The sequence below is a fragment of the Phyllostomus hastatus genome, unplaced genomic scaffold, assembly GCF_019186645.2.
Source record: "Phyllostomus hastatus isolate PE091 unplaced genomic scaffold, TTU_PhHast_1.1 phas_contig_312, whole genome shotgun sequence".
NCBI classification, from domain to species: domain Eukaryota; kingdom Metazoa; phylum Chordata; class Mammalia; order Chiroptera; family Phyllostomidae; genus Phyllostomus; species Phyllostomus hastatus.
Window position 1 is genome coordinate 4,338,411 of NW_025333849.1, and position 72,089 is coordinate 4,410,499.

Here is a 72,089-nt window from a genome sequence, read left to right on the forward strand (position 1 = left end):
TGGATAAAACAACTTTGGGACATTTACACAATGAAATACTATTGGACCATGAAAAAAAGAAGAAAATTTTATCCTTTGTAACAGCATGGATAGACCTGAAGGACATTAGGCTAAGTCAAGTCAGCTAGTCAGAGAAGGACAAATACCACATGATTTCACTCATATGTGGAATCTAATGAATAAACTGAACTAACAAGCAAAATTAGAGAAAGGCTTAGAGAGTAGACTGATAGCTCTGGAGGAGATGGCTATGGGGTGGAGGGATCAAGCAAAAAGGGAAAGAATGCATGGACATGGACAACAGTGTGGTGATTGTAGGGGGTGGGGAACATAAGGGGGCTAAATGGGAAGGAAAAAATACAATAAAAAAAAACAAAGAAAAAAAAAGAGGAACATTTGGGACTCCAGAAACCCTCCATCTCACTCAGCTACAATCATGGCTAGTTCTCACAGCCAGAAGTTATGGGAATTTCTTTTTTTGGCACTGGAAAATTTCCTGGGCTTGGGGGCCTAGTGTGGGGCTCGGACCCCTCATTCCTCAGCAGGGGACCTCTGCAGCTGAGATATACCTCCCAATTTTTGACTGCCACACATGGGTGTGGGACTAGCCTGTTACAAACTTCAAGCTGGAAAATTTGTTCTTACATACCCTGAACAACACTTGTAACATACTCTGAACAACACTTGTAATTCTCCAGCTTAAAAATTTTTTTTTTGCCAATTGGAGTATGTAGAGTGATATTCATTGTGCTTTAATATGCACTTCCTTGAATGATAATGATTTTAATATATTTTTACATATGATCTTTTTACTACAAAGCACCACCTATTTTCTAATCTTTGCCTGCTTTTTTCTTATTGAAGAAACTTTTGAATATATTTTTAAATTTAGAAAAATACATATATATCCTATATTTCAATTCTTTGTTTTTATATCTGTTGCAAATATTTTCTGATACTCCTTATTTTATCTTTGCAATTTTTATTTTATTTTTTTTATCCCCACCTGGGGACATTTTTTCATTGCCTCAAGAGAAAGAGGAAGGGAGAAAGAGAACACTGATGTGAGAGAGAAGCTTTGACTGGTTGCCTCCTGTACACACCTGGACTGAGTATCACACACATGCCCTGGACTGGGGATTGTACACACCCTAATGGGGAATCACACACATTCAGATTGGGGGTTAAACCTGAAACCTAGATATACGCCCTGATCAGGAATAGAACCTGCAAACTTCAGTTACCAGACAATTCTCCAGCCAACTGAGCCACACCAGCCAGGGCTATCTTCAATTTTTAAATGACACTTTTCATGTACAGAACTTTTAAATTTTAATTAAATTATAAATCTTTTCTTTAATGAGTAATTCTTCCATGACTAAAGTAAGCAATATTATTCTTTGTGTTAACTCTTATAAATGTTTTATCATTCAATTCATACGTGTCATGGAATTAATACTTGCATATACCAGTAATTTAAGGAAGGATTCCAGTTTTTCCTTGTATGGATACTCAATTATCCCAACACTATTTATTTCTAAAAATTATCCTTTCTTCTCACTGTTCTTCAGTGCCACTTCCCTGCTAAATCATGCCAATATATGATTGTTCATGGGTCTGTTTTCTGGACTTTTTTGTTCTTTTACCTGGATGTCTCTTTCTTTCTCTTTCTCATTCTACCACCAATATGGCACCATGTTAATCTTCTTTATAGTAAGTGTTGATATCATGCCTTAATTTCGTTTTTTGACTACGCCTTAGCTATTCTTAGCCCTTTACATTTCCATATAAATTTTATAATCATATTGTCAACTTCTAGAAAAAAATGTGTTGATTGTTCTGAACACACACACACACATATGTATGTATGTATCTCAGAATATTAACATATCTTCATCACTGAGTCTTCTGATCCAGGAACATAATTTTTCTTTAATTGATCTAAATAAAAATTTATAATTTTACCAGAAAAGGTTGTATACACATTTTATAACATTTATTTCTAGGTACTTGGATACTTTTATTTTATTTTATGAATTGCTGGTATGTAGAATAGAAACACAATAGATTTAAGTTCATTCATTTCTAAATATTAATTTATTAATTTATTTTTATCCTCAGTGAGGATATGTGTATTGATTTTTAGAGAGAGAGAGAGAGAGAGAGAGAGACATGGATGCAAAAGCGAAACATCAATTGGCTGTCATTTGTATGTACCCCAACCGGGGATGAAACCCTTTATGTAGGCATGTATCATGACAAGGAATCAAACTCGCAAACTTTTTGGTGTATGGGATGATGCTCCAACCAAGTGAGCCTCCTGGCTAGGGAAAATTTGTTCATTTTATATTCAGCAGAGTCATAAAATATTTTATGTTAGTAGTTTACCTGAAGATTATGTGGGATTTGCTACATACATTAACATTTTATTTCCAAAAAGGATAGGCTTATTTTGTCCTTCCCAATAACTACACAATTTATTTTATTTACCTGTTGTTCAGGCTGAGCTCTCCAATAAAAATGTTAAAACAGCATAAGTAAAGGTGGCTTGTTTTGTTCCTAATTATAAAGGGAAATATTTTGATGTTGTACAAGTAAGAATGCTTTGTGCTAGCTTTTATATACACACATGTCTCAAAATAGTAGGTCTCCTTTATTCCTTGTTTGCTAAGATTTTTTTATCAACATAAATAAATACTGAATTCTAGTAAGTCTTTTATTTTATTTTATCATGGTTCTATTACAGTTGCCCCAATTTTCTCAGGTTGCTCTCCACTGTCCCACCCACCACCTGTTCCCTCAGTCAGTCCCTACTCTGCATGTCACTTATACATGTTCTTTGACTATACCTTTCCTTGTTTATGTCCCTCCTCCCTCCTATCTGGTTACTGTCAGTCTATTCCTTGTTTCCATGCTTGTGGTTCTATTTTACTTGTTTGCTTGTTTTGTTGATTAGGTTCCTATTATAGGTGAGATCGTATGGTATTTGTCTTTTGCTGCCTGGTTTACTTCACTAAACATAATATTCTCTAGTTCCATCCATGCAGTCACAAAAGGTAGGAGTTATTTCTTTCTTTCTGCTGCAGTATGACATTTTCTCAAAAAACTAAAGATGGAACTGCCTTTTGATCCAAAGATTCCACTGCTGGAATTATACCCTAAGAATCCTGAAACATCAATTCAAAAGATCCTATGTACCCCTATGTTCACAGTAGCATTATTTACAATAGCCAAGTACTGGAAATAGCCCAAGTGCCCATCAGTAAATGAGTGGATCAAAAAACTGGTGAATTTATACAATGGAATACTACGTACCTCCTACTTGAGAGAAAGAAAGAGCTCCTACTTTTCACAATAGCATGAGAAGACCTGGAGAATATTATGCTAAGTGAAGTAAGCCAGACAGTGAAAGATAAATACCATATGATCTCACCTATAAGAGGAACCTACTGAATGAAACAAACAAAAGAGTAAAATAGAACCACAGGCATGGGAATAAGGAACAGACTGACAGTGACAAGAGGGAAGAAGGGAAGGGGATAAGGGGGGAAAGAAGGTGAAGAGACTAGTCAAAGAACATGTATGAATGACCCATAGACATGTACAACAGATTGGGGATTGACTGTAGAGGTGGGGTTGGAGGATGGAGCAGTTGAGAGCAAGGGGGAAAATGGGACAACTGTAATAGAACAATAAAATGTTCAATAAAATATATATTAAAAAATAGAAAAAAAAGGCTGAACTGAGAATTATTGAACTGGATGTCTTCCACCTCAGTGGAAAGTTAAGGTTTCACAACCAGTTCCCAGCTCTAAACTTACAGATACAGAGTACATTGATTAACAGTAAGGTCAGTTCCCTGAGAGCAGACATTTTGACGTTTTTCATCTCATGACACACATAAACTAATTCCTAAAATTCTATGGTGCACCAAAAAAATCTATTTTTTGCAGACCTGACAAAAAATAGGTATAATTTTGATTCATTCACATAATATGGCAATTGTTGTGTTGGCTGTCATATTTTTATTTGACAGTCTAAGGGAAAAGAGGTCAGTGCCCCTGACTAAATAGCCAGGTATTTCATGTTTTAAAAATTCTTGCTCTTGGCTGGTGTAGCTCAGTGGATTGAGCACGGGCTGGAAACCAAAGTGTCCCAGGTTCGATTCCCAGCCAGGGTACATGCCTGGGTTGCAGGCCATAATCTCCAGCAACCGCACATTGATGTTTCTCTCTCTCTCTCTCTATCTCCCTCCCTTCCCTCTCTAAAAATAAATAAATAGAATCTTAAAAAAAAGGTCTTATTTAAAAAAAAATTCCTGCAGCATACTGATTGAACACTGCTGACCTAGAGTAGTTCCTATAACTCCATCACAAATATATGCAGTAAATATTCCTCTAATCCTTTCTCAAAAGAACTTATGTCCATTTGCCAGGGTACTCATGCATTGGGGAAAGTTGAGGAAACGTCAGGACATTTCTTCTCAGGTGAAAGACAAAGTGTTGCTCACCACTTTAAAAAGTTTGATGAAGACTATACTTTCAGGAATCATTTCTATAGTTTGTTACTAGAGAAGTTTCTCTGAATGTGTAGAGCACCTGAAACCACACAAGGGGATGGAATGTTTTCTCCTGAGTGTGAAGTTGGCTCTTGGTGTTGCTTTGGTAACTGCTATTTGCTGTTGATAATCACTCTTCTCTCTCTTCTGAGGGAGTAAGTAGGAGCAGACACCCATCTGAGTGGTAAAAAAAAAAAGTTTTAATGGGTCTCTTTGAAATTAAAATTTGGAAGAAACAAATACCAAATTTAAAAACACTGCTCTGATTCATTTATTGGATAACTCTGGGTTCTCAGCAACTACAGGTCCTAGGTCCTGGAGACAGCAGTGGAGAAAATTCTTTCAGGAGTCAGAGCAATCTTCCTTTTAGGTGAAAGCTCTGATGACCACCTGAGTACTCTTTGTTCTTTGTAAGTGGCCCAAGAGGCAAAGAAAGGAGTGACTATCATGGTTGGGGTTATAACTGACAGTCAGAGACTAGGATTGCTTGTATGTAATGAGAGTAGGCTAGTGTCTGGAACCTAGAAGTAACTGTGGTTTCCCTAAACTGATACCCAATAGTAAATTTCAATGAGCACAGCCACCACCACCACCATCAACCTGGGGCTAAAGGTCTGGGTCATTTCACCAAGCAAACAGCCCAGACTACCTAAAGTCCTATCAGAGGGAAGGGGATCCAGCAGAGGACACTTTATCTCATTTTACTAACTCTTGCTGTAGGGTTCCAGATAAGGATTTACCACCAACTGGGACTCTTATCATACTTGTAAAGAATGAGAATGCCTTCATTCTAAATGGAGGAGACCTCATAGTGTAGTAAGGGTGTAAATAGTGGCGGGATGTGACCAGTACAAAGTATGGACTGAGTTGGGACACAAAACATGCATACCTTTTCAAATTCCCTCAACCACTTCCTTCTCTCCCCTAGTTGGCATCCCATCTGCACCAGGCTATCCCCACTTTAGGAGATGACTGAGGCATACATAGCAACTTCCTGGGTGCTAGATGATAGAAAGTGTAGATGCATAGCAGTTGATCTTGCACTGAGCTAGGACCTCAGAAATTATACTTAGAGTCAAGGTAAATAGGATGTAAACCTACACTCTCCCCTGCCAATTTCAGGGAAGGACAGAGAAGGCATCCTTGGTGTTGACCAGAACAGATGAGGCAGGTCTGGTGGGGAGCTGAGAACTGTGATCCTGATTCTGTACTAGATGGATTTGTACTATTGGAACACATACCTTGGATTGACCAAAGACCTTCAGACTGTGAATAGAGTGGGAGGCAGTTTCCATCATTAGGATCCTGTACCCCCATATGCCTGCAAACACTTGGCATCATCTAGATTTCTATATTTCCCCCCCACCTTTTTGGCCAGCCCAATAGTGTAGTGATATGTCTTTATTGTATTGTGATTACAATGATTTTGAGCATTTTATCCTATACTTTAGGGTTTGGTTTGGTTTCTTCTGTAAATTACATTTCCTGTTAGTTCTTTTGGAGCTGCTGGCAATGGCATGCCTTTTGATTTTGGTTATGGCGTCACTTGTACAAAGGATTTAAATTATGATACAGGCGAATTATTTTGTTAGGGGTCTTGTTTTGATATTACTTAACCCTGCTTTAAAAGTCTCTTTTCTAAATTTTTTTCTGTATAATTTTAAACTTATTTTTGTTTAGGTCCATTACTCATAAGAAATTTGTGTCCCTGGTATGAGGAAGGAACATGATTTTATTGCATTTGAATAGCTAGTCCTTCCAAAATCACTTACTGAAGCATTATTTTTTGATTCTGATTTGAAATGTCACCTATATTGTATACCAAATTTCCAACTAAACATGGATCTATTTCTTGATCCTCTATTCTGCTTGTCTTTTCATGCACTGATACTACTTTGTCTCAATGATTAAAGTTTAATTTTGTCTTCATAACTCACAGGGCAGGTCTATCCATCCTCTATCCTTTTGTTTCTTCAAGATTGTCATGGCTATGCTTCTACCTTTTACATATAAGATGTACATTTTATAATCACTTTTTCACATTCTATTTTAAAAACCTGTTGCAATTTTATTGGTATTGCTTTCAACTTATGGCCTCTTTAACATAGTAATTCTATGGATGAACATGGAATATCTCCTTATTTTTTAGAAAAGGTTTGTGTGTTTTCTCCATAAAATATTTTGTTAAAGGCAATCACAGGATATAGTTTCTGCTGTTATTTTGATGGGATACTTCTCCTATTACATTTCTAATTGCTGGTATACTTATTTTAATATGTAGATAACCAATTCAATCAAGAGGAATTTTGCTTACTAATTCTAATGATTTTCTCCACTTTTTAAAGATGGTACTGCTTAGAAATTATGATAAACGTACCTCTTTCTAATATTTTTAGAACTCAATTTGTTTTAAAAAAGTTTTATATTTATTAGCACCTCCAGGGTAATAATTATAATGGTGATGTCACCCTTACATTGTTACTAATGTCAGTGGAAATGTTCCTAATTATTAAGCATGTTTATTGTTTAAGATTCCCTTTATCAAGTTAAGAAAATTATCTTCTGTCTCTATTTTATTGAAATTTTGTTGTACTTAATCCACATATTTTAAATCCTGTGTGTATGTATTCAAGAGGACTCTTTATTTAATTTGAGTGACAATTTTTCTTTTTTTATTGTTGTTCAATTATAGTTGTCCCCATTTTCCCCCCATTACTTTCCCCTGCCCTACCCACGCCCTACCTCCCACGTTCAATCCTGTCCCCCACCCCATTGTCTTTGTCCATGGGTCCTTTATACATGTTCCTTGATAACCCTTCCCCTTCTTTCTCCTGTTATCCCCTTCCTCTTCCCCTATGGTTACTGTCAGTTTGTTCTTTTTTTCTTTCTCTGGTTATATTTTGCTCGCTTGTTTGTTTGTTGATTAGGTTCCACTTATAGGTGAGATCATATGGTATTTGTCTTTCACTGCCTGGCATATTTCACTTAGCATAATGTTTTCCAGATCTATCCATGCTGTAGTGAAGAGTAGGAGCTCCTTCTTTCTTTCTGCTGTACAGTATTCCATCGTGTAAATGTACCACAGTTTTTTGATCCACTCATTTACTGATGGGCACCAGGCTGTTTCCAGCACTTGGCTATTGTAAATAATGCTACTATGAACATAGGGGTGCATAGATTCTTTTAAACTGGTGTTTCAGGATTCTTAGGGTATAATCCCAGCGGTGGAATTGCCAGGTGAAAAGGCAGTTCCATTTTTAGTTTTTTGAGGAAATTCCATACTGTTTCAACAGTGGCTGCACCAGTCTGCATTCCCACCAACAGTGTACTTGGTCTCCCTTTTCTCCACAACCTCACTAGCACTTGTTTGTTGATTTGTTTATGGTGGCCATTCTGACTGGTGTGATGTGGTACATCATTGTGGTTTGAGTCTCTACTAATTCTTAACCTTAGAAGAAATTTGAGTTTATTTACTAAAAAGAACTAAGATTTTTCTGTATTAGGAATTTGCTTTAATAATTATCTTCAAACAACTACTGATTTAAAATTCAGAAAGTAGTTAATTTGTTATATAAATCTGTAATTTTTGAAATATTTCATTTGGGGCATTGTATTTCTTCATTGAAGATTGTAAGATGTTTGTCACAGAAGGTTGAAATTTATTCCAAACCTCATGACAAGTAACTGACAACTATGAGGTCAGTGATCTCACCATAAGTAAGCAAGATGGAATGTAAAATCTGTAAACCCTGTTCTCTTTGGTAGAACTTACTCTGGCAAGAAATAACACGAGCAATTCCAAAACATTAATTTTAAAACACAATGCAAAATTGCATTCTTTTGGACTTTTACAATCTTGCCTCGACTGACTCCTACTACCACCAGGGTCTGGCAAATGAATTCAGGATTGTGTGGGTGGGTTATGAATGGAGGCTGAGAACTAGGCTGCAAAGCTGTGTGTGGGCCCATCCCAGGCATCACTGGGCATCCCTGTGGGACTTTGGACAAAATATCTACATCTTTGCACCTCCATTTTATCTGGGCAATGTGGGTGATGTAAACCGTGGGTGGTAGTTTTGTACATTTAAAGGAGATCATGTAGATGATACATAGCATCTTTTTTATTTAAGAGGAAGAAACAAATTCTGACCAGTGACATTCAATGGGTCCCCCAATAATGAGGAGATAGCTGGGCTAAGATCCCAAGTCCCAGGAACATCCTTTCCAATGGTATCCCTAAAAAGGTACTGTTGGTAGGACAGAAGAGGCTGTCTTACAGGCAAAGTGAAGGAATCAGATGCAATTACTTGGCCCATCAGTGGGACACTACTCCTCTCCTATCCCGCCCTGTCAATGAACAAGTGATAACAGCTCTTGAAGGACAGGAAATTTACTGACCTTATTTCACATGTGGACTTAAAAGGATAGGTCAAAGGAAGAAGTGATGACTCAGCTCTGGTCCTTGAAATGAAAAACTATGTGAGGTAGGGATGTGGGCTCCTGAGGTGGGTACCAAACTCACCACCTGCATGGACATGATGATTATCTGGTGGTCCTGGAAGGCTGCTAGCCATAAACTGTGTATTATGAAGTACCAGCAGGATCACTTAGGAGCTGAGGCTCTTTGTGAGGTGAGGAGGGAGGCATCATGGTATCTGGTAGAACAAAATTTGTAATCTGTTGTATTCTTTGAAATAAAATACACATATTGTTATCTCCTTTTTTAAGTTTTTTAAAATTTTATTTATTTTTTTTTAGAAAGGAAAGGGAGGGAGATAGAGAGAGAGGGAGAAACATCAATGTGCGGTTGCTGGGGGTCATGGCCTGCAACCCAGGCATGTACCCTGACTGTGACACTTTGGTTCGCAGCCCGCACTCAACATATTGTTATCTCTTGATAGCAGCTACAGTATGGAGCAGACATGCCTCATCTAAGATGATGTGGTATACTGAAAAGAGCAATGGCTTCAGTTATACCAGCATTCAATCCTGACCCATGTATTTACTCCTTAAATCTGCCTTATTTACAGGGGACACTACGCATGTGGAAGTGACAGTATCTGGCAAGCAGTAATTATCTAGGGAATGAAGAGAATGAATAACCTTCCTTCTACACTTCCCTATTTATGGCAGGGTGATGTAAGAAATGACCACATGAGAACTGTGATATTTATGACATCTGGCAAAACCTATTATTGAAGATACAGTATTTTACACTGTATAGCATTCCTTGTTTTGAAAAAATCAATTTCATCACTTTCTAAGGAGTTTAGCACCAGGAAGAAAAAATTACCTCTTGAAAAATCCATGAGCTTTCTTGTATCAGACAAGGGATTATATTACACATCCTGTTTCCCCTTTTTCCTCAGCTGCCAGGAAGCTCAGAATAAAATCTATGGTCAAATGATGATAGCAGTCTGAGAGGTCGGGGGAAGAGGATAATGGTGGAAAGAAGGAGAAGGGACTAGTCAAAAAACATGTATGAATGACCCTTAGGCATGGACAACAGTGTGGGGATTGCCTGTAGGAGTGAGGGGTGGGGTGGGCAGAGTAGGGCAAAGAAGGAAAATTGGGACAACTGTAATAGAATAACAATAAAAAAAGTGAACACAATACTAAGGAAAAAATGCTAAGGACCATAGGGAATGCCTAACAAGAGTGATACGGGGTTTAAGACAGGGAAGTAATCATAGCCTAAATGCCCATCAGTAAATGAGTGGATCAAAAAACTGTGGTACATTTACACAAGGGAATACTACCCTTCTCAACACCATGGATAGAATTGGAGAGCATTATGCTAAGTGAAATATGCCAGGCAGTGAAAGACAAATACCACATAATCTCACCTATAAGTGGAACCTAAACAACAAAACAAACAATTGAGCAAAATATAACCAGAAACACGGAAATAAAGAACTGGTTACTGACAGTAACCAGAGGAGAGGAGGGAGGGGATAATGGGGCAAAGAAGGGGAAGGGTCATCAAGGAATTTGTATAAAGGACTCATGGACAAAGACAATGGGAGGGGAGGATCGAACATGGGAGGTGGAGTGTGGGTAGGGCAGGGGAGAGTAATAGGAGGAAAATGGGGACAACTGTAATTGTACAGCAATAAAAAAAAAGAAACTACCTCTGTAAAAATAAGTAAATCAATAAAAAATTTCAAAATTTAAAAAAATAATAAGAGACAGGAAAGGAGAGGGCTGTGGGTCTCATTTTCCTGCTGGACTAGAAGCTCCTTGATGAAAAGATAGTTGTGGTTTTTATTAATCTTTGTGTGCTCTGAGCACTGAGAACAGTGCCTTTGATACAGTAGTGGAAAGAGAAGTAGTAATGAATGGAAGCAGGAAGACAGGAGAGGTGAGACTGTAAGTTGACAGTAGTTAATGTCTGAATCTCAGGGCTATGCATTTGTTCAGTCACTGTATTCACTGAAGGGAAAGAAAAGGTACCACGAAGTAAACACAGGAGGAATCTGTGCTTCAGGCATCATATGCAATGGTGGTAACATGCAGACCTGCAGGTCCTGATGTGGAATCCTTACCCAGAATGTTTATTTCATCCTTGGACTTCTTAGCCCCTAGCTTGTAGATGATGACCACCAACTGCATGCCATTGTCATTTCTGTGCATCCCCACTAGTCTGGCTGCCTCATCAGAGTTCCAGCAGGCTCTGGAAGTCAACCAGATGAGAGAGAGGTAGAAACAGGAGGCTCATCTTCCAATGGGCACAGCAAAGAGTGCGTGTGGAACACCTGGTGTACACCACCACATGGTCTCATCACCGATGACAGAGGGACTCCTCCAACCCTGGAGTACTCTGAAAGCCCCTCCTGGTGGCTCTGGTAGCACTTGTAGCGGTACCCAGTCACAGAGGCTGGCCATGAGGGAGGCACACAGCCCGTGTGTTATTTCTGCTGTACCTTGTCCAAGTAACGATATTGTCTCATACTGTCAGCACCTCTTCATGCCCGACCTGGACACTCTCTCCTCAGTCTCACTGAAACTGTTGTCAAGCCAACAAATATCTGATGACACTCCACCGGGATGTTGCCCTGATAGCCAGGCAACTAACCCCTTCTGGCCTGTGGGCAACACAGCAGCCTGGAAAAAGCAGAGGCTCTGGGGAGAAGCTAACACCACCAATGCCTAGCTGGTGACCCTGAGTGGCCACAGACATGGTCCTGAATGAGAAGCCACCCTCCCAGATGCATTTGGCAAGACAAGACCCAGAACCTGTGACCTGTGCACACAAAGCCTGAACCCTGTGGCAAGGGACACAGCCAAGTACTGACCTTGGGGCCCAGGTCTGAGTTCTGGGTCAATGCAAACACCTACTGGCAGTCAGGAGAGCAGAACATACTAGCAGGTTGCTTCAGGAGCATGCTTACCCTGAACAGCAGTTGCAGCTGGGCCACCGTCAGTGTGTAGAGTGCTCCATCCACACAGGTCACCTGCAATGCAAACAGTGACCACCTGTGCCATCCTGTCCTTGCCCAAGGAGCAGGTGGCCACTGAATAACTCCTTCCTCACTGGCACAAAAATGCCACTTATTTTTAAGTCAAAAATGAATTTACTCAAACAATATGTAAATCTCTAGAGAAAATCCTCTCCTCCCTCCACACAGAAGGCAGGGGTGTGGCTGCCAGCACTCTTGCTATGCATCATTTTCAAATGCTATTTTGAAGCCTGCCTTTTCTGCTTCCAAATACTGTTTGGAAATCTTTCCACATCAGAGGACATTTTTCCATGACTTTTTACTTCTTCTCATTATGATGGAAGTTTAGGTTGTTTACAAATCTCATTACCATGGACAATCTTTGTGCAGGAAGGTCAAGGCTTCCTCCTGAGAGATCCATAGAACTGTTAGGTCAAAGGAATTATTAGGTCAAAGAATATCAGATTTATAACATCTAACAGGAAAAAAAAGCCTTTTTAAGTGGTTCCAATTGATATTCTTATTTTCCATGTATAAAAATAAAAATTTTTCATCTAACTTATAATACCAATTTTTAAAAATGTCTGCCCATCCAGTGATTGAAAAACCTCATTGTAATGTCACTTTTTTTATTACTAGCTGGGTTTCATACCTTTATATACTATTGGCTATTTGTACTTTTCTCTATGAATTGACTATTCATATCTTTACCTATGTTTCTACCACATTTCTATGCTTCAAATAATTTGATATTAATGCTTTGTTAAATAAGATACAGTGATTTCTCCTGATTTTCCATGTGTCTCAATTTTATAAAACTCTGTAGTTCACAAGTTTTTAATTTTTAGGTAAATCAAATCTGTGTATTTATTTAGTTCCAGGTTTTGCCTTGTCTACCAAGCCTGTGCACATCCCAGACTGATTTTTAAAACTACTTACATATTCCTCAGATAATTTTATTACCATCTTTTACGTTTAGTTTTTAATTATTCTAAATGTACTTCTACAACTGGAGTGAAGTGGAAGCAGCTTAGTTTCTCTCTCTGAATGGGCAAGTCCTCCATTTCTTGAATAGCTTGTCCTTTACCTAGGGTTTTAAAAGATCATTTTTCCACAGACATTTGCACATGGAACATAGCCTGGACTTTCTGTTCAACTTATATAAAAACATGTGTTCTGACTGTCCAAAAAACATAAAAATTTCAGAACACAGAGAAAATGGCAACATTTAAACAAGGCTATGAAAACAAAAAGTGAGAAACAACACATTTTAACTGGTAAAACAATCCTACCAAAGGACAGCCAGGAATTGGAGGTCTGTAGCCATTTTGACCTGAGTTAAATATCATGAAATAAGAATATAAGGGATATCCTGAGTCAGAAATTCAACACTCAGAATGGAAATGGACAAAAAAACCAAGATACGAAATAAGAATTAAATTAAATCAGGAATGATACTGATTAAAAAGTTATCTCAAAAATGAAGGTAACAATAAACCTAAGAGAGAAAATATTCTGCTGAACAAATAAGAGCACTAAAAGAGGAGAAAGAAAAAAGACAGAACAAAAGTGGAATGAAAGGCTAAAAAGAATCAAAGTATCTGAGAAGATAGGCAAAGAAGATCTAATAAACATGAATGAAGTTCCCACAGAGGAAAAATTAACAGATTAATTTTTAAAACTCATATACAGTGAACTTTCTAGAAATAAAAGAAATCTATGTAATGAATCTATGTAATGAAAGGGTTCCTGTGTTCTATGAAAAGCTGACCCAGGATAATCACTGCAGACATGTCAAAATAAAACTACTAGACTTCCAATATTTCAAAATATCTTTAAGGCCTTTGATTTAAAAATCCAAGTGTCTAACAAGGAAAGTCAGGGTACAGTAGACTTTTCAACAGAAACATAAACAGTGAAATAATGTTTTCACAAAATTCAAGGGGAGTGTGAGCAGGGATTTGGTGCCCAGCCACGACATCCTTGAGCATTAAGGCTACGGAAAAGTGGTCTAAAATGTGGTGCCTCGCCTACTCCTGGGATATCAAATAGTAGATTTTTCATAGATCCTTTATGGCCCTTCTACTCAAAGGGTGGTCTGTGGACTCTGTGGACTGGCAGCATCAATTTTCCCAAGAAGCTAGTTTAAAAGTCAGGATCTCAGGCATCCCCAGAGACCCACTGAATCAGAATCTGCCTTTACACAAGAGCCACAGATGACTGGTGTCCTATTAATGTCTCAGAAGCACTGGTCCATGTCTCTTACCATCTCTCCTGCATTTACCACTCTTAATATCCCTGTTCTGTTATAAATAATTTCTTTCATCTTTCAGTTCACTAATTCTCTTCTATATTCTAACTTTTAAAAAAATATATTTAATTGATTATGTTATTACAGTTGCCCCATTTTTCCCCCTTTATTCCCCTCTGCCCTGCACTGCCCCTCCCACCAGCATTCCCCCGCCTTAGCTCATGTCCATGGGTCATACATATAAGTTCTTTGGCTTTTCCATTTCCCATACTATTCTTAACCTCTCCATGTCTATTTTTACCTACCATTTATGCTCCTTATTCCCTGTACCTTTTCCCCCTGTCTCCCTCTCCATCTCCCCCGCTGATAACCCTCCATGCGATTTCCATTTCTGTGATTCTGTTCCTGTTCTAATTGTTTGCTTAGTTTGTTATTTTTTAGGTTCAGTTGTTGATAGTTGTGATTTTGTTGTCATTTTACTATTGATAGCGTTTATACTCTTCTTTTTCTTAGATAAGTCCCTTTAACATTTCATATAATAAGGACTTGGTGATGATGAACTCCTCTTGACCTCATCTGAAAAGCACTTTATCTGCCCTTCCATTATAAATGATAGTTTTGCTTGATAGAGTAATCTTCGAGGTAAGTCCTTGCCTTTCATGACTTGGAATACTTCTTTCCAGTCCCTCCTTGCCTGTAAGGTATCTTTTGAGAAATCAGCTGACAGTCTAATGGGAACTCCTTTATAGGTAATTGTCTCTTTTTCTCTTGCTGCTTTTAAGATTCTCTCCTATCTTTAATTTTGGCTAATGTGATTATGATGTGCCTTGGTGTGTTTCTCCTTGGGTATAACTTGTTTGGGATTCTCTGAGCTTCCTGAACTTCCTAAAAGTCTATTTCCTTTGCCAGATTGGGGACGTTCTCTTTCATTATTTTTTCAAATAAGTTTTCAATTTCTTGGTCTTCCTCTTCTTTTTCTGGCACCCCTATGATTTCAATGTTGGAATGTTTAAAGACGTCCTGTAGGTTCCTAAGCCTCTCCTCATTTTTTTTGAATCCTTATTTCTTCATTCTGTTCTGGTTGAATGTTTCTTTCTTCTTTCTGCTCCAAACTTTTGGCTTCAGTTCCAGTTTCCTTCACCTCACTGTTGATTCCCTGTAGATTTTTCTTTATTTCACATATTGCAACCTTCGTTGCTGCCTGGGTCTTTTTTATGCTGTTGAAGTACCCAGTGAGTTCCTGGAGCACCCTGATTACCAGTGTTTTGAACTGTGCATCTGATACATTGGCTATCTCTTCATTGCTTACTTGTATTTTTTCTGGAGCTTTGAACTGTTCTTTCATTTGGGCCATTTTTTTTGTGTCAGTGTGCCTGCTACGTAGTAAGGGGCAGAGCATTTGGTACTTGCCAGGGTGGGGAAACCCATGTGGCTGCGTTGTGATGCTGTATGTGGGGGAAGGGTCTGAGAGGGAACAGTGCCATTTGCTGTGCTCTCTGCAGGCTTTCAGTCACTTCCCCCCACTTCCCACAATCAAATTGGGTCCTTCTGGTGCTGACTCCCAGGTGGGTAGGTTTATGTAAGTTCTAGGACCCTGTGGGTCTCTCCAAAGAACTCCCTTGTGAGGCTGGGAGTTTCTCCTACCACCTCAACCCCCACAGGTGTTTTCAGGCAGAGGCTTTGAGGCTTTATTTCCCCTTGCTGGAACCCTGGGTTGTGTGGTCTGTCTTACTCCCCAGTTGTCCCTTCCAGTTTATCTGCACATGAATGTGGGACCACCCAGTCTGCAATCCACTGCCTCACCAGGTCTGTTGGCTGCTGCCCTGCCTGCCCCAGTCCTCCATCTACTGCTTTGCTGTGAGCCTTCTCCACCCGGCTACCTGTCTCTGCCCCTCCTACCAGTCTGGATGAATGTTTCTTCTTTAACTCCTTGGTTGTCAGACTTCCATACAGTTTGCTTTTCAGTCAGTTCTGGTTGATTTTTGTTTTTAAATTTGTTTTTGTCCTTCTTTTTGTTGTGCAAGGAGGCACAGTGTGTCTACCTATGCCTCATCTTGGCAAGAAGTCCAGTTCTAGAATTTCTACTGGGTTCATTTCTAAATCCAGTATCATTTTTTATAGCTTCTTTAAAGTGTTTATTGAATTTATTTGGGTGATATTGGTTAATAAAATTATATAAGTTTCAAGTGTACAATTATATAATACATCATCTGTATGTTTTATTGTGTATTGATAACCCAAGGTTAAGTCTCCTTCCATCCCCTTTTTACCTTCTTCTACCTCATCCTACCCCCTTTTTCCTCTTGTAGTCACCACACTGTGAGTTGTCTGTGTCTATGTCATTTTTTTGCAGCTTTAAGTTCTCTGCTGAAATTTGTCTCCCTGATCACAGCAATCATTGGTGTATTCATGTCTGTGTCTAATAACTATACTGTCTGAAGTCTCTGTGGCTCTTTTAACATCATATACTGTTTATTCTCCCAGTTCTAGCTGGTATTATTCTTATCCCTTCATGTGCCTAGTTAGCTTGAAGGGTGTGTTGAATACTGTATTTGAAAACAGAAAGTTTTTAATTCTTTTATTATTATTATTATTATTATCATTTTATTGTATTTTTCTATAAATTTTTTATCCCTCTTGCCCCCTCAATCACCACACTGTCTTCCATGTCCATAAGTCCTTCTTCCTTGATCCCTCTACCTCCTAAACTCTCCACCAAGAGCTGTAGGCCTGCTCTCTTTCTATGTGTCTGTCTCTATTTTGCTTGTTAGTTCAGTTTATTCATTAGAATGTGAGGTCTAGGGTAACATTATCCTTTTCCAGGAAGGATTTTCATTTACTCCTACCAGATGACAGGAGTGCTGAGCTGCAGCAGGTGCAAGGATGGTTTACTTTCAGCCCTGCCTTACTGTTAGGTTGCAACACTTGATAATCCACCCAATGCTCCAACCCTTCATGGCCCTGAACTCCAATTTTTTGTGCCCCTGGCTGGGAGACAGAAGTACCCACAGAAGCTCCTGTGAGCCAGGTTACTCACCAGCAGGAGGGGACCCTCTGGATGGTCACAGGCCTCTAGACGAGTGTGTAGGTAAGCAGATAAAGGCTGACTCCCACCTGTTCTGTGCTTTCCACACTTTAATTAGTCCCCACTTGTCCACAGTGACAACCAGCTGCAGCTAAGGGTAAGTCAAATTCACCAGAGCAGCAGGCTGTAGAGGGCTTGGCCAGATATCCACATCCTGTGCAACAATAAAATTAATATAAGAATTAATATAGGTCCCATTTATTTTACAAACACACATTCTTTTTATTCAGCCCTCACCCAGAACAAACTGGGGAAATGTAGGTAAAAAGGGCCCATCCCCACCCTCAGAGGACCAACAGCATGGCAGGGAATACCATAAAAGTGACATTCCACAGTAGAGATAGGGTGTCCTGGAAGAGGACAGTGGTGGCTGAGCATGGCTGGCTGGGTGGCATCACCAGAAGGACCTAGGATGGGGTTCTGCATGCATACTGGCTCAGTATCTCTGAGGCACTTCCAGTGGTGACTTACAGCTCAACAGGAAGGATGGGCATGAAGGCAGAATCCATCACTATCCATGCAGCTTGGACCCTGGGCACACATGGCTATACCCTGAGAACTTCCACATGGAGCATATTGCTCAGAGCTGGGTAGTCTATTTTCACAGAGGAGCTAGTTTGGGCTTGTGGATATGAATGGTTTATGTTGCATACCTCCACCTGCCCTGATCAGAACACTTTCTTCCCTATGATGAACCCAGAAGCACCACCACAGACGAGCCCTGGCCCAGGCTCAGGCTCATGCCCAGAGAAAAAACAATGGCCTGAGCTGACTCAGTTCTGTGGTCTCTTCCCAGGAATTTGATTACTGAATTGGAGAGGTCAAGAGCCCAGGTGCCAGAGGGCCCATAGTACATTAATACAAGGCATCTGAGAATTAATCCACTAACCATAGTTCCTAAGTCTCCCAGAGCTCACACACAAGTTTTCTTTTCAATTGGGGTTATTATGACTCTTTTTCTACGTATGTTACCTCTTTATCATGGCCTCTATCCCTTTGCTCTCACAATATCTCAATATTCCCATTAGTTTCTCTCTTCTCCCTCAGGTCAACAAATCAACAGTTGATTTCTGCTACTCAGCTAACATGCCACCACTAGTATGGAATTCAGGAATGTTGATGGACTGATGGTGAGCTACAGAGGACACAAAAGATTTACCAGTGCTTAATGTCATGAAGTAGACAGAGGAGCAGTTAAACTCCCTTTCCTATTTAAGAATAGAAAGCAGCAGCCAGCAGAATAGGGCAGAAAAATGCTGACCAGTAACAGACAGGGGCCTCAATTTCACACTGAATTTGCAAAGGACAACAGACTCAGAGTCACCTCACTGTTTCAGGCTCAGTCTACACTTATATAAAATTAGGATGATAATAATACTGAGCAGTCTGCTCAGCTGCCGTGAGCTTCAAATGAGAAGATCCAAGATGATGGAGGAGTAAGTGGAAGCTACACTAACCTCCTCCCAGGATCAATCTGGACTTAAAACTAAACTGTAGAGAAATCATCCTGAATAATCAACTGAGCTCTAGCTGGAGAGAAGCCTTATTATCAAGGACAGAGAGAAGAAACCACATCACCACTAGACTGGTAGGGAGTGCAGAGGCGACCTTAGAGGGCTGGCTGAGCTCCCATGGGAGGCAGTTGAAGTCCTGGAAGGATATGTTAGCAGCTGGGGGGTTCCCCCTGAGAAGTGTAGGGTCTAAACCGCAAGACAGGTCCCCAGACTACAGCACCAGAGCCAGAAAGACACCCAGATAACATCCAGCTGTGAAAAGCAGCAGAGTTTCTGTCTGCCAGGGAGAGATGGCCAGGGACTCAGACAGCCTCTTAAAGGGCCAATGTGCAAAATTTCATTTGTAGGCACTTACCCTGGGCTCCAGCAGAGGAAGAACAGAGTAAACTAGAGGTGCTTGGGAGAGTCTAGGGTTGGTGGCTCTGGGGAGAACTACAGGAACAGTCACCAGGATCTCTGTGTTGAGCTGTTCCCCATACTGCAGAAGTCATCATTCTCAGGCAGAGCACTCCCCACCAAGTGGCAACTGCCTGAGGGGAAGCAATAGCCCCACCTATAGGAATAACTGCCCCAACCTGTGGAGCTTAACTGTGGATTATAGCTTGAGGCTATATTACTGATTAAGTTTAACAACTAAAGCAGATCTCTGGGAGCTCTATGAGACTTCAGCAGGCCCTCTCCAGGGCCAGTGCTGATAAAAGCTGGCCTTGGTGTGCAACATGGTTCTTTCTGCACAAAAACAGGCCCTGCTGAGGGAGCTACATGCTGCAGATCACTGATAGCTGCAAACAGGTTGACCAGGGCCAGTCACAAGCAGAGTCTGAAAAAGGCCTACACCAGAGTCTTTGCAGATTTACCTAATACATAGAAACAAATACAAAGAGGCAGCCAAAATGGGAAAACAAAAAAGCAGACCCCAAATGAAAGAACAACACAATGCTCCAGGTGAACTTGATGAAATGGAGACCAGCAATTTATCTACTAGAAAATTTAGAATAATTATAAGGTTACTCAGCAGTATGAAAAAATACATAGAAACCATAAAAAAATGACCAGTCAGAAAAAAAGAATGCACTGTCTGAAAAAATAATACACTGGAAGGAATAAACAGTAGGTTGGATGAAGCAGAGGATCAAATCAGTTATTTGGAAGACAAAGTAACAAAAACAAACGAACATCCAGGCAGAGGAACAAAAAAAAAAAAAAGAATTGTTTTAAATTAGAAGAGCTTAGAAACATTTTGGATAACATGAAGCATAAGACATCCACATCATGGGAATACCAGAAGGAGAAGAGAGCAAGCAAGGGATTGAGAACCTACTTGAAGATATAATGACTGAAAAGTTTCCTAATTTGGTGAAGATGACACACAAATCCAGAGAGTTCAGTGAGTCCAAAACAAGTGGACTCAAAGAGACCTACACCAAGGCAGGATGTAATTAAAAACATGAGGATTAAAGACAAGGTGAGAATCCTAAAAGCTGCAAGGGTAGAGCAGGTAATTACCTACAATGGAGCACCAATTAGACTAGCATCTGATTACTCAACAGAAATACTTGAGCCCAGAAGGGAGTGGCATAAAACATTCAAGGTGGTTAAAAAAAAGGACCTATAGCCAAGGCTACTTTACCTGGCAAGTCTATCATTTTAAATCAAAGGAGAAATAAGGAGGTTCCAAGACAAGTAAAAGCTAAAGGAGTTTTTTAACACCAAACCAGGACTTCAGCAAATATTAAGGGGCTTGCTTTAAGAAGAAGAAGAAAAAGAAAAAAAGAAAGCACAATTTATAATAGCCAAGTGCAGGAAGCAACCTAAGTGCCCACCAGTAAATGAGTGGATAAGAAAACTATGGTACATTTACACAATGAAATACTATGCAGCAGAAAGAAAGAAGGAGCTCCTACCCTCTGCGACAGCATGGATGGAACCTGAGAGCATTATGCTGAGTGAAATAAGCCAGGCAGTGAAAGACAAATACCATATGATCTGACCTATAAGTAGAACTGAATCAACAAAACAAATAAGCAAGCAAAATATAACCAGAGACACAGAAATAAAGAACAAACTGACAGTAACCAGAGGTGTGGGGAAGAGAGATAATGGGGGAAAACAGGGGAGGGGCCATCAAGGAACATGTATAAAAGACACATGAACAAAGCCAAAGGGAATAGGTTCAAGTGTGGGAGGCAGAGATGGGTAAGACAGGGGGCATGGTGGGGTGCAAATGGAGACAACTATACTTCAACAAAATAAAAAAATTTTAAAAAAAGAAAGAAAAAATATCAAAGGAAAATATTCTAAGAATGAAATGGCACTAAATACATATCTATCAATAATCACCTTAAATACAAGTGGGTTAAATGCTCCAACCAAAAGACATAGTGTAGATGAATGGGTAAGAAAACAAGCATATATAAAATGGTTTCCTCCAAGACACCCACCTCAAATGGAAAGATATACACAGACTAAAAGTAAAGGGATGAAAAAAGATATTTCATGCAGATGGAAAGGGAAAAAAAGCAGGGATAGCAGTACTTATATCTGACAAAATAGGCTTTAAAACCAAGGCTATTGTAAGAGACAAACAAGGACACTACATAATGGTAAAGGCAACAGTCCAACAAGAGGATATAACCCTAGTAAACATATACACAACCAATATATGAACAACCCAATGTGTGAAATAAATCTTGATGGACATAAAGGGAGAGATCAATAGAAATATAGTCATAGTTAGGGATTTTCACACCCCATTGACTTCAATGTGTAGATCTTTCAGATAGAAAATCAACAAGGAGACAGCGGCCTTAAACAACACATTAGATCAAATGGATTTAATTGATATCTCAGTAACATTTCACACCAAAGTAGCAGAATATACATACTTTTCAAGTACACATGGAACATTTTCTGGGATAGGCCACATGACAAGATGACAGGGCACAAAATAAGTCTCAATAAATTTAAGAAGACTGAAATCATATCAAGCATCTTCTCTGACCAGAACGCTGTGAAACTAGAAATCAATTACAAGAACAACACTGAAAAAACACACAATGACATGGAAGCAAAATAACATGTTACTAAACAATGAATGGATCAACAATGCTATCAAAGAAGAAATCAAAAGATACCTTGAAAAAAATGAAAATTAGGACACAACATCCAAAATCTGCTTAGGAAAAGCAATCCTAAGAGGGACGTACATAGCATTAGAGGCCTATCTCAAAAAAAAACAATAAAAAGCTGAAATACACAATCTAACTTTACACTGAAAGGAACTTGGAAAAAAACAACAACAAACAAATCCCAAGTGAGTAGAAGGAAGAAAATAATAAAGATCAGAGCAGAAATAAATTAAATAGACTCTAAAAATATGATACAAAAAATGAATGAATCCAAGAGCTGGTTCTTTGAAAAGATAAATAAGATTGACAAACCTTTAACCAGACTCATCAAGAAAAAAAAAAGAGGACCCAAATAAATAAAATCAGAAATGGAAGAGAAGAAATAACTGAAACTAAGGAAATACAAAGGACTTTAAGAAAATATTATGAACAACTATATGCCAGCAAACTGGACAACGTGGATGAAATGGATAGATTTCTAGAAGTATACAATCTTCCAAAACTACATCAGAAAGAATCAGAGACTCTGAATAGACAGATTATACCTAGTGAAATTGAAGCAGTTTTTTTTTAAATTAAAAAACTTCCAACAAAGAGTCCTGGACCAGATGGCTTCACATGTCAATTTTACCAAATATTCTAAGAAGAATTAACATCTCTCATTCTCAAACTATTTTATAAAATTCAAGAGTAGGGAAGACTCCCAAACTCATTTTACCGTATAGACCAGCATCACCCTAATTCCAAAACCATGTAAAGACCCTACAAAGAAAGAAAAGTATAGGCCAATACCCTTGATGAACACAGATGCTAAAATTCTTAAAAAAGTATTAGCACGGTGGGAAGATGGCATTGTGGTAGGAGGGAGCGTATTCCCCTTCCCCTATGCACGGGAGAGAAACTGGCTGATCTGTGGAGGAACAGAGCAAGGGACTGACAATATCTCAACATTTATGAAAATAGGATATCAAAAATTATAGCAGATATTGAAAAAACAGAAGGTAAGGAGACTGCTTCAGGAAAATAAGGGCCCAGGGATCAGCACGGGGACCAGGGAGGTTGCAGCCCCCAAGCCCAGTGCTCCCAGGTCTGCCTCAGGGCACCCGGGAGAGTGGAGTCAACCGCTTCCTCCCTGGCCAAGCAAGGATTGAGCAGCACTGGGGGAGGCTTTGTTGCTTGAAGGCACAGAAAGGGGAGTGAGGACTGACAGACAATCCCACAGGGGCTTCGAGCACCCACACATAGCCCTGGGAAGAGTCAGTGCTCCAGGCTGTGTGACCAAGGGTGGCCTGGCTGTGTGCCCATGCCCCTAACCCGGTGAGAGTGAGGTTTTGTGGAAGACCCAGACCCCATAGCCCTGAACAGGGAAAGGGTACAAGTATTTGAGGGATTATGGAGCCCCTGGTGGTGAACTTGGGGAAGTGTGCGCCCCTTCAGGATTCCGGAATCTCACATGGTGAACCTGGAAAAGACGTGGGTGCTTCATGGGTTCAGGGAGCCTGTGGTGGGGAAATTGGGGGAAGTGTGTGCCCCCTCTTGATCCCTGGAGCTTACACCATGAACCTGGAAAAGACACGGGCGCTCTGCAGAATCCCAGAGCCCGGGAGAGGGCAGTGGTGAGCTCCAAAGAGCATGCTTGGGAGCACCCAGATCCATACCCAGGGCCCTGCAGAGAGGCATCAGACGGGCTCTGGAGAGAGCACGCGGCTAGCCCTGGGGACAGTATGCGAGAGATTGACTGAGTTCTGACTGGAAAGAGTGAAAAGCATTCCAATCACCCCCCAGCCTGCTGAAGCCAGCAAGATCAGAAAAACTGGTTTCGCCAGTTAGAAACCAACAAGAGGTTTTGTTTTTTTGTTGTTGTTGTTGATTCGGGTTTTGGGTTTTTTTGTTGTTGTTGTTGCTGTTTGTCTGATTTTATCTTTTTTAAAGTAACTTTAGTTTTTAATTCTTATTATTTTTATATCTCTCAATTCCTTATGTCTCTCTTCCTTTCATCCTAGTGTTATTCCTTCCATTCCAAATTTATCTCTCCTGAATTCCATCTTCTGCTTTTTTTCCTTTTTTTTGAACCTGAAACTTATTGCAAATTTGTATTATCTTTTCCCCATTATTCTTACATTCTTTATTTTAATAGTATTTTGGTATTCCTTTTCTTTCAGTATAGTCTTCCTCGCTTGGCTGGTTATACTGTACTGTTTGATAGGTTACAAATCATTCATAGTATGTTGCTAATTTACTGTTCTTCATTTGTGTTCCATTAGTACACCACTCAAGGTTCTATACTCCCTAGTCTTTTTATCTAGATATCATAGATTCTGCCATATGATTGTTGCTCTAATATTACTGTAAATAAGACCTATTTGATACAACTGTAAATGCTACACAACACCCCTCCCAGATCTCAGCCCATTTCGTGATTCCCCAAACTCTGTTATTGTAGTGGTTAACTCTATTCTCTTACACACTACTCCTATTTACTATTCTTTATTCCCACCCTACCTCAGAATCTGACCTCCCATAGCCTCACTGCTTTCTAGATCCAACTCACAATCCTTTCCTCCCCAAAAAGAGTTTTATCTTCTTTCCATCCTTTCTAAAACGTGGCTAGTGGGGTGGAAGATCATGGTTAACACTATACATAGCCAAAGGATCTCCTATCTCTTCTCTGCTGGCTGCTAGTGTAAATATCATAGAATACTCTCTTGCTGCCTTAAATCATTTTTCTTTACTTCTCCAACTGATCACAAAAAAAGAGTAGGGGGAAGCTGTGAACACCAGGATACTTGAAGGAGACTGCACCACTGAATCTCACAGGTATTCTACCACAGAAGTTCACACCATAAAACAAGGGAACCAGAACAGATCAATTTAAGAAACAGAGGCTAACAAGAAGAGTCTCGTGAACAATGAGAAGACAAAGAAACAATCCCCAAATGAAGGAAAAGAAGGAAGCCTCAGAAAGAATGGTAAATGAAACAGAGGCAACTCAACTATCAGATACTGAGTTCAAAGAAATGATTATCAGGAAGCTCAATGAGTTCACAATGAGCTACCAGAAAATACAGGGAAGCTACAACAAACTCACTGTAAACTATATCAACATGAAAAAGGAAATGGAAACTATCAACAAGGGCCAAAAAGAATTGAAGAATACAATTTCTGAACTGAAGAACACAGTAGAAGTAATGAAAAGCAGGATCGATGAAGCAGGATATCAGATCAGTGAATTGGAGGACAAAGTAGAAAAAAAAAACACCGAGAAAGAGCAAAAACAGGAAAAGAGGCTCAGAAAGAATGAAGAGGGATGAAGAGAAATGCAAGACAATATGAAACATAATGATATTCATATAATAGAGATACCGAAAGGAGAAGAAGAGCAAGATAGGTTCCCTATCAAAACCTATTTGAAAAAGTAATGATGGAAAACTTTCCTAATTTGATGAGAGAAAAAGTCACACAAATCCAGGAAACACAGAGTCCCAATCAAGAGGAACCCAAAGAGGCCTGCCTCAAGACACATCATAATTAAAATGGCAAAATATCAACACAAAGAGATAATCTTAAAGGTGGCAAGGGAAAAACAGGAAGTAACATACAAGGGAGCCCTGATAAGGCTAGAAGCTGACTTCTCAATGGAAACACTCCAAGCCATAAGAGAATGGCAAGAAATATTCCAAGTAATGAGAACCAGAGGTCTGAAACCAAGGCTGCTTTACCCAGCAAGGCTCTCAATCAAGATAGAAGACCAAATAAGAAACTTTCCAGACAAAAGAAGTCTAAAAGAATACACCTCCACCAAACCAGCTCTGCAAGAGATGCTGAAAGGGACTGCTTTAAGGAAAGGAAGGAAAAGAGAGAGAGAAAGAGGAACACAGGTACATAAATGGTAATGAATAAGTACCTATCAATAATAACCTTAAATGTAAATGGATTAAATGCTCTAATGAAAAGACATAGAATAACTGAATGGATAAGAAAACATGACCCACACATATGCTGCCTACAACAGACCCACCTCAGGATAAAAGACCTGCATAGGCTGAAAGTGAAGGGCTGGAAACAAATTTCCCAAGCAAGTGGACAGGAAAAAAAAGCTGGGGTAGCAATACTCATATCAGACAAAATAGACTTTCAAAAAAGGGCCATAAAGAGAGACCCAGAAGGTCACTTCATAATACTCAAAGGAAGAATCCACTAAGAAGACATAAATATTGTAAATATATATGCACCCAACATAGGAGCACCCAAATACATAAAGAAAATCTTAGAGGACTTCAAGAAAGATATTGACAGCAATATAATTAGAGTGGGGGATTTTAACACCCCACTGTCAAAAATGCACAGATCTTCCAAACAAAATATCAATAAAGATATTGAGGCATTAAACAATACCCTAGATGAAATGGACTTAACTGATAAATACATAGCCTTCCATCCCAAAGAAGCAAAATACACATTCTTTTCAAATGTACATGGGACATTTTCAAAGACAGACCACATGATACGACACAAAACAAGCCTCAACAATTTCAAGAAAATCAAAATCATACCAAGCATTTTCTCTAATCATAAGGCACTGAAACTAGAAACCAACCCCAAGGAAAAAAACCCCAAAACTCTCAAATCAGGGAGATTAAATATTGTGCTAGTCAACAATGAATGGGTCAAGAATGAAATTAGGGAAGAAATCAAAAGGTTTCTGGAAACAAATGAAACAAACTCACAACAACCAAAAACTTATGGGACACAGCTAAGGCAGTCTTGACAGGGAAGTTCATACCGATACAGGCGTACCTAAAAAAGATAGAAACGTTTCCATAAAAAACCTAACCCTACATCTACAAGAACTTGAAGAACAACAACAAAGACATCCCAGAGCTAGCAGAAGGAAGGAAATAACCAAGATCAGAGCAGAATTAAATGACATAGATACTAAGAGCATAATTCTAAGGATCAATGAATCCAAGACCTGGTTTTTTGAAAAGATAAACAAAATTGACAAGACTTTAAGCAGACTCATCAAGAAAAAAAGAGAGAAGACCCAAATAAACACAATCAGAAATGAAACAGGAGAGATTACAAGTGACACCACAGAAATACAAAGGATTGTGAGAAATCACTATGAAGAACTGTATGACAAGAAATTTCAAAACCTAGGTGAAATGGACAAATTTCTACAAAAATATAATCTTCCAAAACTCAATAAAAAAGAAGCAGAAAGCCTGAACAGATCAATAACAGCAAAAGAAATTGAAGCAGTACTCAAAAAATTCCCGACACACAAAAGCTCTGCACCAGATGGTTTCACAGGAGAATTCCACAAAGCATTTAAGGAAGAGGTAACCCCTATCCTTCACAGACTATTCCAAAAAATCCAAAAAGATGGAAAACTCCCAAATACTTTTTATGAGGCCAACATCATCCTAATTCCAAAACCAGATAAAGACACAACAAAGAAAGAAAACTTCAGGCCAATAAGGCTGATGAACATGGATGATAAAATCATCAACAAAATATTGGCAAACAGCATCCAACAATACATTAAAAAGATCATACACCATGACCAAGTAGGATTCATTCCAGGGATGCAAGGACGGTTCAATATTCACAAATCAGTAAATGTAATACATCACATAAACAAAAGCAAAGACAAAAACCACATGATCATATGAATTGATGCAGAAAAAGCATTTGATAAGGTACAGCACCCATTCATGATAAAAAACACTTGGCAAAGTGGGAATAGAGGGAGCATTCCTCAACATAACAAAGGCCATATATGAGAGACCTACAGCCAACATCATACTCAATGGACAAAAATTAAAATCTTTTCCACTAAGATTAGGAACAAGAGAAGGCTGTCCACTTTCACCACTTCTATTCAATACAGTACTGGAAGTTTTAGCCACAGTGATCACACAAGAAAAAGAAATAAAAGGCATCCAAATCAGAAAGGAGGAAACAAAACTGTCACTGTTTGCAGATGACATGATAGTGTACATAGAAAATCCTATAGACTCGGTGAAAAAACTGCTGAACCTAATAAATGAATTTGGCAAAACAGCAGGATACAAAGTCAATATCCAGAAATCAAAGGCATTTCTGTACACCATCAATGAAACAGCAGAAGCAGAAATCAAGAAAAAAATCCCATTTGAAATAGCAAAAGGAAAAATAAAATACCTAGGAATAAACCTAACCAAAGAGGTAAAAGACCTGTATTTAAAAAACTACATAATACTGAGGAAAGAAATCAAGGAAGACACAAACGGAAACATATACTGTGTTCATGGATTGGAAGAATTAACCTCATCAAAATGTCCATGCTACCCAAAGCAATTTACAGATTCAGTGCAATACCTATTAAAGTGCCAATGGCATATTTGAAAGACATAGAATAAACATTTCAAAAATTTATATGGAACCATAAACGACTCCAAATAGCTGCTGCAATTTTGAGAAAGAAGAGTAAAGTAGGAGGGATCACAATAGCTGATACTAAACTACATTACAGGGCCACTGTAATCAAAACAGCCTGGCACTGGCATAAAAACAGGCACATGGACCAATGGAACAGAACAGAGAGCCCAGAAATAAACCCAAGTCTCTATCATCAATTAATATTTGACAAAGGGGGAAGCAACATAAAATGGAATAAAAATAGCCTCTTCAACAAATGGTGTTGGGAGAGCTGGACAGTTACATGTAAAAAAATGAAACTCAAGAACCAACTTATACCTTACACAAAAGTAAATTCAAGGTGGATCAAAGACTTAAATATAAACCGTGACACCATTAAAATCCTAGAGGAGAACATAGGCAGGAAAATCTCAGATATTTCACACAGAAACATTTTTACTGACATGTTCCCTAGGGCAAGGAACATAGAGAATAAACAAATGGGATCTCACCAAAATAAAGAGCTTCTGCACAGCTAAAGAAATCAGTATCAAAATAAAAAGAGAACCAACTGTATGGGAAAACATATTTGCCAATGATACCTCAGACATGGTTTAAATCTCCAAAATACATAAAGAATTTACATGACTCCACTCTAAGAAGATAAGCAACCCAATTAAAAAATGGGCAAAGGACTTGAACAGACACTTCTTCAAGGAGGACATACAGAGGATCCAGAGACACATGAAAAGATCTTCAATATCACTGGCTATCAGAGAGACGCAAATTAAAACCACAATGACATACCACTTTACACCGGTCAGAATGGACGTCATAAATAAAACAACAGACAACAAGTGTTGGAGAGGTTGTGGAAGAAAGAGAACCCTAGTGTACTGCTGGTGGGACTGCAGACTGGTACAAACACTATGGAAAACAGTATGGAGCTTCCTCAGAAAACTAAAAGTGGATCTCCTTTTTGACCCAGCAATTCCACTGCTGGGACTATATCCTAAGAACCCTGAAACACCAATCCAAAAGAACCTTTGCACCCCAATGTTCATAGCAGCACAATTTACAATAACTAAGTGCTGGAAGCAACCTAGATGCCCATCAGTAAATGAATGGATCAAAAAACTATGGTACATTTACATAATGGAATTCTATGCAGCAGAAAGAAAGAAGGAGCTCCTACCATTTGCAACAGCATGGATGAAACTGGAAAGCATTATGCTAAGCGAAATAAGCCAGGCAGTGAAAGACAAATACCATATGATCTCACCTTTAACAGGAACCTAAACAACAAAACAAAGAAACAAGCAAAATACAGTCAAAGCCACCAAAATAGAGGACAGGCTGACAGTGACCAGAGGGGAGACAAGAGGGAATTTCAGAGGAAAATGAGAAGGGTTTTCAGCCAGAAATATAAAGGACATATGGACAAAAACTAGTGGGGGGTGGTAATGGGAGGGAAGAGGGGAGGGATGGGTGGGTGTGCTGGAATGGGAGTAGAAGGCAGAAAACTGTACTTGAACAATGATTAAAATGAAAACAAAGCAGAAAAAAAAGTATTAGCAAAACAAATACAGCAATACATCCAAAAGATCATACACTGTGATCAAGTGGGATTTATCTGGGGAATGCAAGGTTGGTACATTTGCAAATCATTAAGTGAGATTCACCACATAAACAAAATGAAGGATAAAAAGAACATGATTATATCAATAGAGTCAGAAAAAGCATTTGATAAAATTCAATGACCATTTATGACAAAAACTCTCAACAAAGTGGGATTAGAGGGAACATACCTGAACATAATAAAGGTCACATATAATAAATCCAATACCAGCATCATACTCAATGGGCAAAAACTACAAGTCTTCCCCTTAAGATTGGGAACAAGGCAGGGATATCTCTTTTCACCTCTCCTATTCAAAATAATACCGAAAGTCCTAGCCACAGGAATTGGACAAGAAGAAATAAAAGGCATCCACATTGGAAAGGAAGACATAAAATTGTCTTTATTTGTAGATAACATGATACTGTACATAGAGAACCCCAAAGATTCAGCCAAGAAACTACTGGAATTGATAACTGAATTCAGCAAAATAGCAGGATACAAAATTAATATCCAGAAATCAGTTGTAATTCTACATGCCAATAACAAACTAACAGAAAGAAAAATTACAAAAATAATCCCATTCATAATTAGTACAAAAGGAATAAAATACCTAGGACTAAAGCTAACCAAGGAAGTAAAAGACCTGTGCTTGGAAAATTATAAGACGCTGAAGAAAGAAATCGAAGAAGACATTAAAAAGTGGAAACACATACAATGTTCATAGGTAGGAAAAATTAACATCATTAAAATGTCCATACTACTCAAAGCAATCTATATATTCAATGCAATTACTATCAAGAAATGTATTTCCAAAGATGTATTTCATGGAACTAGAACAAATATTTCAAAATTTTATATGGAACCACAAAAGGCCCCACATAGCAACAGCGATCCTGAGAAAGAAGAACAAATTTGGAGGAATCACACTACCTAATACCAAGCTATCCTACAAGGCCATAGTAATCAAAACAGCATGGTACTGGCATAAAAATAGACACATAGACCAATAAAACAGAATAGAGTGGCCAGAAATTAATCCACTCCTTTACAGTCAGTTAATATTCAACAGAGGACATACAATGGACTAAAGATAGTTTATTCAATAATTTGTGTAGGGAATATTGGACAGACGTGCAGAAAAATGAAACTAGACCACCTTGTTACACCACACACAAGAATAAATTCAAAATGGATCAAAGACTTAAATGTTAGACCTGAAGTCATAAAAATTGTAGAAGAAAACATAGGCAGCAAAATTGTGGGCATTGATCATAGTAATATTTTATTGCATATGTCTCCCCAGGCAAGGGAAGAAAAATTAATGAAAAATAAATAAATAAATAAATAGGACTACATTAAACTAAAAAGTTTTTGCACTGCAAAGGAAATTCTCAACAAAATAAAAAGACAACCCACAGAATAGGAGAACAAATTCACCAATACATCTGATAAAGGGTTAATATCCAAAATTTATAAAGAACTTACAAAACTCAACACCAAAAAAACAAATGACACAGCTAAAAAATGGGCAAAGGACCTGAATAGATTTCTCCAAAGAGGACATACAGATGGCCAATAGACATATTAAAAGATACTCAACATCACTAATCATCAAAGAAATGCAAATTAAAGCCACAGTGAGATATCATGTCACACATCAGAATGGCTATCATCAATAAATTAACAAAGTGCTAGTGAGGATGTAGACAAAGGGGAACTGCTGGTGGGAATGCAGACTGGTACAGCCACTGTGGAAAACAGTTTGGAGATCATTCCAAAAATTAAAAATGAATCTGCCTTTTGACTCAGCTATCCCACTTCTGGGAATACATCTGAAGGAACCTAAAACAGTAATTTGGTTTTGTTTTCAGGCCAATGCTCAACCCACTGTGCCACATAAGCCAGAGCCCTAAAATAGTAATTTGAAAGAATATATGCACACCTATGTTCATTGCAGCATTATTTACAGTTACCAAGATATGGAAGCAGCCCATGTGTCCATCAGTAGATAAGTGGATTAAACAACTAGAGGACATTCACACAATGGAATTCCACTTGGCCATAAAAAAGAAAATGTTATCCTTTGCGACAGTATGGATGGACCTAGAAAACATTATACTAAGTGAAATAAGTCAGCCAGGGAAGGACAAATACCATACAATTTCAGTAATCTGTGGAATCTAATGAACAAACTGAACTAGCATGGAAAATGGGGACAGACTCATAGATGGAGAACAGGATGACAGCTCTGAGGGGGAGCTTAAGAATAAAGGAATTAAACAAAAAAGAAAAAGGACTCATGGACATAGACAATAGTGTGGTGATTATGGCAGAGGGGAGGGTGGGGTATAAGGGAACTAAATGGTAATGGAAAAATACAGTAAAGAATAAATTAAAAAAGAATCAGATGAAAAAATGGATAGGAAAGCTTTTAAACTCTGAATGCCAACATATGAAATACTAATCAAGTTATCAAGGTTTTAACACTAAGTTTGTATGTGGGGGTGACTAAAAGCTGCAATTCCCTGGGCACAACTACCCAGGCGGACCAACATCAACTCCAATGTGGAAATCACAGAACTGAGCACAGCCACTGCCCCACCCTAGCGTGTACAGCACTGTGCTGCAGGAAATCAGGAGCATGTCGTTTGTGAGTGCTCAGAGTTGGTTTCAAGCATGACCTGGTATGGTGATTGAGCCTCTGCACCTCAGATTTCTCATCTGTACAGTGGGGCTTCAGCTGCTCCTCACCTCAGAAGTTGTTTGTGATGGTTAAGTAAGACGGGGACACTCAATACTCATCCTGGCCCCCTCTCAGCTGCTCACCTCATACAGATCCCACGCATGCACTGTGCCATCTGAGGACACAGTGCATAGCACAGACTTCCCCTGCCCATTAAAGCCATACTTGCTAGTTGAGATGTAGGCCAGCTTATCTATCTCTCCTGAAAGAGAACAGACTTGTCTTGAATGGACACCCTGATACTTGGATACAGGGTGGAGAGTTCACCCTGATACGTGAACTCTCAATGTGGTGAAAGGCAGGTAAGATAATCACTCCTCTTCCTCTCTCAGTAGCACAACAAGTGTTGATTTGGGGATAGCAGTGGACAGAAAGACCTAGGGCTTTAGATGTAAAACGGGTTTCATGCTTAGGACTGCCAACAACCTACCAGCCCTATAACCATGAGATAGATGTAATGATCCTTTCCTCACAGACAGTAACAATCAAATGACTTAGCAGAGATGTAGAAGGCAGCATGGTGTGTATCTGTCAAGTGGCAATTTCCCAACTCACTGGCTGAACAAAAAATCCCATGAGACTGGACCACAGAGAATGAGTGGTGGGAAAGCACAAAGTGGCCACACTCCTCACTCCAACCTGTGTGCCCAGCAATGTTTTTACAAATAAAGTCCATTCTGGCCACCCAGATCCATTTAGAATGCCAGCTTGGATGGGCAGGGGCAGTGCTGTTTCCATGTTTGTGTGCCCAGGGTCATCTGGGAGTCTTTGTAGAAGGACCAGCATCTCAGACAAACCTGCCTGAAAAACAGACCAACAGGCAGGACATAATAGTCATTAGAAAGTATTGCAGTAGCAATAGGCCTAGCTTTCATTCCTGGCTTCAGTATCCATTACCTTGCACACTTCATCTTGACTACATATGCCTCAATTTCCTATACTGTTAAATGGGGGAAAAGATGAGATGATATAATGAGTGCTCACCACATCAGGTATGAGTGCTTTTTTATGTATTCAGTCAATCTGCATAACAACTCTGTGAAGTAGGTCCTGATCTCTATTCTACACAAGAGGACAGAGAGGCAGAGAGAGGTAAACATCTTATCCAAGGTTACGCACCCACAACTGGAATTCAAGGGTCAGAATTTTTTATTTATCCAACTCTTACTGTTGAATTATCTATTTTTCTCTTCAATTCTGTCAGCCATTCATTTATTGTGTTGCTCTGTTATTAGGTGCCTATATGTTTATAAATTTTAGATCTTAATTGATTAACCTGTTTATTACAATACACCTTTCTTTGTCTCTAAAGTGTATTTTGTCTGATATAAACTTGGCCATTCCAGCTCTCTTTTAGTTTCTGTTTGCATAGCATATATGTTTCCATTCTTTTATTTTTCTTTTTTAAAATTATGTTTTATTGATTCTACTATTAGAATTATCATAATTTTCCCCCATTACTCCTTTCCACCAAACACTCTTGTAGGCAGTCCCGAAACTGTTGTTCATGTCCATGGGTCATGAATTTAGGCTTTTTAGCTACTCCATTTCCTACACTGTACTTTCTATCCCCATGGTTATTCTATAACTCCCCATTTGTATTTATCAATCCCCTCACCTCTTTGCAAAGTCCCCACAACCCATCAGGCAAACATCAAAATGCTCTCTATATCCATGATTCTCTGTCTGTTCTTCTTGTTAGCTTAGTTTGTTTTTTAGATTCAATTGTTGAGAGTTACATATTTATTGCCATTTTATTCTTCATACTTTTGATCTTCTTTTTCTTAAGTAAGGCCCTTTAATTTCATAAAATAATGGTTTGGTGATGATGAACTACTTTAGTTTTTTCTTGGCTGGGAAGCTCTTTATTTGACCTTAGATTCTAAGTATCTTTGCTGGGAAGAGCAATGTAGGCTGTTGGTCCCTATTTTTTCATGACTTTAAATATTCCTTGCCAATCCTTTCTAGACTGCAAAGTTTCTTTTGAGAAATCAGTGGATGGTCTTATGGAATTTCCTGTAGGTTACTAATTGCTTTTCTCTTACTGCTTTTAAGCTTCTCTCTTTATCTTTAAATTTTCGAATTTTAATTATGATGTATCCTGGGGTGGGCCTCTTTGCATCCATCTTGTTTGGAAATCTCTGTGCTTCCTGGACTTGCATATCTTTTTCCTTCACCAAATTAAGGAAGTTTTCCATTTTTTTTTAAATACATTTCCAATTTCTTGCTCTTTCTCTTCTTTTGGCAACCCTATGATGTAAATGTTGGAACACTTGTAGCTGTCTCAGAGACTACTTATACTATCCTCATTTTTTTTAATACTTTTTTCTTCCTGTTGTCCTGATTTGTTGTTTTTTTTTTTTACTTCCCTGTGTTCAAAATCATTGATTTGATTCTTGGCTTCATCCACTTTACTGATGTTTCCTTGTAAACTGTTTCTTATATTAATTACTGTATCCTTCATTTATAACAGGACCATTTTTATGCTGTTGAGGTCATCCCTAGGTTCCTTGAGCATCCTTATAATCAGTATTTTGAGCTCTGCATTTGATAGATTGCTTATCTCTTCTTTGTTTAGTTCTTTTTCTGGAGTTTTGATATGTTCTTTCATTTTGGCCATGTTTATCTCCTCATTTTGGCAGCCTCCCTGTGTTTGTTTCTATGTATTAGGTAGAGCTGCTATGACCCCATGTCTTGGTTATGTGGCCTAATGTAGTAGGTGTTCTGTAGGGTCCAGTGGCACAGACCCCCCTATCACCCAAGCTGGGTACTTGAGGTACACCCTTCACGTGGGCTGAGTACATCCTTCCTCTTGTAATTGATCATTGATTGCTTTTGGCAGGTCAATGGGAGAGATTTACTAGGCCAATCAGCTATGAGGATTGGCTGTGACCACTTGCCACCAACTTCCATCCTCTGGGGAAGATCAGCTATGCAGGAGGGTAGTGGTGCTCCAACATGGTCTGTAGCTGTCCAATGGGTGCACAGGCTCAGGGATTTCCCAGGTGGTGCAGGCCAAGTTCAGCCCCCATGTATGTTCTTCCCAGGGCCATCCTGTCTGAGCTATAAAGCAATCTGAAATGGCTGCTACTTGTGTTGGGCTCACAGATTCCCGGGTGAAGCCAAGTTCTGAATTTAGGCTGGTTGCTGCTAGTGCCAGGCCTGGAGCCACTTAGCAATAGGTACAGGGGCTAAGTGCTCCCTAAGGCTGGCTGTTGCTTGTTTGAGAGGATTTGGGAAGTTGTGAACCATAAGCCAAGATCAGCCATTCATATAGAAAAGCAGTTTGGGTGGACCCATACTTTGGGTGGGATGGAGTCTCTGGGGATCTCCAGGGCAAGGCAAACAGTGTTAGCCATGTTGTGGCTCTGTGGCTCTGTGTGGGGAGGGCTCAGAAAAGTGACAATGGCCTCAGTCAGGCTTTCTATCTGGGAGAAAGCTGTCCCCCAGCTCTGGCCTTGATGCGGGACACTTCAGTTTCTCCCTGTATCCACTGGTGCTGAACCTCAGAAGGACTGAGTCTGAATCATTGGTGATGGGTTCATTAAGAGGAAATGCTTGGGACTCTAGAAATTTTTTCCACCAACTCAATTCCTGCTGGTTTCTGCAGCCAGAAGTTAAAGGGACTTATCTTCCTGGCACTGGAACTCTGGGCTATGGCACATCGTATGGGGGTGGGACTCCTCACTCCTGAGATACCCCTTCTGAATTTGTATCTACCACACATGGATGTCAGACCAGCCTGTGCATGTCTCCGCCCCTCTTACCAGTATGGATGGATGTGGTTTCTTTAATTCTGTGTTGTCAGACTTCCACTGAATTTGATTTCTGGTGGTTCTGAGTTATGGCTGTTCTATATTTTAGGTGTAATTTTGATATGGTTTTCTGAGGAAGCAAACCATGTTTTCCTATGACCTCCATTCTTCTATTTTCAACCTAAACTTCTGAATCAAAATTATGTCTATTGTAGATAGTATAAAGTTTTAATCCCTTCTGCCTATCTCTGACTTTTTATTGGAATGCCATATATATTCAATGTAACTATTTAATAAGATTGTACTTACATGCCATTTTGCTTATTTCTATCTTTCTTTTCCTCTATCACTATCTTCTTTTATATCAAATATTTTTAAGTGTCCTATATTAATTCCCCTGTCATTTCTCACACCATAGTTTTTTTGAGTTCATAATGGTTGCTTAGGGAATTATTAAAATCTTAACTTATGACAACCTAGTTTTGGTTAATATCTACCTAATTTCAATAGTATTAAAAAATGTTAATCCTATATAGCTCTATTTCCTGCCCCTCTCATTCGTACTGTTGTCAAATAAATTTTATCTTTATACATGATGTACCCAAAAGAAATGTACAGTTATTGGTTTATATACACTTTTAACTTACATAGGAAAAAACCTTACAAAAAAATACATTTAAAGACCTTCCAAGGACTCCCAGTCAAGATGGCAGCGTAGGCTGACATGGCTCACCTCTTTGCACAACCACAAAAAAATTACAACTAAAATGTAGAATGACCATCACTCAGAACTAACAGAAATTAAGTTGAATGAAAGCCTGACAATCATAGGGTTAAAGAAACCACATCCATCCAGACTGGTAGAAGGGGCACAGATGTATAATGAGCTGTTCCCACATTAATGTGTGGTGGATAAAGTTCAGGAGGGATATCTCGGAAGGGAGGGGTCCCAGCCCCACACCAGGCCCCCTGCCCCAAACCGAGAGCTCTGGTGCCAGGAAGATAAGTTCCCACAACTTCTGGCTGCAAAAACTAGAGGTGTTTGAGTCGGTGGAAGAAACTTCTGGAGTCCCGAGCAGTTCCTCTTAAGGAACCTACACACAGACTCACCTACTGAAACTCTCTCTCTCTGGGCTCCTGAGCCAGGGAGATAGATTAAGGAGCACCAATGGTGTGCATGGGGAGGCTGAGATGTCTGGCATTAATGACAGCAGGGGCCATAGTCCCTTTTCTGGGCCCTCCCCCAATAGAGCCACCAGACTGGTGCCATATCTAACATTCCATCAACCTGATTAACACTGTTTGACTCACCTTAGAGATCCCCAGAGACTTTGCCCCACCCAACTCACAGGCCCACCCAAACTGCTTTTCCATATGAATGGCTGGATTTGTCTCATGCTTCACAAAATCCTAAATCCTAATCCTAAATCCTAAATCTAAAACAAGCAGCAGCTGGTCTCAGTGTGCCCCAGGCCTGGAACTAGCAGCCTAGATTCAAAGATTGGCTTCATCTAGGAATCTTCAAGCCCAGCACAAGTAGCAGCCATCTCAGATGGCTTTATAACTCAGGCTGGGTGGCCCTGGATGAAACACAGGTGGTAGCTGATCTTGGCCTACACCAGCTGGGAAACCCCAGGACCAGTGCACACCGTGGACAGCTATAGACCAAGTCAGAGTACCACCACCCAGCCCCTGCACAGCTGATCTTCCCCAGAGGATGGAGGTTGGTGGTAAGTGGTCACAGCCAATTCTTGCAGCTGACTAGCCTGAGTAAATCACTCCCACTGATCTTCCAACAGAAAACAAGGCTCAACCACAAGAGGAGGGGTATATTCAGCCCACATGAAGGGTGCACCTAGAGTACCCAGCTTGGGTGGTAGGGGACACTATACCACTGGATCCTACAGGACACCTACTACATTAGGCCACACTCACAGACACAGAGTGAAAACAGCTCTATCTAATACATAGAAACAAACACAGGGAGGCTGCCAAAATGAGGAGACAAAGAAACATGGCCCAAAGGAAAGGACAGACCAAAACTCTAGAAAAAGAGCTGAACAAAATGGTGATAAGCAACCTATCAGAAGCAGGATTCAAAACACTGGTTATAAGGATGCTCAGGGAACTCAGTGAGGACCTTAACTGCATAAGAAAGATCCAGTCAGAAATGAAGGATACACTAATTGAAATGAAGAACAATATACAGGAAAACAACCGTAGAACAGATGAAGTCTATAATCAAATCAATGATTTCGAACATAAGGAGGCAAAAACCACCTAATCAGAATAACAAGAAGAAAAGAATATCCAAAAAACAAGGATAATGTAAGCAGACTGTGGGACAATTTTAAGCAATCCAACATTTGCTTCATAGGGGTGCTAGAATGAGAAGAGAAAGAGCAAGAAATTGGAAATGTATTTGAAAAAACAATGAAAGAAAAGTTGCCTAATTCATTGAAGAAAATATATATGCAAGTCCAGGAAGCACAGAGATTCCCAAACAAGATGGATACAAAGAGGCCCACCGCAAGACACATCATAATTAAAATGCCAAAGGTTAAAGATAAGGAGATGGAATTGGGGGTGAGGAAGAATAATTGAGAGGTGAGGGGATTACTAAGTACAAATAGGTAGTTACAGAATAGCCATGGGGATATAAAGTACATTATAGGAAAGGGAATAGCCAAAGAACATGAGCTGTGGACACATAAACCTGAGTGAGTGGCGGGTGCTGGGTAGAAGGTAGCAAATGGGGAAAAATCTGGATAAGTATAATAGCATAATAAATAAAATATAATTTTAAAAATTTGTAAAAACAAAATAAATACAGTATTGTACATATACTTTATGATTTTCTTAATATTTTATTTTCTCTAGCTTACTTGTAAAAATATAGTAATACATATAACATACAAAATATTTGTTAGTCAACTGTTTATGTTATATGTAAGGCTATCGACAACAGGCTATCAGTAGTTAATTTTTGGCAGAGTCAAGAATTATATATGGGGACTTCTGGCCAAGATGGAGGCATAGGTAAACACAATCTGCCTCCTCACAAAACCAGAAGAAGGATAACAAATTTAAAAACAAAAAACAAATAGAGCTGACAGAAAATCAAACTCTATGGAAGTCCAAACAACCAAGGAATTAAAAAGAAACACTCATTCAAACTGCTAGGAAGGGCAGAGATGAGCAACTGTGCAGAGAGGACTCATGGCAAGGCAGCAGCTGGCAGAGCAGGCGAGGCCATGGCTGGAGGAGTGGGTGGTCCCACATTTTCTTGCAAATAAACTGGGAGGAACAATGGGGGAGTTAGACAGACGGAGTGACGCAGGGCTCCAATGCAGGGAAATAAAGCCTCTGGCTGAAAAAACCTGTGAGGGTTGAGGTGGTGGGAGAAACTCCCAACCTCACAAGAAAGTTCACAGAAGAGACCCACAGGGTCCTAGAGTGTACACAAACCTACCCATCTGGCAATCAGCAGCAGAAGGGCCCAATTCGCTTGTGGGTTGTGGCGGGAGTGACTGAAAGCCCAAAGAGTGCTGAGCAAGTAGCATTGTTCCCTCTCAGACAGCTCTTCCACATACATTGCCACAACAGAGCAATGTGAATTACCCTGCCCTGGTGAATACCTAAGGCTCTGCCCCTTACTAAGTAACAGGTGCGTGGAGACAAAAAAAAAAAATGGCCCAAATGAAAGAAGAGATCAAAGCTCCAGAAAAAAATACAACTAAGCGATGAAGAGATAGCCAACGTATCAGATGCACAGTTTAAAATACTGGTAACCAGGATGCTCACAGAATTGGTTGAGTATGGTTGCAAAATAGAGGAAAAAAATTAAGGCTATGAAAAGTGAAATACAAGAAAATATACAGAGAACCAACAGCGACAGGAAGGAAACCAGGACTCACATCAATGGCTTGGACAAGAAGGAAGAAATAAACAGCCAACCAGAACAGAATGAAGAAACAAGAATTCAAAAAATATGAGGAACCTCTGGGATAAATTCAAATGTTCTAACATCTGAATCATAGGGGTGCCAGAAGGAGAAGAGGAAGACCAAGAAACTGAAAATTTACTTGAAAAAATAATGAAGAACTTCCCCAGTCTGGCAAAGGAAATAGACTTCCAGGAAGTCCAGGAAGCTCAGAGAGTTCCAAAGAAGCTGGACCCAAGGAGGAACACACCAAGGCACATCATCATTAAGTTACTCAAGATTAAAGAGAAGGAGAGAATCTTAAAAGCATCAAGAGAAAAAGAGAGAGTTACCTACAAAGGAGTTCCCATAAGACTATCAGCTGATTTCTCAAAAGTAACCTTGCAGGAAAGAAGGGGCTGGAAAGTATTCCAAGTCATGAAAGGCAAGGACCTACATCCAAGATTACTCTATCCAGCAAAGCTCTTATTTAGAATGGAAGGGCAGATAAAGTGCTTCCCACATAAGGTCAAGTTAAAGGAGTTCATCATCACCAAGTCCTTATTATATGAAATGTTAAAGGGACTTATCTAAGAAAAAGAAGAATATCAAAACTATGAATAGTAAAATGACAACAAAATCATAACTATCAACAACTGAACATAAAACAAAAACAAAAACAAACTAAGCAAACAACTACAACAGGAATAGAATCGCAGAAATGGAGATCACATGGAGGGTTATCAGTAAGGCAGGTGGAGGGGGAGAAAGGTGGAAAAGGTACAGGGAATAAGAAGCATAAATGGCAGGTTAGAAAATAGACAGGGGAAGGTTAAGAATAGTATAGGAATTGTGGAAGCCATAAAACTTAATATGTATGACCCATGGACATAAATTAAAGGCAGGGGGATATGGGTGGGAGAGGGTATACAGGGTAGAGGGGAATAAAGGGGGGAAATGGGACAACTGTAATAGCATAATCAATAAAATATATATTTTAAAAAATTACAAAATACAGATTCAAAATATATAGCCAGTCAACCACATTCATTTACTGTGTCCATAAGAATTTGTATACACCTGGAAAGCTTTTGGGCCTTGTACTGGCCCAAACACCACATAGGCACAACACCAGAAATAACACGTGAATATGACAATGCTCCTGGAATGCTGTCATCTCAGCCCCAGAAACATAAACCTAATGTTTTGCTAAGAACATAGACACCATCCCAAGGAATAACTTTATGCTAAAAAAACACAACATTATGAAATAGTAATGAATCAAAAATATGCCTGTGACTTGGCTTACAGACAGCTGAACAGTCTGCTTGAGGAACCTGGAAGCACAACATGGTAACACAGGACATAATGTGGAAGATTAAGTAATAAGCTGCTTAAGCTGCTGAAGAGGTTTTTTTTTTTTTTTGAAGTGTTAACTGAAATATACTTACTCATGTTACTGAAATGGAAATTCCTACCCCAATTTATCCACAAAGATGAGAACAAAGACTAGGGTTTAGGGCAGGCATTCTATCCACTTCAGCAGGTGAATATTGCTCTGCAAGGACTTCTACAAATAGTTATACCAATCCACATGTCAATTCATTTATTCCTAGTGACACAATGTCTTTTTTTTTAATTTAAAAAAAATTTAGAGAGAGAGAAACATTGATGAATGGTCGCCTCCCATACACACCCCAACCAAAGACTGAACCTGCAATCTAGGTATGTGACCTGATCAGGAATTGATCCCCCAACCCTTTGGTGTACGGGATGATGCTCCAACCAACTGAGGCACACCAGACAAGGCATGACACCATGTCTTTGAGAATCATATTTGGCAAGATATAATCTTGTCCAGTTACCTATATATAAATCAATTTCCAGAACTGAATGTTATATCTACAGTATATTCCCCAAATTTGTTGAGATAAAGACTGAAATCTTCATTTGCTATGCATTTCTTCCCGACTTTGGTACCCCTATCTTATATCAATCTCCCACTCAATTAATAAAATCTCTTATATTTTGTTATACTATTAAAAAAAATAGTCTTATACCCCTAATCAGGAAGCAGTTTCCTGCTGGTGGAGGCTATCCCTTCTTGTGTACTCAACAGAGCCAGAAACACAGTGAGTGCTCAAAAAACTTATCCAGTACATTCATCTCTTCTTTTCGGGACACTGTTCTGACCACACATGGCTCTTCCTTCACTCACTCACCTCCACACCTCACTCACCTTCTTTTGTCCTTGAAACCTCATTCCAGACCTAGAACAAGGTTGGGGTGCCACAGTCTGGCCGCAGCTGGGTCCAGGGGTTCCTGAAAGGTGGGTAAGGCGTCAGCAATGGGAGACAGACGACAACACGCCTCAGAGGAGAGTGATGCTCTGTTCTGTTTATTGCGAGTGCAAGCAGGTTTTTATACTTTCATTTTTAGCAGTGATTGACATTTGCAATTAGGTAAAGCAGAAAAAAAATCAATACAAAGGTAACCAGGAAAAGTACAAAAGTTTCCATAGATTCAATTATATTAAACAGAGATTGTTTTGACCAGGAGAGCCATAAATCAGACAATTAGAAATAGCTGTACATACAGAGTTTGAATGTCTTATTATTTATTAAAGTTCTCAGAATTTGTCATCTGACTCCCTGGTAACTGTTTTTACGTGCTTAGTTTGTAAGAGCTAACCAGCTTTTCTTATTTCTTTGCCTGTCTAATTCTACTTGATATATATTCCTATTCAAGGTAAAGGTGGGGCTGTTACTCCAACAACTTTTAGACATTCAGGGGTTATTTTATTAGAGGGGATTTTGTTCTCTGGTCAAGAAATTATTTTGTACAACTTCATTGAAATTATGTGAATTAATAAACCTGAAATACAATTATCTAACAATCCCACCACCTTTTAATCACCAAAACAAACATGTAAGGAGAGATAAACAGGAAATCCAGCTACAGTAAACCTTTTTTGTTCCTTAATTAATAAACACCAGGGAGTTCTGCTTTGAGCTAGCCTTTCCATGAAATTTAGACCATTATAAGGCACTTGGACTCCATCCTTATTGACCATTCTAATGCCATCCTCATTATATGCTCCTGTATAAGGCAATGGGGGATCTGGAACCCTCTGGAGACTATTAGCTCTTCTTGGGGGATACCATAATTTGCCATTAATCTAATATGATACCCAGGGGTATCCCTGGGCTGTGGGTAGGGGTCTATATAGTTTTTTCTTGTTTTCTTAAAAGACTCTTTGTATCTATGGGTAAGGAACAGGCGTGGGAAAGCCTGCCAATAATTCAACCTGTTGTAACTGATTCATGAATTCTTTTATGGGAACAATCGGGGATAATTTCTTACTCAGGTTTATAAACACCTTATTTAAAACAATTTGGGCATGATTCAATAGTCTAGGGAGAACTAGTTATCCCTTCAGAATTTCCCTCAAAGTTAATCATTGACTCACTTCGAGCCTCTTTCTCCTCATGGCCTGTTCTTATGGGAATCAGGGTACAAAGTAAACCATGATTATCAGCAAGGAAGTTATTAAGAGCAACCCCCAGGAAATTACCACCCCCCTTTGTATGCCACGTTCTCTTCCAGGAAGACGGATTCCTTGAATTCCCTCTTTCCATGTTCGGACCTTGTCAAAAAACATGGTTGGAAGAGGGCATGGCAGTGGGGGAGAAGAGAATATCTTGTCAGTCATCATGCAGTTACTACCTAGCCTGCCAGGCCCTGTGGAGGGGACAGAGAGCTAAGCTAAATTAGACCCAGTGCCTGCACTCAAGAAAACTCCCTCTGGGACATATTCAGTAAAAACTACCAACTGATGAGTGAGAAAGGAGACAATGACCAACTCAGTAGGGCCAGAGGACTCCGAAATGATTTCTGATCAATTTCTAAAGGATGGGTCATTATACTCTAAAAGAATGGCTGAAGCATTCCAGGGAGAGACAGAACCACCTGTGCAAAGATTCAGAAGAGGGTAATTTGCCTTAATTAGAACATAAAATTCTGGGAAAAGGAGTTGGAGACTAGCTTACACCAATTCCCAGAGGTCATAATGACAAAAATAGTGAGAAGCTACTGAGAACTGTGAATGGAAGAGCAGTGGGCCAAACCCTGTTTTAGGAAAATCAATCCAGCTGCTGAGAAGGAAGGATTGGAAATGAGGGCAAAACAGCAGTTACAGTAAACAGAAGGCTGCTGAGTAAATTAAGGCACTGGCCAAGGGGATATCCTAGAGATGCTAAGATAGTAGAATGCAACAGCTGCCAAGGAGAGGGCACTATGTGGGCCCTGCTTTACAAACTGCCCTCTGCAGAAGTATTTAGAAGAGGCTCAGGTGGCCCCTGGAAGGCCCACACCTAGATCCTGGAACTTCCTGGCCTCTCCACCTGGGCCACCCTGGATTCTGGTGCCTACACAGCTTCACTGGAAATCACTCTAGAGATTTCTGGATCCCAGTTCCACTGAGGGTCCTATCCCAGAAATGTGGCTTCCCAGGCCCTGGCAGACACAATGACCTCATCTGAGCCCAGACTCCTATTTCCATAGACCTCACTCACATAGATCAAAGTTTCTCAGCCCTTAAAAGTCTTTTTGGGCCCTGGCCAGGTAGGTCAGTTGGTTGGAGTGTTGTCCCAAGGTTGCAGGTTTGATCCCCAGTCAGGGCACATACAAGAATCAACCAATGGAAACATATATAAGTAGAACAACAAATCAATGTCTCTCTCTCTCTCCCCCTTCTCCCTCCTCTAAAATCAATAAACAAAATTTTTAAGTCTTTTTTGGCTGTTAGGAATGTAATATTTATATTTTGCAAAATCAAACCAGCCAAGAAAATTTATTCATTTCCCATCTCTATAGTCCCAGTTCAAAACACAACTGAGATCTTATTTCCCACATAGAATTATAATATGTAATATAACCTGCAAAATAAATCCTACCCACCTTTTAGGATCTATTAGTTCCTCACCTTTAACCATACACCCTGAGGCAGGGATTATTGAACTTATCTTACCTAAGAAGGAACCAGGACCTATGAAAAGGTATAAGGCATATCTCTTTCAAACTTTGCATCTGGGCTATCCCCCTGCCAGGGATCCAATTCCTTCCAAGTGCAGGACCACATTGGGTGACCTTGGACAATGCATTTGCTTAGATACTTTCCTTAGTGTTAAAAATAGAGATGAAAACCCAGTATTTTACTTGAGACACTTAAAATTATAATTACAGAACTCAGGTAATGATCTGTTTGTCAATCTTTTTCTTAAAAATAACATAATAACTCTGGCTGGTGTTCTCAGTGGGATGAGCACCAGCTTGTGAGCTGGGTTCAGGATTCGATTTTGGATCTCGGTGCATGCCTTGGTTGCTGACTGGTCCCGGGTTGGAGGCAGCCAATCAGTGTTTCTCTCGCGCGTGGATGTTGCCCTCCCTGTCTTCCTCCCTTCCTCTCTCTGAAAATAAATGGACAAATCTTTTAAAAAATAAATGTTAAAAAAATAATATAATAAATTATTTTAAAAGATACTCTTTTACTCAACAAATTCTGAGAATACACTATATGTCAAGCCATACCGTGGGTGCTAGTGACACACTGATATTCCTAAGGACAGGGATTTTGAAGACAAAATCCCTGTCCTTAGGAATAAGTAATGAGGAAAAGCAGCCACTAAATAAATACGCCCTACAAACAAGTTATAGTTGTGCTGAGTCCCACGAAAGAAGAGCTGAGTGCACGTGTAACAAGCCATGAAGCCCAGATGAGACTAACGCATTCAATAGGAACTAAGCATAGCCAGGATGGTGCTGCCCACTGAGAAGAAACAGGAGGTCACCACCTAAGGGAAGAGCTAGGGGCGTGGCTTTCCAGGCTGACCCCCTCCCTCCCCCCAGGTAAAAACAGAAATGGGAAAGAAAACTGATCCCTAAACTAATCTCAGAAGTGAAGGCTGATGTGTGCATATTGTTGCAAGGGACTGGCGGGCGCTCTGGACGCCAAGGGGACCGGGAATTTTCAGAGATAGCCCTCCTGAGGCCGCGGAAGTCACCACCTTGAAGGCCACAAGCGCCCTCTGCCGGTCACGGATTCAAGCCCGCCGAAAACCCCATCCCAGATAAGAGGGCAAACCTTGGGTACTCAGTGACCATGTCCCCCAGCCCTGCCTCCCCGCCGGGGCCTGCTACGGAGCAGGACGGTACAGTGCAGGTTTCGGGTTTCCAGGAAGGAAAAGATAAGCGGTCACTGATAATCCGCCGTTCCAGCTCAGCCACGCCTTTTCCGTGCTTTGCTGTGCTTTCACCCTGTTCACCCTGCTGGAAAAACCCGCCCTGTTTGCCACGCTTCCGCTTGGTTACGCCAATCCCCGCCCATTTGGCCGCTCTTCGACCCCATCCTATAACCCACTAGCTCCGCTTATCTCAGGCCTTGGATTTTCCTCTGCGCTCACCCTGGGATGTCGCCTTTGCCCTTACCCATATCCTGACACTCCCCCAGGCCTTCGCCCATTCCTTTCCACTGACGTTCGCACTCGCCCGGACTTTCGCCTTTGCACTGCCCTTCACAGTGGGCGTTACAGTGTACCTGAACCTGGGTACCCCCACAGCTCTTGCCCCAGTGCTGGCCCCGCCCCTTGGCTTCACCCTTGCCTATGTGCCCAGTCTTCCATCTTGACCTCAACCTTTCCCTTTAAACCTGGTCTTTGACTTGGATCTCTCACTGGGTTTATACATGGCCTTCCTTCATCCTTACCCTGGACCTGCCATTTGCCCTTATCCTGACCCTGACCTTCCTTAACCTTGGCCCAATCAACTTAGTCCTTGCTAGCATCTTCCACCCCTACCCTTGTTCCTACCTTCACCTAACCCCGATCCTGACATTCACCCTCACCCTGAATTTCATCCTGGCCCTGACCCTCACCTTCACAATGACCCTCAGCCTCCCTTTTACACTGGTGGCACTTGCCAGACCTTGGCCCTAACTAAACCTGGTGCCTTTCTCACCATGACCCCTAACCTGGTCCTCACCCTAACCTTGGGCCCTGAACCTGAACCTCACTCTGGACTTGGTCCTGGCCCTGGTCTATTTCAGATCGTGATCAAGTTCATGGCCAGAGAGTTATAGTCAGGATAAAAGTAAGGCCAGGGACAGAGTGATAAGGGTCAAAATCATTGTGAGGGTGGAAATTCTAGTTCAGGATAAAATCCTGTATCAGGTTAAGGGTTTGGATGAGAGGTCAGTATCATGGTGCCAGAGTTGGGTTCAAGGTAAAAATCAGTGTAAGGGAAATTGTAGAACCAGGGTTACGTTCAAGATCAAGTTCAAGATCATTGTGAGTCAATCAAGGTCAGGATCAAGGTCAGGTTAAGGATCCATTAGAGAATCAGTGAAGGGAAGAAGATGAGGGTGAGGTAAGATTGTCAGGTTGACAATGAATGTCTAATTCTGTGTAGGATTCAGGGGCAAGGTCAGGGTGTGGTTGATGTTCAGGATTAGGGTCAGTGTAATGTTCAAGTCAGTTCAGTGTGCACATGATGTTCATTCTCAAGGTCAAGTAAATCAAGGTAGGGTTCCTTTTCTATTGCTGCTGGAAATAATTAACACCTCCCACCTTGCACTAACTGGTGTAGCTCAGTTGACTGGGTGTCATCCAGCAAAGCAAAAGGTCGTCGGTTCAATTCCTGGTCAGGGAATATGTCCGGATTGTGGGTTGGGTCCCCAATTGGGGGTGTACAAGCAGCAATGGAATGTTTCTCACACTAATTTTTCTTTCTTCTTCCTTTCCCCTCTTCCTAAAAATAATCTTAAAAGAAAAACACCTCACTCCCCTCTACTTCTTTCTCTCATACATATACTCACTGGGATAATCCAGGATACTCTTTTCATCTCAAGGTCTGTACCCTTAATCACACCTACAAACTCCCTTTTTGCTATGTAAGGCAACATATTCATAGAACATGGATGTGTTTGGGGGTGGGTATAATTATATTCACCAGAGAGGGTACAGTCAAGGTCAGGTTCAAGGTCAAAGATGGGTCAAGATGTGGGCAATGAATAAGGATCAGGCTCAGAATTAGGGTCACCATAATGATGGTCAATGACAGTTTAAGCTTAACTTCAGGATCCAGGTTCAAGGTCATGATGGGATTAGGGTGAGTCAATGACAACAGCCAGTTGAGTCTAGCTAGGTTCTGCATCGTCAGTGTTAGGATGAGAATCAAGGTCAGGGTGGCCTATTTTAAGAACTGAGGTCCAGATCAAGGTCAGCATCAGGATCAGGGTGGTGGTAAGGTTAAGTGCAGAGTAATTTCAACTTGCATGTGTGGTATAGCTCAAGGTCAAGCTCTAATCCAGGGTCAGGATGGGTCTTGTTAAGGTAAGGATTTAGTCTAGAGGTAGAGTTAAGATGAGGGTCAGAATCAGAACGAGGGTGATGAAAGTCTCATTCATTATAGCATTCTGAGAATGACCAGTGTGACACATTGTCATTATCAAGGGTAAGTGATGGTCAGGGTAAGTATGATAGCCATGTTAACGGTCAGCATAAGGATCACGGTCATGATGAACATCAAAGTATGAATGTCAACTAAAGGGTCAGTGTTAAGGTGAAGGTGATGGCCAACTTCATGGATAAGGTTAAATTCTAGGTCAAGTGGGTATGAGTTTGAGGGTCAGGGTCAATGATCAAGGGTATGGGTATAAGCTCCCATTTATATGCAGAGGAGAGCTACCAGATATTGAACTTAAGAGTCCACAGATATGGCTAGAAAACAGGCAGAGTCCAAATCCCAAAAACATCTTTAAAGACCTATGAGACAGTCCTGGGTGGTGTGGCTCAGTGGATTGAGTGCTGGCCTGTGAACCAAAGGGTTATCAGTTTGATTCCCACTCAGGGCACATGCCCGAGTTGTGGGCCTGGTACCCAGTTGCGGGCTCCCAAGAGGCAACCACACATTGATGTTTCTCTCTCTCTCTGTCCCTTCCCTTCTCTATAAAAATAAATACAACCCCCCCCGCCCCCCCCCCCACACAAAACCACATATGAGACTATCAGACTTTTCCCTGAAAGGAACTGAGGTATATTTTGCTTTGTATTCCTTCTAAAAGCAATGACTATGGCAGTGTTAGCCACCTCTGTCCTCAGTGCTTACAGAAGTTTATTCACATGGAGCAAAGAATAACTATTTTAAGAATAAAAGATTACTAAGGATTCTTCTAGTGTGTCTTTATCTATCCCTGAACCAACACCACTGTCTCATTATTACAGCCCTATGACAAGTCTTAGTATCTAAAAGTTAAGTCCTTTCATCATTTTTCTTCTCTTCTGTTTCTGCCTCCTCCTCTCAACCCGTTCATTTCCATGTAGTTTACAACTGTCCTATTAAATTATAAAATAAGAAAAACAGGAGCCAGATGGAATTGTATTGGTATTTACTGAATTAACAAATGAATTTCAGGAATGTCTGTGTCTTTATTTATTTGATGTCTCTTAGTAAGAAGATGGCACATCTGGTCCTAGTTCACCTTTCTCCAAATGGCGGAGATGTTTGTAAACCAGATTAAGGTATTTGGTTCACAACCTGAGCTATCCCTGGCCTTGACTTCAACCACCTCACCTCCAAGTGGGAGCTCCGTCATAGAAGGCCCCTACAAAGCCTCTACAAGGCAATTTTCCCAGTGGCCATAGAGAAGTGAGATAATACCACCTCAGCCACTTCCCTTGAAAGGAATGGAAGAGGAGCAGAACCCAGGCAGAACTACGTGGGTTGTTTTTTTTTAATAATAAATTTGAAAACTGAACTGGTGTTTAATATCTCTAAGAACAAAAGCAAACCAAACCTCCTTTCCCACTTGGGTTTTGGAATTGAGGACATCTTACTCTGTATTCCTGCAGATGGCTCTCCTAGGACCATCCCTGATCACTAGGGCAGAACCTGGAGAAGCAGTACCATGGCGGCGTGGTAGAGGGCTCACTGTCTCTTTCTGATGGGTAAGTCAGCAGCACACGGAGGCCAAGAGCACAGCCATAGGTCTCCTTCTCTACTGGGGCTGGACATCCTCTTCACCTGGCTGGAGCAGGACCAGCTATGGAGTGAGCTCAGTGTGGTCATAGTGTGGCCATGGGAGATGGAGGCAGGTTGGAGCATGGCCCGGGAACACAGGCCAGTGGGGCCTGGCTCTGCATCTCAGCCCTCTGGGATGAAGGGCTGAATCAGCTCTGGGTTCAACAGCAACTCCTCAAGGGGGCGGTCCGTGTGGAAGTTGTGGACGTTGGGAGGCCCCAGATGGGCTTTGGGGGCCAGTCCCCCTGGGCGCTGGGGAATTGGCAGCTCCGAAGGGTGGGCAGGCAGGGGAGCTGTGAAGAAGTACTGGTGCAGGAGGGCCTGGGGGTAGTAAGCAAGGAATAGCATAAAGAAACCAATCATTTCCCCATTCCAGCCTAAGCTCACTTCTCTAGGGGGAGACCAACTGCTGCCCTGCAAAGGCCATTCCTTAATCTGCTCATCTACTCAGGAGACTTACATCTCTGAGTGCTGACTGAGCACTGCTGAAAGTCTGTGGGTGCAGCAGTGCACAGAACATTCCATGTAGTAGGGGGTGGAGGACAACAAACATGATGAAGAAGAGTCAGTGCATCTGCCGACTAGTGCTAGAAAAGCAGCAAGCAGGCCTGAAGTGGTAAAAGGAGCCCCCCTGGGAGGTGGCACTTGAGCAGAGACAAGAGAGGTAAGTGAGTGAAGCACAGGGAACAGAAGTGCATCAACCCCAGAACATAGAGGGGGGTGACTGATGGGGACAGGAACAGGCAGGGTCACAGAAGTGACAGCTCTCTGCCAGGTGGGAGGAGACACTGAGTGGGTAGGAGAAGCGGACTGGGAAGCAATGAGAGCGGGGAGGAGGTGTTGGGTTAGAGTGGGGTCAGCAGCAGGAGGCTGAGAAGTGGTAAGCTGATCTCAGTATACTTTGAGGACACTGAAGACATGGGTGCTTACCAGGTGCATTAACATATATGCTGCTAGTGCCAAGGGTAGGGGAGAGTGGTGCCCCTGACACAGACCTTGAAGCAATCGACCCATGGTCCTCTCTACTTTCCCTGCATCCTTGCCACAGGCCATCCTCCTAGGTCCTCTTCCCAGGCCTCTGTTCATCATCTCTTGGGGAAACACCTTCTGTGCCTAAACCAGTCCTCCTCCAGGAAGCTTCCCACTCCCACAGCTTGGATGTCCTGTCTCACCTCAGGGTAGAGCCCCCACAGGGACAGGGCCATGACTGCTTTTCTACTCTGGGCCAGGGCCCAGGACAGTGGCTGGCATGTGCTGATGCTGAGTAAATATTTGCTGAAGGAATGAAGAGATGAAGGAGCAAGTCACCAGTAACTGGGATGTGCACTTCTATGAGGTGGGCACGCCCTTCTAATGGACCACCCTTCCAACCCACAGCCTCTCTGGAGTCTGTTCAGGAGAAGCATAGTGGCTCAGAAACTCCCATCACATGTTCTAAGGGACCCTGACCTTCTAGGTCATGTGAGCATCAGTGAAGAGAATCAGGACAAAGGGGGTCATAGTACCTGGGAGGCTGCAATGCGCTGGTATGGAGGATAGAGAAGGAACTGCCCCAGAAGGTCCAAGGCCTGAGGAGAGGCATCTGGCAGCACCTCCCCCAAGGGCACAGGTGCCTGCTCCTTGAAGGAGATCTTGTTGTAGTCGGGCAGCTCCGTGATTTCCTGAGGAGAAAAGGGTACCTCAGGGCCAGCACTGCCGGCCAGCTCCCCATCATCAGTCCTCACTCCCTGTCACCCACCTGCTCAGGCATCCTGGCTACTGCCCCATCCATGTGCCCTGCTCTCACCCTACCACTCATGTCTTCACACACTCACTCAGTGTGAGTCCATCAGTCCTTCATGCCCCCACCCTGTTAGACACCTGCTCCACCTCCAGCTTGGTGACAACTGCAGTGTGCTAGGATCAGGCAGGAAGGGCCAGTGGACAGACCTTGCCCTCCTGCCCTCAGCACAGAAGAGAGGGAGGAGCCCCCAGGACAGTGGTCTGGGATTTCAGGGGGGCATGGGGCCACAATAAAGTACAGGAGAGGGGAGTCGCCACCTTTTGGGGAAAATGGAAGACACCTCCCTGAACCCCTCCCCACCAAGGGCCCCTGCAAACCGGCCAGACTTGGGGGCTAGGGGTGCCCAAGATGCGAAGTACACAGCATAGCTGTTCGATGTCATTCTCCCCCGGGAAAAGTGGGGACCCATTCAACAGCTCCCCCAGAATGCAGCCCACGGCCCTGCAGATAGAAAATGCAAACAGCTCACAGGCTCACCACAGAGACAGATCTCCCCACAGCAGCTCCATCATCTCAAAGGACATGGATCTCCCCACACCAATTCCATCATCTCACATCATAAATACAGGTCTACTTATAGCAGTTTCATCACTTCCCACCATGGACAGACCTCCTCACACCAGCACCAACCCCTCACATGGGGGTCAATGCACCCACAAAGTAGCCTAGCAGAGGCGTCCAACCTGAGACCCGTGGACTGCATGTGTCCTAGGATGGCTATAAATGTGGCCCAACACAAAATCATAAATTTACTTAAAACATTATGAGATTTTCTTTGTGTGATTATGTGTTACCATGTATTTAACGCATGGCCCAATACAATTCTTCTTCCAGTGTAGCCCACAGGTGCCAAAATGTTGGACACCCCTGGGCTCTAAAGGGTTCATAGCCAGAAATACAGACCCTCCCCTGCAAACAATCAAAGACTTCAAGCCTAGAACAAAGCATATCCCCCTTTCCTAGCATGTTTCAGGCCTCTGCTCTGAAACACACAACCATTCAACAGTTCTGCGACTTCTCAGAACTTCACAATCCAGTACACACAGCTACCTCCTCACATTCTCAGGCAGACCTCCAAAACAGTCCCCAAATCTCAAATTCTTAGGTATGTTCAAACCATCCTATCCCAAATAAAGGCTCAGAACGCTCATATCCAAAGACCCAGGCCTCTGGATAGCTCAGGGACGTTACATCCTGGGTTATAGTAGCTAGATGCTCCACACCTCAGATCACCTCCCCCCGCAACCCATAAGCTTCCCGCTGGGAGGACCACTCTGATCACACCCAACCCCAACCCAGTTCAAAAATGTCCTGGAGAACACTGATCCCAAACTCCTCAGAGATACCCTAACTGGGGAAGATGCCCAAGGCAACCTAGAGCTCAAGGCAGAAAAACATCCCTAAACAGCTTAGAGATCCCAATGCCCAGGAGGAAAAGGTGGCTCCATGACCCACATTCCCCCCATGCCCAGCCCACAGGAGTCTCACCACAGGTCGACCCCCTGGTCATACTGGCGCGCACCATACAGAAGCTCGGGGGCTCGATACCACCTATGAAAGGAAGGCGGGTGATCACAGCTAAGTAACCAATCTGATAGGAGGTTGCCCCAGAAGGTCACCCTGCCCCCATATCAGCCTCATGAGCAATGTCTGGAAAGGTCCAGAATTATCTTTTCCACAGCGGGAGGGTTAGGGCCTGTCTATTGCTAGGTCCTGCCTGGGAAGAGGACCTTCATACCTGGTGGCCACCTGGTGTGTGTAGAGGCGGCTGCCATCAGGGGAGAAGACCCGGGCCAAGCCAAAATCCGCTATCTTCAGCTGGCCTGAGGAGCTGATGAGCAGGTTAGCCGGTTTCAGGTCCTGAGAGCACCAAAGGAGGCGTTAGCTCTCTAGTGTTCCCAAAAGACCTTAGGGGCTCAGCCCAGACCCCCATCCCCCGCAGGACCTCACGCCCTGGCAGCTTACTTTAGGCCCCACCCTCTTCACCCCCCACCGGCCATGTCTTCTTCAAGGGCTGGCCCACTCCCAGCCCAGATGGTCCTCAGGTCCTACTCCATCCCATGCTGGGACTAACCCGATGCACAATGTTGTTGGCATGGCAGAAGGAGACACCTTTAAGCAGCATCTGCAGGTAGCTCTTGACTTGTGCCTGGGCAAGTGGCCTCTGGGTGTGGCGTACCACCTCAGCCAGATCTGACAGCATGAACTCAAAGGCCAGCACAAAGCCTGCCCCATGTGGGAATACAGCCTTCAGCTGCACCACCTGCAAGCAGGGCATCCTGTCAGCCCCCAGGCTCACATGGCCCAGACTCTCTCTGGGACCCCCATCCCTTGTCCGGGAAGAGGACAAGACGGAGGAGGTGACATGAGATCTGAGCTTGGAACCAAAGAGCAAATGATTAAACAAATCTACAGGGTATGCCCGGGTTCTAATGAGAACAGAAGAGAAAGGATGGGGTGGGAGTGGTTATGCAGGAAGCTGGAAAGGAGTTCTGGGCAGGAGGACAGCAAACACAAAACCTGGGGCAAAAACAGTAAGGAGGCTGGAGGGAGGGTCATGTGCATGTGGGGTCATTTAGAGAAAGGCTATCTGCTCTGTTCTGCACTCCCAGAGCCTAGACAGTGTTTATCACTGTCATGGGAGAGACACTTAAATTGTATTGAATGAATGAAAGAGAGGATGGAGTTGGGCATAAGCAAAAGGTGACAATGCTGTCAGTGGGAAAACAAGCCACTGGGAATGAATAACTTCATCTACATTTTTTAACTATGAGACAAGGGTAGCAATGGGGAGGGTGCTATAGTTGTTCTGGTAAAAGGGGACAATGGCGTGGACCAGGGTGAAATCTGGAATGATTTAAAGATAGAACCTCAGGCCTGCAGATTCACAGAATGCAGGACCTCGTCAGCCTCCTTATGGGCCCTCCACCTCTGCCACACACAAGCTGTCAGCAAGCCCTTTTACTTTCCTTAAAAAATGAGAATGGCCTTAATTGTTTTTCTGATTTTGAGGCTTGTACACAATTATTTTACAGATCAAAATGCACACATATATTCAGGTAATGCACAAAATTGTTTTGTAAAAACCAACAAAAGAAAAATCCTACCACCTAGACAACCTTAGAGTCTATTCCCCCAGATTTCACAACAGATATGATACAGACATGTTCACATATACATATATTTTCATACAAAACCAGGATGAAAAAACAGCTTTATAGCAGGCCCTTTTCACACAACATATCATGGATATCTCCAGAGATTGAGGAACAAAATCAGAGTATCGCCACCCAAGGTTGACCCGTCTTTGTCACTCCTCAGGAAGTTGAGCATATTTTCCACTCCTGACATGGACAAAAGACAGCCATGAATAGAGTAAGGCTGGGTTATTAGGTGTCCCCTTTTACGTGCCCACAGATCCTCCCAGTTCTGTTACAGCACAAATCATCATACCAGCTGGCTCTGTAGCTTCTGTCAAGCTCCCTTACATCACTTAAGTTCTCAAGAACTAGGTGAGGACCAGTTTTTCTCCATGCTGCCAGTGCCCAGCACAGGGTAGGGCCTAGAGGAGACCCCACAGTTAAAACGTCCAGACTCCTCAATCAGACCTGGGCCAAAGCCTCTACGGACAAGCTAAGCATCTGATGGATAGTGGCCAAGCCTTCGCCCTTGACATGAGGGAAATCCTGACACCTCCCTTGCAGAGCAGCAGAGAAAACTCAGAAGCACAATGTAGGTAAAGCAGTAACCCAACCTACAGAACATAACAGGAGCTTAAGAGGTGGCAGTTATCATTACCATTAGAAATCACTAAATGTTTTGACAAAAAGGCATGTTAGTGAATGAATGAGCACAGGAAGAAATAAGTGGGTGAACAAGAGAGTGAATGAATAAGGAATGAAATAATTGGTTGGATAAGTACACAAGAAAGGGAATAAGTGAGGGGCTGGAAAGCATATGAGCGAGCAAAGTGGGTGTGGGCACCCAGAGTGGGAGTGAGTGGAGGAGGGCAAGCCAAGGTGCCTTCTCAGAACCCCAGTCTCACTCACATACTGATTGTCCCCGATCTCCTGCAGAGCCTTGATCTCCCGCAAGGCCTGGTTAGGGATGCCGTCCTCCAGCCGCCGCAGGGCCACCTTCTTGAGGGCAACGATCTCTCCAGTCTGTACGGGACAGAATGCAGACACTGCCACCCCAATCCTCTACTGGGAAAGGTGAGCGAGGGAACCAGAAAAGTACCCTCCAGGTGCGACGCAGAGGCCTGAGGCCCTCGTGGAGATAGAAAGTGCCCCCACTGAATCCTGGAGGGAAATCATGGCCAGCCTGGGACTCAGTAGTCGCAGGACTGGGCAAACAGCTCAGAAGCATTCACTGCATGCTCCTAGTGGACACTTACAGGATGACCACTGTAGCATCACTGGCGGTGGGCAGCTGGCCACAACCTGGCCGCCCCTACCCCAACCCTTAAAGAGATTAAAGTGATGAGCACATACCAAAAAGAGGAAAATAGGCCCAGAGGCCGACACAAGGGTCCTAGCCTGGGTCAGGACACTGGGCAAAACTCACAAAAAGAAATGAATGAAACCCAAGAAGGAAGGCCCCTGCAGCCCCGCGGTCGGTGGGGCTCACCTCTACATGCTTGGCCTTAAAGACAATGCCGTGTGCGCCCTCCCCGATCCGGCCCAGGATGCAATATTGGTCCATCGCCTGCTCCGCCTCCAGTGCCCAAACACGGCTGCTTAGCGACTGGGTTGCCGGCAAGCGTGGCTGGCAAGCAAGTGCAGCTGGGGACAACGTGCAGGTCTTGTGTGTACCTTCCTCTAGGCCTGCGTCACCACGCCGCAGGGTGCTTCATTCTGCAGAAGTCAGCCATGAGCGGACTAGCCAGCCTCAGCAGCCCGGAGCAACTACAGCAACCGCCCCTTTTCCGTCCGCCCTGGCGTCACGTAAGGAGACGTGCTGGGGGAAGGCGGGGCCCACGGCTGGGAGGGTGATGACCCTGGGAGCCAATGATGATGAAGGGAGATGGCTGGGGGCGGAGCTGTGGAGGGACTGTTCTTGAGGAGCTTCCTTCTGAAAGGTTAATTGGTAACATTGAGAGATAACTTAAAAAGTGCAAACTCCGACTCAGAAAGTCCATTTCTATCTCTGGCTGGGTAGTTCAACTGGTTAGAGCATTTTCCTGATAGCTAAGATTGCAGGTTCTATCTGGTCTGGGCACTATAAGAATCAACCAATGAATGCATAAATAAGGGGAATAACAAATGATCTTGCTGTCTCTCTTCCCACTCTGTAAAAAAAAAATCTGTAAAGAAAGAAAGTCTATCTGATGGCTTCTCATGAGGAAACATTTGGAGGAATTTGTAGCTTGAATGAGTTTTTTAAATTAAATTAAAAATTTTTTTATACTCACCAGAGGACATGCTTATTGATTCAGGGGGGTGGGGGAGAGATAAAAACATTCATCTGTTGAGGGAATCTCAGTGAGACCTTTCCATTTAGGAGACGACCCTCCAACTGAGCTCACCAGCCAGGGTGCAAATTGAGTGACTTTAATAAATTCATACCATCAAAGGATATTGACAAAAAATGAAAGTAGCTATTAAAATTCTAAAAAGATTCTCAATCTCTCACACATGGTAAATGCACAATTTCTCAGCTATCAAATGGCCAAAGATTTCATAACTAATTGCCTATTGGCCAGGCTAGGGGAAAACAAGAGCTTTCATACATTGCTGGTGAGGGTGTAACCCTCTTAGCCTCAGAAGCCCACTTATAAAAATCCCCCCAATAGACATATAGCAACATGTGAAATGATGTTCAAAATTATTAAATGAAGTATTGTTTGAATAGCAAAGTATTGGAAACACCACAAACATTCATCATCAAATAAAATATTAAGCCCTGACCCATGTGGCTCAGCTGGTTAGAGCATCCTCCCATAAACAAAAAGTTTGCTGGTTAGGTTCCCATTCAAGGCACATGACTGCTTTGTGGGTTGGCTCCCCGGTCAGGGCATGTGCAAGAGGCAACCTATCAATGTTTCTCTCCCTTTCTTTTCCCCTCTTTTCCCCTCTCTTTAAAAATAAATGAATAAAATCTTTTAAAAAATGAATGAGGAAACTTTTTAAGTAAAGTAATGGAAGGAGTTTTGAACATATAACTTAATATGTTCAAAAACACATTAAGTTATAAAAGCAAGATGCAAAACAGCATACAGAGTGCCATTAGCTTTGTAAAAGAAGTGGGAAAAAGAACATAAATAAAAAGAATATAAAAATTAAATAATGTACCCTGGCTGGTGTGGCTCAGTGGATTGAGCACCAACCTGCCAACCTAAGGGTTGCAGATTCAATTCCTAGTCAGGGCACATGCCTGGGTTGCAGGCCAGGTCCCCAGTAGAGGGCACTCGAGAGGCAACCACACATTGATGTTTTTTTCCCTCTCTTTATTCTTCCCTTCCCCTCTCTGTGAAAATAAATAAATAAAATCTTATAAATCTTATAAAATCTTTAAAATAAAATAAAATAAAACTGATTGTTAATCTTTCGACTATTCAGTATTTTTTCAATACTGAAATTGAATCAGTGGCTTCTCACCACTCTTAGCATCTGTCAAGTAATACACCAATAAACTACAAGTGTTTATGATGTGCCATCCTCAGAACAGTGCCAATGACTAAGGCTCCAACCATAAAAGGCTTCAGTTGCTCTTGTTACATTCATATGTAGATGCTTAGTGTGAGGATAAAGAAAAATTATCTGTAGTGGGACTCTTAAACTGCTTATCATCAGCTGGGGGCCATGGCAATTGGTAAATATCCTCTTCAAGTGGGTATATGACTATAATGTACCTCAGAGGGCTGTTCCAATGATCATCATGCTGCTGCCTGTCCATAATAAGTTCTTAAGTCCTTGATAAACATTCATCATTTTTAAGTCATTACAAGCACAAAGAGCTTTACCAGCAGTGGTGTGAGAATTACACATGAAGATGGCTAGATTCAAAAAGTTAAATAATAACATTTTTAAGGATTCAACATGCAGCATAATAACTGCTGTAGCATGGGTTTTACTCTTAAATCTTATAAATCTTTTAATCCCAAATCTCGTTTGTAGTTCTTTGTGCCACAAAATATCTCCACCAAGTACTGTGTTTTTCCTAAAACAGCCCTAGCTCATGCCTTGTGCCATGTGGTCATTTTTAATGAGTTAAGGGAGGAAGGGATTCTCTCTCTAGTCCAGAAGTGATACGGCTAGAAGCACTGGAAAGGCCACAGGATATCATCAATAATATCTTGTTTGGTTGATTAGGTTCCACTTATAGGTGAAATCATATCGTATTGTAACAGGGTGCAGCCAAGAGGGGGGCCCCAAATAAGGATTTGGAATGGGGTCCAAAACTCAAGGTGTCCAGGAAATATTAGAATGTCCTTACCCCTTTCCCCCTTCAGGTGTGAGTTGGGGGAAGGGACAAATGGAGCAGGGCTATTGAGAACTGCTTTGCATAGCAACAGCTTTGCAGCTAACCTCTGGTATGGTCATTTACCATATCTATAACCTGTAACTGGTTTCATAGATACGATGAATAGCTGTGGCCATGCTTTGAGCCAGGGAAAAGGGAATGACTTCCACCCAACATATAACTGGGAGGCAACTCTCCCTGTTTATAGTACCTGTGTGAGAGCTTGGAGATGATTGGCTCCACGCCATGGGGCCACACCTGCCCAAACCCACTATGGCAGCCCAGTAAAGCTGGAAGGATATGAGAGTGCTGGCCAGTATAGCCAATTGTGGGAGGAGTCAGAAATGGGGCTGCAGAGGAGGATTGACACAGGGATTTAAACCCAGACGTGGCAGCCATTAAGGAGAGAACCACTTAGTCTTTAGCAGAGTGGGGACTCCTGCAACCCTGTGAGAGAGATTCACCATGTGGCTTTAGCAGAGAACCGCCACTTGGCTTTGGCAGAGTGGCAACCCCCTCCTCGCTGCCATTATGGAGGGAGAACCATGTGGCTGTGGCCATTGAGGAGGGAGAACCACGCGGCTGTGGCAGTGCAGAGAACCATGTGGCTGTGGCAATAGAAAGGAGAGCCATGCAGCTGTGGCCATGTAAGAGAGCCATGCAGCTTTGCCAGAGTGGGGACCCCCACAGCTTTAGTAGGGGGAACCACCACCCGGCTTTAGCAGAGAACTACCACTTGGTTTTAGCTGGAGATCTCAGTGACAAGCTGATGGTTCTGGGAACCGAGGGAGGCCTACCAGCCAAGCACAGATTACTGGGAAGAACTGGGGGCTGCCTGAGGCATGGACTTCTATTTCTTTTCCTGAGATATGGTACCCCAGATTGGGCAAAGGGGGGAAGGAAGGACTGTGTGTGTTTGTGGGTGTTTTAAGGGACTTTGGGATTTTGATGAAGACATAAGGTCACTACTTGAAGTCTGTATAGCATTAAATAAACATTTCCTTTTCTTTTCCCAAATCTCTGGCACTGAGAGATGTCTTTCCTATAAGGCGGTGGACATAACGAACCTGGGGAGGGGTTCCTTTCAGTAACAGTATATCAGTGTGCCCCCCCTTGGCCCTGTGTGTGGGTCTGTTCTGTAACAGTATTTCTCTTTCACTGCCTGGCTTATTTCACTTAACATAATGCTTTCCAGCTGCATCCATGCTGTCAAGAAGGGTAGGAGCTCCTTCTTTCTTTCTGCTGCATAGTGTTCCATTGTGTAAATGTATCACAGTTTTTTATCCACTCATTTCAACAAAACAAACAAGCAAGCAAAATACAACCAGAGACATTGAAATAAAGAACAAACTGACAGTAACTAGAGAGGAGCGGGGAGAGGGATAATAGGGGATAATAGGGAAGAGCATCAAGGAATGTGTATAAAGGACACATGGATGAAGTCAAAGGGGGTAGATTTGAGGGTGGAAGGCAGGAATGGCTGGGGTCAGGGTTGTGGGGTGAAAATGGAGACAAATGTACTTGAACAACAATAAAAAATATAATAAAATGACATCTTTTAAACATGTTTAAAAAATTAAAAAATAATAATCCCTTGTTTGGGCAGGCTGCTTTCTTCTCCATGGGCTCTGGATCAGGAGAAGTTTCAAGGATTAAGTGAGGGCATTAATGCATTAGTCCTTGAACCTTAAGGACTTATTTTCTAAGGAGAAAATAAGGTAGCTAATGTTCATGAGCACTTAAGATGTGCCATCACCTACGAGGAGCATGTTACATGTGAACCCAATGAAGCTGCAAAAATAATTATTATTGTTCACATAAGAATAAGAATAAGAATTAGACTTTCAGTCAAGATGGAGGTGTAGGTAGACTTACTGTGCCTCCTTGCACCACCAAATTAAGGACAACAAAAACTTAGAAACAAACAAACAAAAAAACCCAGAATTGACAGAAAATTGAACTGTATGGAAGTCTGACAACCAAGGAGTTAAAGTAGACACATTCATCCAGTTGGTAGGAGAGGGGGAGTTGGGTGGCCAGACAGAGTCGAGCACCATTCGTGCTCAGACAAACCAGGTGAAATTGGGGAGCAAGACAGACTGCACAGCCCAGGGCCCCAGCTCAGGGAAATAAAGCATCAAAATGCTGATTGAAAACACCTGTAGGGGTTCAGGCACATGGAGAGACTCCCAGCCTCTCAGGAGAGTTTGTTGGAGAGACCCACAAGGTTCTATAATGTACACAAGCCCACCCACACAGGAATTAGCACCATAAAGGCCCAGTTTGCTTGGCTGAAGTAGGGGAAGGGATTGAAATCTGACAGAAAGCAGAGCAGGTGCCATTGTTCCCTCTTGGACCCCACCCCCACATATAGCATCACAACCCAGCAACATAGGTTGCTCCACCCTGGTGAACACCTAAGGCTCCGCCCCTCATATGTAACAGGCATAACAAGACAAAAAAAAAAAAGGCCCAAATGGAAGAACAGATCAAAGCCTCACAGCAAATACTTTTAAGTAACAAAGATTTAGACAACCTATCAGATGCACAGTTCAAAGCACTGGTGATCAGGATGCTCACAGGATTGACTGAATTTGGTCACAAATTAGATGAAAAAATGAAGGCTACACTAAGTGAAATGAAGGAAAATGCACAGGAAACCAATAGTGATGGAAAGGAAACTGGGACTCAAATCAATGGAGTGGGCCAGAAAGAAGGAAGAAACATCCAAACAGAAAATAATGAAGAAATAAAAATTCAAAAAAATGAGGAGAGGCTTAGGAACCTCCAGGACATCACGAAACATTCCAACATCTGAATTGTAGGTGTACCAGAAGGAGAAGAGGAAGAGCAACAAGTGGAAAAGTTATTTGAACAAATAATAAAGGAGAACTTCCCTAATCTGGCAAAGGAAATAGACTTCCAGGAAGTCCAGGAAGCTCAGACAGTCCCCAAAAAGTTGGACCCAAGGAGGAACTCACCAAGGCACATCATAATTACATTAGCCAAGATTAAAATGAAGGAGTGAATCCTAGAAGCAGCAAGAGATAAGGGGACAGTCACCTACAAAAGAGTTCCCATCAGACTGTCAGCTGATTTCTCAAAAGAGGCCTTGCAGGCAGGAAGGGGCTGGAAAGAATTATTCCAAGTCATGAAAGGCAAGGATCTACATCCAAGATTGCTCTGCCAGCAAAGCTTTCATTTAGAATGGAAGGACAGATAAAGTGCTTCCCAGATCAGGTCAAGTTAAAGGAATTCATCATCACCAAGTCCTTATTATATGAAATGTTAAAGGGACTTATCTAATAAAAAGAAGATAAAAAGCATGTACAGTAAAATGACAGCAAACTCACAATTATTAACAACCACACCTAAAGCAAAAACAAAAACAAACTAAGCAAAGAACTAGAACAGGAAAAGAACCAAGGAAATGGAGGTCACATGGAGGGTTAGCAACAGGGGAGTGGGAGGAGGAGAGAGCAGGAAAAGGTACAGAGAATAAGAAGCATAGATGGTAGGTAGAAAATAGACAGGGGTAGGGCAAGAATAGTATGGGAAATGTAGAAGCCAAAGAACTTATGACACATGGACATGAACTAAAGGGGGGAATGTGGGTGGGAGGGGGTATGCAGGGTGGAGGGGAATGAAGGGGGGAATGGGACAACTGTAATAGCATAGTCAATAAAATTAAATTAAATAAATAAGTAAATAAATAAATAAATAAATCTGTATCCAACCCAACCAAAAAAAAAAGGGTGGGGGGGGAGATTAGAGAACTTTTCTAAATCTTCCAATTTCAGGGAGCTAAAATGGGAGGAGCTAGAATTATCACAAAATCCACTGGACCCCATTATCAAACTCCAGACCTTCAAAGGAAAGGGAGAGAAGTGGGGGGAGGGGTGAAGGAAAGGAGGAGAGGGAAAGGGATTGGGGGTGGGAAGGGGAAAGAGAAGAAAAAAGGGTGGAGCTGAATTCATTTTAGTCAATTTCATGAATTATGGCCTTGAAATTCCCACAATACACCCTTGGTAAAGATATGCTTGGAAAGAATGTTTTTGGTTATCTCTCAATCAACTTTAAATCTTAGTCTCTGTCTCTCACACAGTTTCTCTCTCTGTCTGTCTGTCTCTCTCTCTCTTTTTCTCCCTCTCTCCTATTTCCATCTATTGCTCTGTCATGATTTTGGAAAATTTGCCATGATTCTTGAAATACTGATCTCAAATAATCAACAAATATTTACTGATTCACAACTGTTATAAATTCTGTCATTTTTATGGAAAGAATTTATTAATTTATGAAATACTATTTTATTTTGTTCATATTGTTTGTAACCAGTTATTCACTTATCATTGTTTGTTTTTTCTACATGGAATGCCAATCTTCCTAATGAGATACAATATATCCTCTATCACATAGTAAGTTATGCCGATGCAAGTTTTAATTGTAATGTTATCTTTGAGTTAGTTAATTAATTGCTCTTGGTTCACATAAGAACAAAATATTAAAAATTTATACATCAAATGCTCACCCTTCTTGGAGGAAAAAAGGAAATACTTGGAAGGACTTTGTAAAACATTGCGTTTTTCCTGTGTCAGGCAGTGGATCTCTCAATATTCTGAGATTTGAGTGGAACGCTTGGTCTCCTGATGCTAATACTTTAAGTGGCATCTTAATTTTTGCTGTTCTTTGTCCCAAATTTCCTCAGCTTCATCACTAGAAGAAGGAGAGAGAACAAAAAGAAAACTTCTATCAGCTATAAAATTTATTCCCAATCAACTAGCCATTCTAAGTAATATATTGAAGAGAATCCTTACACTGATCACCCCATAAAAAAAAGAATTGGTTGATGCTCTAATAGTGATAACAGCGAAATGTATATCAGCTTCATGCTCCCTTGGAAAGGTTCCTGACATTTATAGTTGCAGTAGTCATGTGTCACTAAGCGTCCATTCAGGAGACGGAAACTATACAGTCATTTGAATAGGAAAAGTTTACTATAAAGAATTATTAACTGTAATGGGGAATAAGAGTAATCAGAGATCAGCTAGGAAGTAGAGACAACTTGAAAGAATACAAGAATAGCAGATATAAGGAATAGTCACTACCCCACGGCGGAGATGGAGTGCCCAGGTAAATCTCCCCAGGGTCCCCCCAGGCCATGGTCCACTGAATGGAAGGGAAGTCACTGGTGTGCCATGCTGGTGAAACTTGCCAGAATTCTTCCTTTTGGAGTTTGCCATATATCCTGTGTCTAGGTATTAGGAGAGGCTGTTTATGAGAAGTATTTACCAGAGGGACTTTGCTACAAAACCATTGAAGGATGATACTGGAGGAAACTGTGGGCCACATTGTGCCTCTGGGTCCAGTGCACTGTGGGAGCCAGGTGCTGGAGAAGCTACTGTGCCAAATGAGCTGGACATTGGAGAAGCTGCAGGGGTGGTGTTTGCTGGGGGAGGTAAGTGTTGAAGAGGTGTCAGCACTCCAAGGGCCTGGCAAGCAAGTGCTGGAACCTGAAAGAAAACCCCTCCTCTTTCAATGTCTCTCCAGTGCCCTCAACTGACAAATATTACTGCCATTATGCCAGCAGCCAAAGGAAAAACAAAGGACCAGGTCCATTGTTGCGCGTGGGTCACTGGCCAGCAGTGACCACAGAACGCTGTGGATGGCTCGACGAAAACACGCGAGAAAAAACATGCACAGGGACAAACTAGTTTCTGTGGAGAAGTAGGGACGAAATGGCCACCCCCCCCTAGTGGGGAGTGTGCTGATTTACCATCACTACCTGCTTTTATTGGGCTCGTTTTGCATAACAATTCAGGTAAAGTACAGTACTCATTAGGGGGAAGTAAGGAACCATAGAAAACAAGGAACTCTGCCAGTCTATTTTGAGTTGGGGTCAAAGAGCTGTAAGACTTTGAGGAACAAACTAACTTCCTCCTAAGACCCTTCTCATTCAACTGAGAGCATTCTAAACAAAGAAGGTTTCACAGTAATTTACATATTCTTTCTTAGGCCTGATCACCTGGGGAATCCGCCTTTTTCAGCACAGAGCTGCACCACCCTGTCATTGTTTCAGGCTTAGGTGGAGCAAGGGAACCAAGGCAACCAAGAGATAAGGAGATTTTCTCCCAGACGATGAGAACTCAGGTTGTGTCAAAGCCGAGGAGCGAGGGTCCATCACTCCCTTTTGCTGCAGCCCCCCAAGTCCTTCTTTTGGGGGGCCTCCCAAAGTGATCGTGCCTGTCTTAGGTCGTTCCCCCTGTGGGGAATCTTACCCGTCTTTGGCTAACCAACCAAGCTTTTTGGGGTTCAGTTATGAATAAAGCAGCAGAAGCAGTATTCCTGCCAGGGAGGTAAGCTTTTGTCTCCTTGCTGGCCTACTGCCCTTGGTTCCAAGGGTGTTCTCTTAGCCTTAGACTAGGCGGGGGTTACAGCTTCTGATACCAGTCAGGGCGGTTCCCAACAGTCCATTGCTCACAGTGGGCAATGAGGTGACTTTAGAGCCCAGAGGCAACAAACTGATAAGTGGCAGGTGTCATGTGGCTAAAGAAAAGGACAAAGTGCTTTGATTCCAAAGAAGTGAAGACATAGTAAATATCAGCAATCTTACCACACAGAGTGAAGTCTTATTATTCTTTTACATGTTTGATCCTTTATAATAATTAGAAGTATGCATTTTATGTATATGCATAATACACTATGTGAGATATAATATAAGAGATGGACATTTTAAACAATTAGGATAGTATTTACATATGGGTACAGAATATCATTTATATAATATTTTCAATAATATAACTCATTTTCTTTTTTAAATGAAAGAAATAAATTTCACAGCTATGAATTGATTTGCCTAGAGTCCTGCAGCTGGTTGGGAAATGATAATGATTAAAATCCAGGTTTCCGGACTTTTTTCTTGTGACCTGATCATCATCCATCCACTTAGATCTAAGGGTGATGGCAGCTAGGGGCAGGGACTGACTAAAGAGAATTCAAGGATAAAGGTGATAGAATTGATTTGCACTTGATTGAGAGACTTTTCCTGCCATGGGAATAGTTTGGGTCAGATTGAAGAGTCAAGGTGTGGGAGGGCAGGGTCCCAAGGTGGGCTGGGAGGTGAGGAGCACATCAAATAGTCAAGTTCCAGGATAGGTGAGGAAGAAATGGAAGGAAACTAAGAAACTTGGGATGGGGCTGGGTCACTAAGGCTGTGGCTTAGAGGGAAGAAATGTGAGCTCCTTGCTTTGCCTTGCAGGGGAGGCAAAACCACTTCTACCCATCTTGGGTTTTCAGGTAGGACCCTTTAACAAAGAGATTAAAAAGAGAAAAATAGTTTATTAACTCATGCAGCAACCATCACATGGAAGAAAACATAAGAAGGAATGCAAAGTGGTGGCTTAGAACTGTAGCTTACATAGCATCATCAAAAAACCCCCACAAATTTTCAGAGAAATGACAGGACAAGAGAAGTTTTAGGCTTTCAGAGGCGGAAAACTGGGGAAGATAAATATATGGCACCATAACTAAGGGAGAAGGCTTATTTGTAGATTCCTCTGGTGCCATTTTTGGGAAACCAGTCTGTCTCTAATAAAAGGAGAATTTATTTCCTGCCTTTGCCCATGTTCATATCAGCATTATTCATGATAGCCAGAAGCTGGAAGCAATCTAAGTGTTTATTGACAGATAAATAAATAAATAAAATGTGGTATACACACAGTGGAATATCATTCAGCCTTAGGAATAAGAGAATTTTTGGAAGGAGACTTGATTTGGGGTAGTGAACACAATATAATATATGGATAATATATTATAGAATTACACATATGAAACCTATATAATTTTGTTAATCAATGTCACCTCAATAAATTCAATAAAAATTTTTAATAAAATAAAATTTAAAAAATAAATTTGTAAAGAAAAAGAATAAGGGAATTTTGACTCATGCTACAAAACAAATTAACCTCGAGGACATTATGATCAATGAAGGTCAAGAGGTTTTTGCTGAACTACTCTATGGTATTGCCGCCTCAGCATCCATTGTAAGTGGCCAAGCAAAGTGTAGGGGACTTGAGCTGACACTGGGTCCTCCCTGGAGCCATGGTTAACATGGTTAAGCCATCAGAATCACAAATATGGTTAAGTTACTGACATGATGACCCCAATGTCCCTGTGAGCAAGTCTCCCTCGTAGGGCCTTCCTTGTGTACAGCCCTCGGGTAAGATCCTGTGGAGCTTACCAAAACTGTGCTCTTTTTGGTTTGAATTGTATGATTTGGTTCCAGTCTGGGAACTACAAAGCACTCTGCCCATGGACCCTAATGAGGGCATGTGCCCCAGGTCCTCCCTCTCTCTCTGTCTGCACCCTGCATTTGACCTTCCCATGTAGCCGTTCTCTCCCTTTAGGAACTGTAAGTAATAAACTTCTCTATAGTGTAGCAATACCTTTGTGGCCTTTTGTTGAACTGTGGCTCACCATTCCACACACTGGGGCTCCACTTAACAAATGTTAATTTAACAAATTCACAACAGTGAAATAAGCTAGTCACAAAAGGACAAATACTGTAAAATTCCACTAATATGGTGTCCCTAGAGTAGTCAAATCCATAAAAACAGAAAGTAGAATGGTGGGTGCCAGTGTCTGGAAGAAAGGAGACTGGCAATTAGTGTTTAATGGGTACAGAGTCTGAGTTTTGTAAGACATAAAATTCTAGAGATGGAGAGTAGTGATGGCTGCATAATAATGTGAATGTGCTTTATGCTGCTGAACTATACACTTAAAAATGGTTCAAATGACTTTTGAGATTTGCTACAAGATTTACCAATAATATGGTAAATCTCATGTTATATTTTGCTACAATAAAATTCTTCTTTGGCATGATAGTTGTGCTGGTTCCCAGTCATAAATAGAAGGCCACAATTTTACCCAGCACTTGGATTTGTGGATAGCGAATGTCTGTTCCCATTATGGCTTGCGTTTCCCTCTTTAATCTAGTTTTTTTTTTTTCATAAACAGAAATTCTTAATTTTAATGAAATCAAATGTATTATTGTTCCCTTTATGGTGAATTATTTTTTATGTTGTGTAGGAGTTCTTTGCCTATCCCATGTTTTGTAAAAAGGCAACAGGAAAAGTTGGCAGCCCTAGGCTGGAAGTGAGAGTCAACAAATAACCAGGTGTTATTAAGGTTTGGCTGTATCAGGACTACTTGTTCTGCTCTGAAAATGTTCCCATCCTCTAACAACTTAAGTTCTGAGAATTCTAATGTCATAATCTTTTGACCAAATAGCTAGACCCTTTTGCAACTTGGTCTCTGGCCCTACTCAAATGATTAGGCTGTTTTTCAGTTTAAACACTGGCTCTGTCTACCTGACAAACTGTACTCCCTACATTGTCCATTTCACTACAGAACCAGGTTATTTTGCAGGATCTAAAGGAAACTGAGCCCTTGACCCATTCATTGTGACCTCCACCCCTCATGTTTTATGATTCCAAACATTGGCCATATCCTGTGACTCTACCTGCTGACCATGACTCAACTAGAACTAACCATTGTTCTGATCTCATAGCCACTGAGAAAAGCGACCACTGAAAGTCCAGTTTCCCCCACCAATCAGAAAATGAATGATGTGGGTTTATAGTCTTGTTGCTTTAGAAACCTATTTCTTTGTCATCAGCTCCTGGCAACTCTTACCTTTAAAACTCTTGTCTTACTTCTCCCAAGTCAGAGTGTGTCTTCAATGTATGTCAAAGGCTATGTGCTCTGATTTGCAAACGATATCAGAATAAAACTCTTTTAATTCCTCAGAAGAGTCCTGTGGAACTTTTATTGACAGTTCTTTCCAAGCTGAAATCCTTTTTCTGACAGGTTTGAACACGGGCAAGTTCCTTCTTGACTGTTGAGTGCTTGGTACATGGGACCCCTTCTGCTCTTTGGGACCGCTAGTCTGTCTTTGGGAATCTTCCCCAGAGGAAGCTATTCCTGCAGACTTCTTGGTCAGCCAGTGTGTAATCTTCCTACTCAGATATGGCCAGCACCATGATTCCCACAGCTTGCTGCTGGAATCTTGCCAATAGAAATAAGTCCCTGCAAGGACATTTACTGTGGCTGCAAAATATTGGAAAGAAACATACATGACTATCAGTGGATGCAGAGTGAGCTAAACAGAGTAAATCCATACAATTGAATTTCTGCAGTGATTATGCTGCATCTGTGCTGATAGAAAGTGATGTCCAAGAGAAGGAAACACATTTTGCAGTCTAATAGATTTAGTATTTATATGGTTTTGTAAAATAAATCTTATGTGTAGAAATACAAGAAAATTTGGAAGAACAATCTAAATGGTTACCCCTGGGTTTGCAATTGAAGGGATGAGTATTGGGGGTGCTATGGTAAAAGGGGATGTTTTGCTCTAACTTCATATCATTTTTGAACCTGTGTGGGACTATTGTTGGTTTTGACTTCATTTGTATGGTATATTTTCCTCTGTAATTTTCATAATGAAACCAATAAAACAAAATTAAAATGGGAAGGAAAAATTTACTTGTTGTCCATGTCCTTTCCTTCAGAACCCAGGTTTCTAAAGACATAAACAAACTGTTGTATGTGTGCCAGATACAGATGACTGGGAATCATGACTTAGTGTCTCCCTTTTCCAGGGTGGTGCAAAGATATGCCTGCACCCAGACTCTGAAGTTGAGGTTACAACACTGGATCTGCCATTACTGGCATGGTCCCCTTGAGGGAAGTGATTTCTTAATCTCCTCCCAAGCCCTGTAGTAATTTATGGTACTTTACTGATTCACAGATTTATCCTTTTAGGGAAAGAAATATGGAGAAAAGGTACATAAAACCTTTGGAGGAGGTAGTACAACCTGTATGGCTGGAGTCATTAAATACTTGGATGATGCTCAAACAAGGCCAGGGCCATGTATTTACATTTCAAAGGCTTTCAGAGAGGATCTACTGTACTCACTTTCTTTCACTGTGCAGAAACTAAGTCCCAGAAAGCAACATGTCCTACCAAAGCCACATACTTTATCCTTAGGCAAGTTCCCAGAGAAGGCTGGGCTGAGAGCTCTCCTCTCTCACTAAGGAAGTAGTTTACAATCTCCAAAATGCATCTCCCTTTGGGGAACTCTGTCTATGTACCTGCGAAACTGTCAACTACCCAGGTGTTCTGAGTCCTGGTGGCCTTTTCTTGAGAGGTGGGGAGGGGGCAGAGGATGAAGGTCAAAAGTTTTCATCCTCTTCCAAAGGTAATTCTGAAAAAAAATGAAAGGAGGACTTAAATATTTTTCTATAAATGTAGAAGTCTTTGTGTCTCTCTACATGTTGCCATGGAGACATAGAACACTATCCCAGGGCTTGAACTTGTACCCCAGCACTGCCGCACAGCTTTATTCCACCATCAGGGCTCCTCTCTGAAGCTGTGTTGCCTGGTAGAAATACAATGCAAGTCACATATACAATTTTCAATTTTAAAGTAATCACATTAAAAAGGTAAAAAGAAACAAGTGATATTGATTTTAATATTATATTTTTATCCAATATGTCAAAATGTTATCATTTTAATGATGGATATGAAAATCACTGAGCTATTTCATATTCAGCTTTTACTGCTGAGTCTTCTTCAAAAGGCAACATGCATCTTGTATTCACAGCACATCTCAGTTTAGGCTCACCACATTCATGTGATCAGTGAAGCCATGTTGAATATAAACACCCTCACAGACTATTTCAGAAAGCAGCATAGCAGTTCATGGCTAATACTGGCTTGAAACCCAAGGCTGCATCTTCTGAAGGCTCTGGGCCTGGCCTCTGCTCTTGAAAACATGGGAGATAAGAGTGGTGGTGAGGAACAAATAACACAAGATAGGTCTAGGGACAAGATTTGGCCCAGAACAAATATCCAAATAGGCAAGCCTTTAAGCTCTGGACTTAGCCTTCCATGAACTTGCCCTGTTGACCAACTGGTCTCTGCTTTGATACATTCTTTCCTACAACAACACTTGAGTTTCTCCCATTTAAAAAGTTTCCCTTAAAATTCACGTCCACCCTTGTGTAGAGCTCCTTCTGTTCCCCTGTGAACTTCCACAGGGGTCATACTTGTTTTCCTCATTTCTGTACCTCCCTTCAATGCTTAACTCCCACCCATTCCCTGCAAGCACAGGAGATCTTCTCAAACATGAAATTTAGTCCTAAATGTGACTCTGGGAGGTAAGAAGCAAAGCGAAATGTTTCAAATATGAAAAAGGTGGCAGTGGTGGTCCTCGGGGTCATGTTGTTAACCTAAAAATAAAAGGTCAAAAGTGAGAGGCAACAATCATTTATTTAGATCAAAAGAATAGCTA

General features: G+C 41.5%; 1 protein-coding gene, 1 long non-coding RNA gene and 1 other non-coding gene across 6 annotated transcripts; 1 reads left to right on the forward strand and 2 right to left on the reverse strand.

Annotated features, from left to right (window-relative positions):
- Nucleotides 1-4,510: 4,510 nt before the first annotated feature.
- On the reverse strand, nt 4,511-12,013 carry LOC123819431. Its single transcript, XR_006785807.1, has 3 exons — nt 11,950-12,013; nt 11,104-11,231; nt 4,511-4,735 (listed from the first exon to the last, which is right to left on the reverse strand). It is a non-coding gene; the product is annotated as an uncharacterized LOC123819431 (long non-coding RNA).
- On the forward strand, nt 4,530-4,744 carry LOC123819484. The gene has a single exon (XR_006785814.1). It is a non-coding gene; the product is annotated as a small nucleolar RNA U3 (small nucleolar RNA).
- A 37,832-nt stretch (nt 12,014-49,845) lies between the features above and the next one.
- CDK20 (cyclin dependent kinase 20) lies at nt 49,846-57,204 on the reverse strand. 4 transcript variants are annotated; one of them, XM_045839850.1, is made up of 8 exons: nt 56,905-57,204; nt 56,325-56,438; nt 54,350-54,538; nt 54,014-54,135; nt 53,764-53,826; nt 52,593-52,716; nt 51,998-52,153; nt 49,846-50,813 (listed from the first exon to the last, which is right to left on the reverse strand). In XM_045839850.1, the coding sequence occupies exons 1-8, from the start codon at nt 56,977-56,979 to the stop codon at nt 50,616-50,618; spliced, it is 1,041 nt and encodes a 346-aa protein (XP_045695806.1). In that variant the 5' UTR covers nt 56,980-57,204; the 3' UTR covers nt 49,846-50,615. The 4 variants fall into 4 exon arrangements, with proteins under 4 accessions (XP_045695806.1, XP_045695809.1, XP_045695808.1 ...); XM_045839853.1 differs by lacking the exon at nt 54,350-54,538; XM_045839852.1 differs by lacking the exon at nt 52,593-52,716.
- Nucleotides 57,205-72,089: the final 14,885 nt, after the last annotated feature.

What these genes read in the sequence shown, in the direction of transcription:
- CDK20 (XM_045839850.1), bottom strand. Translation starts at nt 56,979, where the DNA reads ATGGACCAATATTGCATCCTGGGCCGGATCGGGGAGGGCGCACACGGC. An exon ending in ACACACCAGGTGGCCACCAG is followed by an intron (nt 53,827 to 54,013) that starts GTATGAAGGTCC and finishes TTCCTTTCATAG; the next exon opens with GTGGTATCGAGCCCCCGAGC. An exon ending in CTAGCCCCCAAGTCTGGCCG is followed by an intron (nt 52,154 to 52,592) that starts GTTTGCAGGGGC and finishes TTTTCTCCTCAG; the next exon opens with GAAATCACGGAGCTGCCCGA.